The sequence below is a fragment of the Sesamum indicum genome, linkage group LG4 (genome assembly GCF_026168435.1).
Source record: "Sesamum indicum cultivar Baizhima isolate 11 linkage group LG4, ASM2616843v1, whole genome shotgun sequence".
In the NCBI taxonomy this organism is placed as follows: domain Eukaryota; kingdom Viridiplantae; phylum Streptophyta; class Magnoliopsida; order Lamiales; family Pedaliaceae; genus Sesamum; species Sesamum indicum.
Window position 1 is genome coordinate 5908212 of NC_142660.1, and position 72089 is coordinate 5980300.

Genomic DNA, 72089 nt, shown 5'->3' on the forward strand with positions numbered 1-72089 from the left:
TTGTGAGAGTGTTGAGACTTGTTTCATTTTATTTTGATGAAGTCAATGGGATACTTGTGTGTTGAATATTGTATGTTGTACTGCAAGTGCTTGTCTCAGTATTGCTCGCTCTTCTTATACTATTAAGTCTTATTAGTATAGGGGATATACTTGAGTGACATGAAAGGATATTTGAGAATTGCTACTTGGATAATTTGTGTATTTGGACTGAGACATGCTTGAGGGTAGTCATGGTTTCGGTGTAGGGGAATAAGCTATATTTTAAAGCTTGTGTGCATGCTTATTCGAGTCATTGGGAAAGATTTTATTGCATACTTTAGTAATGTTAAGTTACCCCAATTTCCTAGAGGATGGGAGTGGGTGTGTAAGGTAGGTGATAGTTTTTTTCACTTCACATTGGACGTTGTAGGAGTGTGGTTTAACTCTTTTGTTCTTGTGGTGAGGGGATTTTTGTTTAGAGCTAGCATGTCTTATAATTAATGTTGTGTGTCTTCTAAGTATGAGCTTAGCTTGTGGTTTGCAGTCTATCAGAAAATTGATGTTAGCAAATCTAACACAAAAGTGCTCAGTATACAATGAAGTTGATGAGAGCAATCCACGAGAGTGTGGTTGTTAGGACTAATGGAGAGTGAATATCCAGATTTCAGCATTGAAGAGAAGTTAAATGCTTTTGTTGCGTTGATTGATCTACTCAGAGTTGGTTCCAGTATCAAAATGGAGGTAAGCCTTTTATTTTTTTTAATAGCTCCTTTATGCATTTCGTCATAAGTGTGAGTATGTTTCTTCTTCTCTCTACACAAATCTCTTGTTTGCAGTTTCTAATTTGCGATTTGGCTTTCTGAGTGATAATTGAAAAAATTCCAAGACTGTTGTATGCCCATATGCTGAAAATGATCTTGAAAACAGTGACTCTCCTTGTTTCTCATAATTGGAATGACAGGCTCGTTCTTCTGAGGTTGGGTCGCAAAATACTTGGGCTAATCCATATTAACTGTGACTAACTAATTTGAGGGCTAAAGATACAACCCAGATTCAGAGTCAGCCCTTGAATTTCTTGCCAAAACACTGCCAACGGGCTGTGGTGACATTAGGCTCCAAAGGCTGCAACGCGAAACACGGAAAAGAGGCATGTTCTATGTGCCGTGTCTTCCCACTTGACGTTTTAGTTCCAACTCTAACCACCAAAGTGGAAACAAGAAGCATCAGATGAATATCACAAGGGCAATGAGTAATGTCAGACAAACCAAAATCATTATATGAGATCTCTGCTACTGTATATAATTTTCCAAAATTCTATCTGCGACATTGACGAGGAGGAGGCTCCGGCAAAAGTTCTATCAGCGCTCATGAAATATGCTGGAAATTGGAGAATTTCTGGAAGGAAGAAAAGGGAACAGTTTCTGCAGTTAAACTCTTGCATCCATTTGTGCAAAACCTGGATAAGTATTTGGTGTCCATATTAGCACAGCAGTCATGCCTTCTAAGAAATGCCGGAAACAAATGGTGGTGGCCTGTGCACGTGGTTATTTGCAGAAGCTCGTCGGGTGGGGTGGCGCAAGCTTATGGGGACTCTTTCTCAGGCCTTAAGTTGAGCAACAACAGAAGAGGTGACCGAGTTTGGATACTGTTGATCTGTATGTACAGTAATTTTCTATTATTTTTTCTTTATATGTTTTATATTCATTCTGCTTATTATGAGCTTAGCTTGTGGTTTGCAGGCTATCAAAAAATTGATGTTAGCAAATCTAACACAAAAGTGCTGAGTATACAATGAAGCTGATGAGAGCAATCCAGGAGAGTGTGGTTGTTAGGACTAACGGAGAGTGAATATCCAGATTTCAGCATTGAAGAGAAGTTAAATGCTTTTGTTGCGTTGATTGATCTACTCAGAGTTGGTTCCAGTATCAAAATGGAGGTAAGCCTTTTATTTTTTTTAATAGCTCCTTTATGCATTTCGTTATAAGGGTGAGTATGTTTATTCTTTTCTCTGCACAAATCTCTTGTTTGCAGTTTCTAATTTACGATTTTGCTTTCTGAGTGTTAATTGAAGAAATTCTACGACTGTTGTATGCCCATATGTTGAAAATGATCTTGAAAACAGTGACTCTCCTTGTTTCTCATATTTGGAATGACATTAGGCTCGTTCTTCTGAGATTGGGTAGCAAAATACTTGGGCTAATCCATATTAACTGTGACTAACTAATTTCAGGGCTAAAGATACAACCCAGATTCAGAGTCGGCTCTTGAATTTCTTGCCAAAACACTCCAACGGGCTGTGGTGACATTAGGCTCAAAAGGCTGCAACGCGAAACACGGAAAAGAGGCATGTTCTGTGTGCCGTGTCTTCCATTTGACGTTTTAGTTCCAACTCTAACCATCAAAGTGGAAACAAGAAGCATCATATGAACATCACAAGGGCAATGAGTAATGTCAGACAAACCAAAATCATTATATGAGATCTCTGCTACTGCATATAATTTTCCAAAATTCTATCTGCGACATTGACGAGGAGGAGGCTCCGGCAAAAGTTCTATCAGCGCTCATGACATATGCTGGAAATTGGAGAATTTTCTGGAAGGAAGAAAAGGGAACAGTTTCTGCAGTTAAACTCTTGCATCCATTTGTGCAAAACCTGGATAAGTATTTGGTGTCCATATTAGCACAGCAGTGATGCCTTCTATGAAATGCCAGAAACAAATGGTGGTGGCCTGTGCACGTGGTTATTTGCAGAAGCTCGTCGGGTGGGCTGGCGCAAGTTTATGGGGACTCTTTCTCAGGCCTTAAGTTGAGCAACAGCAGAAGAGGTGACCGAGTTTGGATACTGTTGATCTGTATGTACAGTAATTTTCTATTATTTTTTCTTTATATGTTTTATATTCATTCTGCTTAGTATGAGCTTAGCTTGTGGTTTGCAGGCTATCAAAAAATTTATGTTAGCAAATCTAACACAAAAGTGCTGAGTATACAATGAAGCTGATGAGAGCAATCCAGGAGAGTGTGGTTGTTAGGACTAACTAACGGAGAGTGAATATCCAGATTTCAGCATTAAAGAGATGTTAAATGCTTTTGTTGCGTTGATTGATCTACTCAGAGTTGGTTCCAGTATCAAAATGGAGGTAAGCCTTTTATTTTTTTTAATAGCTCCTTTATGCATTTCGTTATAAGCGTGAGTATGCTTCTTCTTCTCTTTGCACAAATCTCTTGTTTGCAGTTTCTAATTTGCGATTTTGCTTTCTGAGTGTTAATTGAAGAAATTCTATGACTGTTGTATGCCCATATGCTGAAAATGATCTTGAAAACAGTGATTCTCCTTGTTTCTCATAATTGTAATGACATTAGGCTCGTTCTTCTGAGACTGGGTAGCAAAATACTTGGGCTAATCCATATTAACTGTGACTAACTAATTTCAGGGCTAAAGATACAACCCAGATTCAGAGTCGGCCCTTGAATTTCTTGCCAAAACACTCCAACGGGCTGTGGTGACATTACGCTCCAAAGGCTGCAACGCGAAACACGGAAAAGAGGCATGTTCTGTGTGCCGTGTCTTCCACTTGACGTTTTAGTTCCAACTCTAACCATCAAAGTGGAAACAAGAAGCATCAGATGAATATCACAAGGGCAATGAGTAATGTCAGACAAACCAAAATCATTATATGAGATCTCTGCTACTGTAAGTCTGTATATAATTTTCCAAAATTATATCTGCGACATTGGCGAGGAGGAGGCTCCGGCAAAAGTTCTATCAGCGCTCATGAAATATGCTGGAAATTGGAGAATTTTCTGGAAGGAAGAAATGGGAACAGTTTCTGCAGTTAAACTCTTGCATCCATTTGTGCAAAACCTGGATAAGTATTTGGTGTCCATATTAGCACAGCAGTCATGCCTTCTAAGAAATGCCAGAAACAAATGGTGGTGGCCTGTACACGTGGTTATTTGCAGAAGCTCGTCGGTGGGGTGGCGCAAGTTTATGGGGACTCTTTCTCAGGCCTTAAGTTGAGCAACAACAGAAGAGGTGACCGAGTTTGGATACTGTTGATCTGTATGTACAGTAATTTTCTATTATTTTTTCTTTATATGTTTTATATTCATTCTGCTTATTATGAGCTTAGCTTGTGGTTTGCAGGCTATCAAAAAATTGATGTTAGCAAATCTAACACAAAAGTGCTGAGTATACAATGAAGCTGATGAGAGCAATCCAGGAGAGTGTGGTTGTTAGGACTAACGGAGAGTGAATATCCAGATTTCAGCATTGAAGAGAAGTTAAATGCTTTTGTTGCGTTGATTGATCTACTCAGAGTTGGTTCCAGTATCAAAATGGAGGTAAGCCTTTTATTTTTTTTAATAGCTCCTTTATGCATTTCGTTATAAGGGTGAGTATGTTTATTCTTTTCTCTGCACAAATCTCTTGTTTGCAGTTTCTAATTTACGATTTTGCTTTCTGAGTGTTAATTGAAGAAATTCTACGACTGTTGTATGCCCATATGTTGAAAATGATCTTGAAAACAGTGACTCTCCTTGTTTCTCATATTTGGAATGACATTAGGCTCGTTCTTCTGAGATTGGGTAGCAAAATACTTGGGCTAATCCATATTAACTGTGACTAACTAATTTCAGGGCTAAAGATACAACCCAGATTCAGAGTCGGCTCTTGAATTTCTTGCCAAAACACTCCAACGGGCTGTGGTGACATTAGGCTCAAAAGGCTGCAACGCGAAACACGGAAAAGAGGCATGTTCTGTGTGTCGTGTCTTCCATTTGACGTTTTAGTTCCAACTCTAACCATCAAAGTGGAAACAAGAAGCATCATATGAACATCACAAGGGCAATGAGTAATGTCAGACAAACCAAAATCATTATATGAGATCTCTGCTACTGCATATAATTTTCCAAAATTCTATCTGCGACATTGACGAGGAGGAGGCTCCGGCAAAAGTTCTATCAGCGCTCATGAAATATGCTGGAAATTGGAGAATTTTCTGGAAGGAAGAAATGGGAACAGTTTCTGCAGTTAAACTCTTGCATCCATTTGTGCAAAACCTGGATAAATATTTGGGTCCATATTAGCACAGCAGTCATGCCTTCTAAGAAATGCCGGAAACAAATGGTGGTGGCCTGTGCACGTGGTTATTTGCAGAAGCTCATCGGGTGGGGTGGCGCAAGTTTATGGGGACTCTTTCTCAGGCCTTAAGTTGAGCAACAACAGAAGAGGTGACGAGTTTGGATACTGTTGATCTGTATGTACAGTAATTTTCTATTATTTTTTCTTTATATGTTTTATATTCATTCTGCTTAGTATGAGCTTAGCTTGTGGTTTGCAGGCTATCAAAAAGTTGATGTTAGCAAATCTAACACAAAAGTGCTGAGTATACAATGAAGCTGATGAGAGCAATCCAGGAGAGTGTGGTTGTTAGGACTAACGGAGAGTGAATATCCAGATTTCAGCATTGAAGAGAAGTTAAATGCTTTTGTTGCGTTGATTGATCTACTCAGAGTTGGTTCCAGTATCAAAATGGAGGTAAGCCTTTTATTTTTTTTAATAGCTCCTTTATGCATTTCGTTATAAGGGTGAGTATGTTTATTCTTTTCTCTGCACAAATCTCTTGTTTGCAGTTTCTAATTTGCGATTTTGCTTTCTGAGTGTTAATTGAAGAAATTCTACGACTGTTGTATGCCCATATGCTGAAAATGATCTTGAAAACAGTGACTCTCCTTGTTTCTCATATTTGGAATGACATTAGGCTCGTTCTTCTGAGATTGGGTAGCAAAATACTTGGGCTAATCCATATTAACTGTGACTAACTAATTTCAGGGCTAAAGATACAACCCAGATTCAGAGTCGGCCCTTGAATTTCTTGCCAAAACACTGCCAACGGGCTGTGTGACATTAGGCTCCAAAGGCTGCAACGCGAAACACGGAAAAGAGGCATGTTCTATGTGCCGTGTCTTCCACTTGACGTTTTAGTTCCAACTCTAACCACCGAAGTGGAAACAAGAAGCATCAGATGAACATCACAAGGGCAATGAGTAATGTCAGACAAACCAAAATCATCATATGAGATCTCTGCTACTGTATATAATTTTCCAAACTTCTATCTGCGACATTGACGAGGAAGAGGCTCCGGCAGAAGATCTATCAGCGTTCATATGCTGGAAATTGAAGAATTTTCTGGAGGGAAGAAAAGGGAACAGTTTCTGCAGTTAAACTCTTGCATCCATTTGTGCAAAACCTGGAAGTATTTGGTGTCCATATTAGCAGCAGTGATGCTTTCTAAGAAATGCCGGAAACAAATGGTGGTGGCCTGTGCACGTGGTTATTTGCAGAAGCTCGTCGGGTGGGGTGGCGCAAGTTTATGGGGACTCTTTCTCAGGCCTTAAGTTGAGCAACAACAGAAGAGGTGACCGAGTTTGAATACTGTTGATCTGTATGTACAGTAATTTTCTAGTATTTTTTCTTTATATGTTTTATATTCATTCTGCTTAGTATGAGTTTAGCTTGTGGTTTGCAGGCTATCAAAAAATTGATGTTAGCAAATCTAACACAAAAGTGCTGAGTATACAATGAAGCTGATGAGAGCAATCCAGGAGAGTGTGGTTGTTAGGACTAACGGAGAGTGAATATCCAGATTTCAGCATTGAAGAGAAGTTAAATGCTTTTGTTGCGTTGATTGATCTACTCAGAGTTGGTTCCTGTATCAAAATGGAGGTAAGCCTTTTATTTTTTTAGTAGCTCCTTTATGCATTTCGTTATAAGGGTGAGTATGTTTGTTCTTTTCTCTGCACAAATCTCTTGTTTGCAGTTTCTAATTTGCGATTTTGCTTTCTGAGTGTTAATTGAAGAAATTCTACGACTGTTGTATGCCCATATGCTGAAAAGATCTTGAATACAGTGACTCTCCTTGTTTCTCATATTTGGAATGACATTAGGCTCGTTCTTCTGAGATTGGGTAGCAAAATACTTGGGCTAATCCATATTAACTGTGACTAACTAATTTCAGGGCTAAAGATACAACCCAGAATCAGAGTCGGCCGTCGAATTTCTTGCCAAAACACTGCCAACGGGGTGTGGTGACGTTACGCTCCAAAGGCTGCAATGCGAAACACGGAAAAGAGGCATGTTCTATGTGCCGTGTCTTCCACTTGACGTTTTAGTTCCAACTCTAACCATCAAAGTGGAAACAAGAAGCATCAGATGAATATCACAAGGGCAATGAGTAATGTCAGACAAACCAAAATCATTATATGAGATCTTTGCTACTGTATATAATTTTCCAAAATTCTATCTGCGACATTGACGAGGAGGAGGCCCCGGCAAAAGTTCTATCAGCGCTCATGACATATGCTGGAAATTGGAGAATTTTCTGGAAGGAAGAAAAGGGAACAGTTTCTGCAGTTAAACTCTTGCATCCATTTGTGCAAAACCTGGATAAATATTTGGGTCCATATTAGCACAGCAGTCATGCCTTCTAAGAAATGCCGGAAACAAATGGTGGTGGCCTGTGCACGTGGTTATTTGCAGAAGCTCGTCGGGTGGGCTGGCGCAAGTTTATGGGGACTCTTTCTCAGGCCTTAAGTTGAGCAACAACAGAAGAGGTGACCGAGTTTGGATACTGTTAATCTCTATGTACAGTAATTTTCTATTATTTTTTCTTTATATGTTTTATATTCATTCTGCTTAGTATGAGCTTAGCTTGTGGTTTGCAGGCTATCAAAAAATTTATGTTAGCAAATCTAACACAAAAGTGCTGAGTATACAATGAAGCTGATGAGAGCAATCCAGGAGAGTGTGGTTGTTAGGACTAACTAACGGAGAGTGAATATCCAGATTTCAGTATTAAAGAGAAGTTAAATGCTTTTGTTGCGTTGATTGATCTAATCAGAGTTGGTTCCAGTATCAAAATGGAGGTAAGCCTTTTATTTTTTTTAATAGCTCCTGTATGCATTTCGTTATAAGGGTGAGTATGTTTCTTCTTCTCTCTACACAAATCTCTTGTTTGCAGTTTCTAATTTGCGATTTTGCTTTCTGAGTGTTAATTGAAGAAATCCTACGACTGTTGTATGCTCATATGCTGAAAATGATCTTCAAAACAGTGACTCTCCTTGTTTCTCATAATTGGAATGACATTAGGCTCCTTCTTCTGAGGTTGGGTCGCAAAATACTTGGGCTAATCCATATTAACTGTGACTAACTAATTTCAAGGCTAAAGATACAACCCAGATTCAGAGGCGGCCCTTGAATTTCTTGCCAAAACACTGCCAACGGGCTGTGGTGACATTAGGCTCCAAAGGCTGCAACGCGAAACACGGAAAAGAGGCATGTTCTATGTGCCGTGTCTTCCACTTGACGTTTTAGTTCCAACTGTAACCATCAAAGTGGAAACAAGAAGCATCAGATGAACATCATAAGGGCAATGAGTAATGTCAGACAAACCAAAATCATTATATGAGATCTCTGCTACTGTATATAATTTTCCAAAATTCTATCTGCGACTTTGACGAGGCGGAGGCTCCGGAAAAAGTTCTATCAGCGCTCATGAAATATGCTGGAAATTGGAGAATTTTCTGGAAGGAAGAAAAGGGAACAGTTTCTGCAGTTAAACTCTTGCATCCATTTGTGCAAAACCTGGATAAGTATTTGGTGTCCATATTAGCAGCAGTCATGCCCTCTAAGAAATGCCGGAAACAAATGGTGGTGGCCTGTGCACGTGGTTATTTGCAGAAGCTCGTCGGGTGGGCTTTTATGGGGACTCTTTCTCAGGCCTTAAGTTGAGCAACAACAGAAGAGGTGACCGAGTTTGGATACTGTTAATCTGTATGTACAGTAATTTTCTATTATTTTTTCTTTATATGTTTTATATTCATTCTGATTAGTATTGAGCTTTAGCTTGTGGTTTGCAGTCTATCAAAAAATTGATGTTAGCAAATCTAACACAAAAATGCTGAGTATACAATGAAGTTGATGAGAGCAATCCAGGAGGGTGTGGTTCTTAGGACTAATGGAGAGTGAATATCCAGATTTCAGCATTGAAGAGAAGTTAAATGCTTTTGTTGCGTTGATTGATCTACTCAGAGTTGGTTCCAGTATCAAAATGGAGGTAACCCTTTCATTTTTTTTAATAGCTCCTTTATGCATTTTGTTATAAGGGTCAGTATGTTTCTTCTTCTCTCTACACAAATCTCTTGTTTGCAGTTTCTAATTTGCGATTTTGCTTTCTGAGTGTTAATTGAAGAAATTCTATGACTGTTGTATGCCCATATGCTGAAAATGATCTTGAAACCAGTTACTCTCCTTGTTTCTCATAATTGGAATGACATTAGGCTCGTTCTTCTGTGATTGGGTCGCAAAATACATGGGCTAATCCATATTAACTGTGACTAACTAATTTCAGGGCTAAAGATACAACCCAGATTCAGAGTCGGCCGTCGAATTTCTTGCCAAAACACTGCCAACGGGGTGTGGTGACGTTACGCTCCAAAGGCTGCAACGCGAAACACGGAAAAGACGCATGTTCTATGTGCCGTGTCTTCCACTTGACGTTTTAGTTCCAACTCTAACCATCAAAGTGGAAACAAGAAGCATCAGATGAATATCACAAGGGCAATGAGTAATGTCAGACAAACCAAAATCATTATATGAGATCTTTGCTACTGTATATAATTTTCCAAAATTCTATCTGCGACATTGACGAGGAGGAGGCCCCGGCAAAAGTTCTATCAGCGCTCATGACATATGCTGGAAATTGGAGAATTTTTTGGAAGGAAGAAAAGGGAACAGTTTCTGCAGTTAAACTCTTGCATCCATTTGTGCAAAACCTGGATAAATATTTGGGTCCATATTAGCACAGCAGTCATGCCTTCTAAGAAATGCCGGAAACAAATGGTGGTGGCCTGTGCACGTGGTTATTTGCAGAAGCTCGTCGGGTGGGCTGGCGCAAGTTTATGGGGACTCTTTCTCAGCCCTTAAGTTGAGCAACAACAGAATAGGTTACCGAGTTTGGATACTGTTGATCTGTATGTACAGTAATTTTCTATTATTTTTTCTTTATATGTTTTATATTCATTCTGCTTAGTATGAGCTTAGCTTGTGGTTTGCAGGCTATCAAAAAATTTATGTTAGCAAATCTAACACAGAAGTGCTGAGAGCAATCCAGGAGAGTGTGGTTGTTAGGACTAACGGAGAGTGAATATGCAGATTTCAGCATTGAAGAGAAGTTAAATGCTGTTGTTGCGTTGTTTGATCTACTCAGAGTTGGTTCCAGTATCAAAATGGAGGTAAGCCTTTTATTTTTTTTAATAGCTCCTTTATGCATTTCGTTATAAGGGTGAGTATGTTTCTTCTTCTCTCTACACAAATCTCTTGTTTGTTGTTTCTAATTTGCGATTTTGCTTTCTAAGTGTTAATTGAAGAAATTCTACGACTGTTGTATGCCCATATGCTGAAAATGATCTTGAAAACAGTGACTCTCCTTGTTTCTCATATTTGGAATGACATTAGGCTCATTCTTCTGAGATTGGGTAGCAAAATACTTGGGCTAATCCATATTAACTGTGACTAATTAATTTCAGGGCTAAAGATACAACCCAGATTCAGAGTCGGCCCTTGAATTTTTGCCAAAACACTGCCAACGGGCTGTGGTGACATTAGGCTGCAAAGGCTGCAACGCGAAACACGGAAAAGACGCATGTTCTATGTGCTGTGTCTTCCACTTGACGTTTTAGTTCCAACTCTAACCATCAAAGTGGAAACAAGAAGCATCAGATGAACATCACAAGGGCAATGAGTAATGTCAGACAAACCAAAATCATTATATGAGATCTCTGCTACTGTATATAATTTTCCAAAATTCTATCTGCGACATTGACGAGGAGGAGGCTCCGGCAAAAGTTCTATCAGCACTCATGAAATATGCTGGAAATTGGAGAATTTTCTGGAAGGAAGAAAAGGGAACAGTTTCTGCAGTTAAACTCTTGCACCCATTTGTGCAAAACCTGGATAAGTATTTGGTGTCCATATTAGCAGCAGTCATGCCTTCTAAGAAATGCCGGAAACAAATGGTGGTGGCCTGTGCACGTGGTTATTTGTAGAAGCTCGTCGGGTGGGCTGGCGCATGTTAATGGGGACTCTTTCTCAGTCCTTAAGTTGAGCAACAACAGAAGAGGTGACCGAGTTTGGATACTGTTGATCTGTATGTACAGTAATTTTCTATTATTTTTTCTTTATATGTTTTATATTCATTCTGTTTGGTATGTGAGCTTAGCTTGTGGTTTGCAGGCTATAAAAAAATTGATGTTAGCAAATCTAACACAAAAGTGCTGACTATACAATGAAGCTGATGAGAGCAATCCAGGAGAGTGTGGTTGTTAGGACTAACGGAGCTAAAGAGACAACCCAGATTCAGAGTCGGCCCTTGAATTTCTTGCCAAAACACGGCGAACGGGCTGTGGTGACATTAGTCTCCAAAGGTTGCAACGCGAAATACGGAAAAGAGGCATGTTCTATGTGCCGTGTCTTCCACTTGACGTTTTAGTTCCAACTCTAACCACCAAAGTGGAAACAAGAAGCATGAGATGAACATCACAAGGGCAATGAGTAATGTCAGACAAACCAAAATCATCATATGAGATCTCTGCTACTGTATATAATTTTCCAAAATTCTATCTGCGACATTAACGAGGAGGAGGCTCCGGCGAAAGTTCTATCAGCGCTCATGAAATTTGCTGGAAATTGGAGGATTTTCTGGAAGGAAGAAAAGTGAACAGTTTCTGCAGTTAAACTCTTGCATCCATTTGTGCAAAGCCTGGATAAGTATTTGGTCCATATTAGCAGCAGTCATGCCTTCTAAGAAATGCCGGAAACAAATGGTGGTGGCCTATGCATGTGGTTATTTGCAGAAGCTCTGGTTTTCATTCTTGAAGTTCTCTTGCCAATACAAGGTATGCTGATCTCATAGATAGCGGTTTGTTAAGAATTCTATCTTGCGCTCTAAAATGGAAATTTTGTGTAGAAGAGATTCCGTTGCAGCAAAGAGCCGCAGCAGCTTTGCTATTAGGGAAGCTTGTTGGCCAGACTATGCATGGGCCTAGAGTGGCGATAAGTCTGGCAAGATTTCTGCCTGATTTCCTTGTCTCGGTAATCAGGGATGGTCCTGGTGAAGCAGTTGTGATTGCTCTTGAACAAACAACAAAACTCCTGAACTAGTCTGGACTCCAGCAATGGCTGCATCGTTGTCTGCACAAATAGCAACTATGGCTTCGGATCTGTACCGTGAACAGGTGAAAGGACGTGTTGTTGATTGGGATGTACCTGAGCAGGCCTCTGGCCAACAGGAGATGGGAAATGAACCTCAGGTATAACTGCTGTGTGCTGCAGATGTACTCTTTTGTTTTTGATTGATTACATGGATGTTCTAAAGAACGCTAATTCTGTTTAATGACTTACATCATGTATTGCTGTCTAGGTTGGAGGGATCTATGTTAGGTTATTCCTGAAAGATCCCAAATTTCCACTTAGAAATCCCAAGAGATTTCTTGAAGGGCTGCTGGATCAGTACCTTACATCCGTTGCCGCCTCACAATATGATGGCCAAGCTGTTGACACTGAACTTCCTCTACTTCTTTCTGCTGCCCCGGTCTCTTTACTCAGGATGTACCCCGCTCTTGCAGATCATGTTGGATATCTTGGTTATGTGCCCAAACTTGTGTCTGCAGTAGCCCATGGAGCAAGCAGAGAAACAATAGCTTCAGAAACCTATGTATCTGAGGATGGTTCGTCGCACAAAATTCACAAACTCCTCCGGAGCGAGTTCGCCTTAATTGTTTACGTGTTCTACATTAGCTTGCAGGTAGCACCACCTGTGCAGAAGCTATGGCAGCCACTAGTATTGGGACACCCCAGATATGCTGTGGTTTTAAGCAGCCCCCCTTTCTTCCCCTCCAAGAAAATATCATACAAAAGATGTGTTTATCTGATTAAACATCTGTTGCTAAGTTTGGTATTGTTCTGATGAGCTTTTTCTTCAGGTAGTTCCACTTCTGTCGAACGCGATTGGTTGGCAAGGTGGAAGCATCCTAGCTCTTGAAACCTTAAAGCGTGTTGTAGTTGCAGGGAATCGAGCAAGAGATGCACTTGTTGCACAGGGTCTCAAGTGAGCATCAATATCTCTTTAGACCCTAAGTTGTAGAATTGTTATGCATGTGAAATGTGCAGACGTGGTTAATGAAACAACAATGCGCATAAATTCATCTGTGTTTTCATGATAAATTTTCTAAGATGGGTGCATAAGTAATGCAAATCATGCAATTAGTATTTATTAGATACAAAGTAATTTTCGGCCCACAACATGCAATTATCTGTCACCTGGGCTAAGATATGGGTGGGTGATTGAGTCTGTTTTTAGAATATTATTGGGATATGCATCCTGATAAATCTACTGTTGCATGTTCTCCGTGTCATGCAATAGTAACATGGCATATAATTGTTGTAGGGTTGGTCTTGTGGAAATTCTTCTTGGCCTTCTTGACTGGCGAGCTGGGGGAAGAAATGGGCTTTGTTCACAGATGAACTGGAATGAGTCTTCAAATTGAGGTCTGTACCATATCATGATTTGTGTGAACACATACTGCCTTTTCTGCATGGTGGTTTGGAAAATTCAGATGGTGCCTTTAGATTAAATGATAAATGGCTTTATATCCAAGTATAGAACATTTGCAATGAACTAACATAAAATGCCAGACCAACCTTGTGGGACAGAAGTGGTGCATAATTAGCAAAAGAAATTATGTTCTGAATTCATATGATAAGTTGCTCAAGGTGGTCTGAGTTCTATTTTTTTTAATTTCTCCAGAAATATATTTGTGTTTATAATCTCTTTGTGGTCATAATCCTTTTGCTGTGGGATCTTCCATGTTTCCTTCAAAGGACAAGGAAAAACAATATGCACACCAAAATGAAAAGCTCTAAAAGGATTAGTAGTTTACAAGTCCTTGTTAAAAGCTTTTCTTGAGGTATTGTGATTGTTCCGTGAGTTTTTTGATTAGCATGCGAGAATACTAAGTGAATAATGATTTATTTAGGCTTAAGAAAATTAAAGCTGTTGAGAAGATTTCTGTATCTTCGTTTCACATGTATCTTTGATCTGCTTTGCACTGTAGATGCAGTCTTATTAAGGAGTTCTTCCATACTCTCGCATAGGATGGGCAGGATAAGGTCAGCTAATAGTGGGGTCTAGTTTTGATCTAGGTAATAGAACCGCCAGGATAATAGATCATATGCTCTGAATTTGTGGGTTGATCATGCATAGTGCATGAGTTTTAATGCATTTAGTGGGTAATGTTGTGACACTGCAGATTATCAGGAAACATGGAGTGTAAATGAATTTTTGAAAAGCATGAATTGTTCTGAAATAATTTACATGCCAAATGTATGTGATACATGAATTAAATATTGAAAAGCATATTTTTTTTTAAAACTAATTTGCACACCAAGTATATGTGAAACACAATTGACAGATATGATGGTTTTTAGAATTCAATGGATCTTTTAGTAATTTAATATTCAAGAAAAGGTGTCATATTTTGTTGTAACGAATCTTCCAATAGACGTTATTGGTGATATTCTTCTTTTTTAGTAAGTTTGGGTAAGATAAAAAGTGATGAGCTCCTGCTTAAGTATTGTTTCATTTGGTAATTTACTGTGAAGCTTTGTGAGTACATGTATCATGAATGATTATGCTACTCAAGATTGGTTTATGATCAGCTACCCCCAAAACCCTTCTATTGTATTTTGGTCTCTGAAATATGCAACATGTTAATAGATTAGATCTGAAACTTTGAAATGATTAAGCAGGCTGTTCAATTTGAGAATTGGAGTTCATTGGGTTTAGGCCTTGAATTGGTATCCTTTTGTCTATACCTGTGTATCATCCAGAATGGTACCGTGATGCCAATCAGGATCACCATGAACTCGGTGCTTCCTGTCTCCATCATGTCATCTGTACATTGTACTAACTTGTATTGAACTACTCTAGCTCTTTGCGGATCTTGGGGATCTGAATTAATACATTATTCAATTTCTATAGGCAGTTGCTCATCATCTTGTAATAAAAATTATTGGAGGTTTTCGCTGGTTTTACTCAATCCAGGCTTAAAACTCGGCTTCATATTGCACAGTTGGTGAAGGTGAAGGATACATCAGCTAAACTTAAGCAAGCTAGTGAAACATAATATCAAGTTGAAGTTAGTGTCATTTTGTCTCTTTGCTTAACAAATGATCCAGCAGTTGTATTTTGTCATATTTCATCTATTCTGTCTATTTTAACCATTTATGTGTCATGATTGCCTGCAAATTGTGGTGTCCTAGAAATCTTGCAATCTCTTGAAACTCAAACAATGCAAATAGACTTTGTTTGTAGTTTTTTTGTTTAAAATTTATGGGGCAATAAAATGATGTTTGAACTTTTTTTTGCACCAATCTCTGATGCGTGCTAGATGGTCTAGATGGTTTGATTTCCATACAGGCAACGAAGAAAATTACACCGCCAAACTTGCGAAAGACTTTCACGCATATTTGAAAGTCTGCTTAGAGGGAGACGGCGAGTACTCCTTTTGTTCCCCAAGCCATCTTCCTTCTAGGTAATATATTCTATGGGATAGGATGCTATCCAAATGAGTTCAACTCTGGAATTTTCTTTTGTTTGTGTTTTCGGTAATGACAAAACTATGGACAATATTTTATAGTTTGTGAAATTTGCATTGACTGGTGGACCATTTACGTAATCTCATACCACTTTCTATGTTAAACTATATTGTTAGGATGTGGCTTAGATTTTGAAACTACTATCTCCTGCAGCTACTCAGCAGGCGATGCAGATATAAGAGTCCGATACAGTGAGCTCGTCTTGTGAATCTAGGAGGTATACCAATTAAGGAATTTTAACGTTTGTGGTAAATGTAATTTGAAAATGGCAAACATATAATAAACCATCTTTTCATCAACAGGCCATTGTAAATTTGGTTTAGCATGAAATTGAAATGAGATTCACTATTTGCGGACTATACATAGTGTTTGTAACTTTGTAAAAGTACTTGCATTTGTGGTTTCTCATCCAACATATGTTATGGTACCCGTCGCATATGCAACTTCATCAAATTTGTCTTGTCGCCCTCTAATTTATAGTTCTTTCTTTTTCTTTCATTTTTGTCTTCCATCTTTCTTTTAAACTCTTCCAATGAAGTTCATCACATAATTTTCTTTCAGTTGCATTTGCTACACTTGTTGAGAAGACCACGGTGATGTTTCTGGAAGTGCTTTAGTATTGGTGTTCCGTGGTGCAGGTGACTATTCGTATGCTATCATATCATTTTATCATTTGTCCCCTAATGTTGTGTTGTTGGGTTCTCATTTTATTGGATTTTTGACTAATTGGAGTGTATTTCTTCATTGTTTTTGCTGCTCTGATTAATTTATCTAGTAATAATAGTGTTTGTGTTCTACCACCTTGCATATTGGCTTCTTTGCTGCTAAAACTCTGTTATTGTTCTCCATTTTCAACGTTCTTGTTTACAGCATATATAGACAACTAACATATTGTAGAACTCTTGTAAAGCTAATCTACTCTTGTAGTAGAGATTGTGTTCTTGCTTGAGTCCATGTTGAAGTAACTTCCTCCTCGCTTATACAACTCTTTGACAGCATAAGAATTGGCGGGTGAGTAATACAGTTGTTGAACAAAACCTTCCTGTCAAAAAGGTAAGAATAGACCCATCCTCATACACTCATTTATTATTTAAAAGGGTATCAATAAAATATAAGTAGTGTTACACTTTTATTATAGTATAATATAATAATATATATAACTGTAAATGAAAAGGATACTAAGTTATTGTATATATTATAAATTTATGAATGATTTGATATTATATTTCTTCATTTATGACTGCCGTAAATAATTTTATAATTATTTTTTAGTTTTTAATTTATTTGCATAGGATAATGGAGATAGTATTTGTCGTTTTTTATATTTTTTCTTTTTTTTGTGATGACAATTATATCTCTTTCTTATAATAATAGATTGTTAAATTATGTATAGTAACTTTGTAATTAGTTAATTCATGTAAAATCAAGTTAGTAGTTGAATTCTAACTTGGATGTTATATGATAATTGGTTTTCAATGGAAATGGTTTATATGCAAATTATATTGCATAATAATAATTATTTATGATTTATTATTTATTAAAAATTACTTGTAATGAGAAAGTCACCATTATTTCATTTATTTTATATTTGTTTCACTTATTAATTAATTTCTTATTTTATTTGTCATGTTGTGGGGAAAATATATTTTAAAATTGATGGAACGAATTGGAGTGCTACAAATTAAAATTTTAATTGATTATTTAATTTAAAGATTAATTAAGAATTTAATGATTTAGAAATTACATGTTGCTAGAAAAACTATTAAGTAGACCAAATATTTTAATGCAGTATATATGTCAAGTAGTAAGATATCAATTATCTATAGGCTTGTTACACACACATACACACAGATATATATATATAATTATATTTGTTGTCATTATTTATGATTTTGATGACTTTGAATTTTAATGTTTATAAATTTTTATAAATTTGGTTTGAAATTTGACCAAATTCGTAAGAATTTGTAAACGTTAAAGATAAAAAATCACGTCAATGGCTAAATGGATCAAAATTAATCTTATATGTAAATATTTGGAACCACGTTACCAAGGCATTTATTTGTACTTTTTGAATTTTATAATAATTGTTTTTAAAGAAATTGTCTACATGCATATTATATTATACAATTATTTTTTTTATATTATATATACTTTACTATAGAAACAAAAAATATTTATTTGCATGCATAGAATAAAAAAATTGAATTAATTGTACATAAATTGTTTATAATTATATTAGTATTTTGTGATTTATTATATCTTATTAATAATATTTTCATATTACTATATTGTTATATATAAGGTAAATTATATTTATGGTCCCTTTGTTTTATTCTTTGTGTAACAATGTTATAGGGCAAATTAAATATTTTTTGTTCTTAATGTTGTCATATAATAGGATTTTTAAAGAATTTATATGCCTTATATAATTATTGTCATATCATTTATGAATTACCTTTATCTCATATTATTATATAGATATTTATTCATTTTATTAGACAATAAAAAAAAGAAAAAAATTGAATTTTTTGAATTTATTGTACAAAATAAATAAATAGTCCATACGGATATTATATTAGTAATTATAATTGAATTTATTGATTTATAGTTCTCATGTAGGGCTCGGAGGTAGGATATAAAATGATGGTCTTATAACTGATAGTAGAAAATTAGAATTGCGTCATTTAATAAATATTTTTGGGAATATGTCATATATATAGGATGATTTTATATTATTATATTTTTATTGTTATAAGTGTAAAATTTTTTATCAATATTTTTGGACCAATTCCTAACGAAAAAGGGTTAAGCCTAAAACAATGAAAGTTTTAGTGTGTGTAATTTAGAACTTTTTGGAGGAAAATATAATTTTTTATTTTTAAGTTAATTTTATGTTTATTCGTTAATTATGTCAAGTTAGTTGCTTATTTTGTTGAATGTTTCGCAATACAATTTGTAAATAGAAATTAATTTTTAATTTATTTGAAGATAAAATTCTTATTTTATTTATTAGAATTTGTGGTAAATACGTATTAAAATTACAAAGTTCTCTAATTTTTTATTTCTCTAAGTTTTTTATTTCTTAATTGTCAAAGTTCATTAAAATATTTTCAATAATAATTTAATTCAAGTAAAAGTTTTAGCTCAAATTCTATTTAAAAGTTTATTTATTTCCTATTAAAATAAATAATTTGAAAATAGTAGAAAGAATATTCTATGTTTTTCAATTTTTTATTAAATTATGAGTAAAAAGAATATTTATCTGGCTAGACAGTGGTCTTAAAAATTAAATTTTATAAAAGTATAATTTTACTTGCATATTATTAAGTTTTGAAATTACACTTATATGTTCTGACAAAATTTTCATTTATAATTTACCTTTTTTTCGATACGATTTAGAATTACATAAAATTTGGATATTGTTACTCATTTATCGTTTTCATGTATATTTTTGTATTTACAGAGATGAATATAGGCTATGTATATGGGGTGGAGTTAATATTATTATTATATATTTCTTCTTATAAGTACAAAAATATTACATAACAAATGTTGATTGAGGGGGTAATAATTAAAAATTTGGTGTAATTTTTGTGCTATTGTCAAAATTTTTTGTCAAATTCTTAACAAAGAGGTCAGATGAAAATAGTGAATTTTTTGTACGTGTAATTTTAGAATTTTTTTTTTTTGAAAAAAAAAGTGTAATTACCTAGCGAAGTAACCCTATATTAATTATTTCTCAGTTGTCTTCCATTAATTGTATCATATTATATTATTTAAAATTTTCTTATTTTGTCATTATACTAGATTTAGTGGTCACTTATATATTTTTATGAGTAGATCTCTTTTGATTGCGGTCTAATTATTTTTATGAGCAGATCTCTTTAATATTTACTAAAAATGCCTCTATCAAATATGAAAAATCAGAGAAATTAAAATTTTATATTTATTATTTCTCATCACTCCTACTATGATAAAATCATGGATTAATACTTCTGAATTTTTTACAACCCCAATATTAATAGTATTCTGAATGGGCATTTATGTAGGTTAATATTATTATTTTGGTTTCAAATTTTGATTATAATTTATTTTATTTTGTATTATATCGAACAAAAATAATAATTTTAAAAAATTAACTTATTATTTATATTAAAATAATGCGTTTAAGATAAAATTACTTTTAAAACTAAATTTATTTATTATAATTTGGTCAAGTTTATTAAAAAAAATAATGTTAATTAATTTATATAATTTTATTTTAAAAAGTTACTTATTATTATTTGTGGTACATATTTATTAAACAATTTTATTATTTATGTATAATAATAATTTATTAAGATATTTTCAAAACAAATAATAATTAAATTAAAAATAATAATAAGAAGTAATTAAAAATCATTTTTATGTCTTTGTAGTTTATTGTTACTTTATTATTTATATTAATATGAATAATTTGAAAAAGGGATAATTTTATATTGGGTGTTTTGCCACTCAGGTAAGTCTTGCCGTTAAGTTTGTTGTAGATTTTTTTTTGTCCTTTTTTTTATTTCTTGTATAAATGTCTTGATCTCTAAAATAATATTTTGTTTGAATAACTACTAAAATTAAATATTATCTTCATAAATTAAAAAATATAATAAACATCTTATATGTATATTATCTTTTTCACACTGTTGATTATAAAATATATAATTATGTCCACAAATATGAAATTTAAAATAATGCTTAGTTAACTACTAAACAAAATATAGCTTATGAAATTCTTTTGAAAACAAAGTATACCAACAAATAATTATTCAGGACTTTCATCGAGCTATTGAGGAATATTATATGGATTTATTTTAAAATTGATAGTATAGTGGGAAGATTTTTCAAATATTTAGGAAAAAATAAGTATAACAAAACCCATTGATGGGACTGTATATCTAACTTAATTTCTTCTTCTTTTTTTTTTTTTTACTGTATGTACTCTAAAAATTAAAATTAATTATTTAGAATTAAGAATAATTTGTGTACAAAATTAAACTTAAAATTAAATGATAATAGGACTTTTAAAGAATCTGCATGCATTTTATAATTATATTTGTTGTATTATTTATGAATTATCATTATAATCTTTCATATTATTAGATATATATTTATTCATTTTATTAGGCAATAAAAAAAAGAAAAACATTGAATTTATTGTACAAAAAAATAAATAGTCCATGTTTTAGTATTGTGTTTATATATTTTTATGTATATATATAATTATCATGTAAAATTAGGAGTTTGGACATAAAAAAACTAATTTATTATTTATATTAAAATAAAATTTTAATTTATTAAAAAATTATAAGAGTTTATTATTAATGTATAAAATCAAACATTACGAATATATCCTTACTTTGGATGTTTCACAGTACAATTAGTAAATAAAAATTAATTTTTAAATTTATTTGAAGATAAAATTCTTATTTTATTTATTAGAATTTGTGGTAAATACTTATTAAAATTACAAGTTCTCTAATTTTTATTAAAAAAGATAAAAGAGTCCCCCCTCGGTAGCCCTTCCCACATGATGGTAAACAAAGGCTGTTTAGGTGGCACCAGCGAGATCCATCTAAGGTAAGGTCGTGTCGCGGCTGTTTCATATTTTTCAGTTTTTTTATTAAATTATGGGCAAAAAGAATATTTATCTGGTTGGACAGTGGTCTTAAAAATTAAACTTTATGAAACATAATTTTTACTTGTATATTATTACGTTTCGAAATTATACTTACATGTCCTGTCAAAATTCTCCATTTATATTTTACCTTTTTCGATATGATTTTCGATATGATTTCGACATAAAATGTTGGCCTTAGCAAATAAGAATTATATAAATCTTGAATTTCGTCAGTCTTTGAATATTTTTATGTATATTTTTGTACTTTGAATGAATATAGGTTATGTATATGGAATGGAGTTAATACTATCATATATTCTTTTATAAGTACAAATATTATTACATATAAATGTGATTGAGGGGGTAAAATTAAAAACTTGTGTAATTTTTTTGCTATCGTCAATATTTTTTGTCCAATCCTTAACAAAGAGGGTCAAATTAGAATTTTTTGTTTTCGAAAAAAAGTGCAATTCTCATTTTTAAAAGCGACAAGCCCAGGCCCCAACACTCAAAGTAAACAAGAAACAAGCTTTTATTGAATTAGGCTATTTATCCTAATCCCAAGTGAACGGCCCTAAGTCGAATGACAAAGTGAGAAATTTCAAAATTTTAGAAAGCAAATTGTGATAATTTAATATAATTTGACCATCTAAAATAAAATACTTGTTCCGGAAGAAAACGTGTGTTTTTTAATTAATTTGAAGAGTAAGCACAATAGAGCAGCAACCACATTTATTTCTGAGACGGCACAGTTCTGAGCAATAGGATTCCAACACTGGAGACAACCAAAGAGTCATGTGCTATGTATTCGTTCTTGATGAGAGCTTTTTTTCCATAATATTCATGTAGGAGCCTGCTCAGAGTATCGATCTGATGAATGATTTGATGTTGTCCTCGAGTAATACATAAAATGAAGAATTGATTGATGGAGACCATTAACAAGGAACAGAATTTGACATGTCTAATACTTGATGGAATAGGTTAAACTATTAGAACCAATGCACTTATGTAGCCAGTGCTTGTTGAGATCTTTAAGTGAATCTTTTGGATGCTACAAGATAAATAAAATTAATTATTTAATTTATGAGATTATGAGATAAACGAAATAGTTGTAACTTTCTCATTACAAATAATAATTTTTGAAATATAATAAATTATAACTAATGAGAATATAATATAAGTATAAACTATTAGAATCCTATTATCATAATACATCTAAGTTGAAATCTAACTAATAATTTGAACATAAATTAATTAAATTACTACACATAATCTAATAATCTAGTATAATATGAAAAAAGGTATAATTGTTAAAAATAAAAGTAACATGAAATATGATAAATTATTCTATTATGATTTTATCTCAATTAACCTATGTAAATAAATTAATTACAAAATTACTTATCAGTAAACATTTATAAGGAAGAAATATATCCGTGAGCATTTATAAAGGGTAAGATGCGTTTGTCCATAGAAATATATCAGCTTCATTACATTGATATCCTATCACCCATTTTTCGATCCGAAAAAACTCATGTCAGCCAAAAAAATTTAAAAATTGCAAAATAACCATATTAATTTGGTCAAGTATTTATTTAATTTTTCATGGATCATAATCGGATCATAATCCCTCAGCATTTATTTATGTAATTACCAAACTTTAGCAGGGTGTCAGAGTAATATCTTGGGTAAGAGCAATATAACACCATATACTTTTCATACAAATTTTTAATTTAAAACTAAATTCATAACATTGCACTTTTTAATGTTTAAAATCTTCAAACTAAAAGTAACATATTACTTATTAATTAATAAATTTTAAAATATAAAGAATTTTCAAATTAAATGCAGAATTGGTGAATACTTTTAATCCATGATAGAGGCTATTTTTAGTAAATAATACAGTGTGAATGTAAAAAATAATTAGTAGAAAAAAAATAACGATGACATTATCTTTTTATCATTCCAATTTATTTATAAAAAAAATATAATAATATTAATCTGAGTCCACATACGTAGATTGCATTTTATTTTTACAAGTACAAAAATATATAAAAAAAATATTAAATCAGTGACAAAACTAAAAATTTAGGTAATATTTATTTGCTAAGGTCAGCATTTTGCACTTAAACCATGAACAGAATCAAATGTAAATGAAAAATTTATAAGACCACCGACTAACCAAGTAAGATGTTCTTTTCACCCATAAAATAAAAAAATATAGCGCCAAAATATTCTTTAAATTATTTATTTTAGAAACTTTTAAATTTAAAATAAAACTACAAGAATTCAAGATAAATTTTTACTTGAAATTGAGTTATTATTTTCTTTGAAAATATTTCAATGAATTTTTTATCATATACAATAGTTAAAAAATTATGATTTTTCAAAATAAAAAAATTAGAGAACTTTTATAAATTTAGTTATAATTAATTATTAATATATCAACAACTATTTAAAATTAAATTATTAATTGGCTTCAAATTATTTTAATAAACATTTACCACAAATTCTACTAAATAAAATCAATTTTCTAAAATAAAAATCAGATAACTTTTATCTTCAAATGAATGAAAAATCAAAATCAATTTTCATTAAATATTTTAACATATTTGACCACATTATAATTTTTAAATGTAAAAATTTTATCGTAATATAAATAATAAATTAATTTATAAATTTCTAATATAATACAAATAACATTAAATATAATAAAAATTAAAATTAATCTATCCCTCTCATCTTTACTTCTTTTCAAAATAAACTATAAATTAATTTATTTTTATGGTCATATTTTTTCACACTACACTTTGACATTACTAAATTCTATCAGACAAAACTATGTTTATATAATCAAAATAATCATTACATTTTTGTATTTATGATCATAATATTTAATTATTAAAACCACTGTCTAGATATTCAAACAAAATATTATTTTAATTCAAGTTTATAATGTTAACTATGTACACGATGACTAGTTCTTAAAAATTAAATAGTAATTAACCACATAATATAAAGCAATATTAACTTAAAAATAAAAAATTACATTTTCTTCCATAAAGTTTTAAAATTATACACACCATTCAAAACTTTCACACGTAATCCATTAGGAATTGTCCAGCAATATTGATAAAATTTTAATTTTACACTTATAAAAATAAAAATATATAATACATATAAGACTAAAAATGTTAACTTAGTGATGTAATTCTAAATTTTAAGATCAGTTCTAAGAACACAATACTAAAACATGGACTATTTATTTTTTTGTACAATAAATTCAATGTTTTTCTTTTTTTTATTGCCTAATAAAATGAATAAATATATATCTAATAATATGAAAGATTATAATGATAATTCATAAATAATACAACAAATATAATTATAAAATGCATGCAGATTCTTTAAAAGTCCTATTATCATTTAATTTTAAGTTTAATTTTGTACAGAAATTATTCTTAATTCTAAATAATTAATTTTAATTTTTAGAGTACATACAGTAAAAAAAAAAAAAAAGAAATTAAGTTAGATATACAGTCCCATCAATGGGTTTTGTTATACTTATTTTTTCCTAAATATTTGAAAAATCTTCCCACTAATTTTAATATGCATGTAGACAATTTCAATATGCATGTACATAGATAATTATATAATATGCATGTAGACAATTTTAGTACATAAATTATTCTTAGTCTAACTAATTACTTTTTTTAGTACAGAAAGTGCACAAAAAAAAAAGAAAAAAATTATTTTGGTATTTTAACCTTTAATATAATAAGCATGTAAATATTTTTTTTTTCAAAATCCTATCTTAAATTTAATTTTTTTTTAGAGTACAAAAAGTAAAAGTAAATGTCATCGTCACATGACCCAAATATTTACATATGGAATTATTTTTGGCTTTTTTTATTATATATTTTTCACAAGCTATTGTGTTTTATCTAATATGATTTTTGATCTCTAATGTTTACAAATTCCTACGAATTTGGTCAAATTTCAACTAGATCTATAAAAATTTATAAACATTAATATTAATGTTAATTATGTACGTGACGACTAGTCCATAAAAATTAACTAGTTATTATTATGAATAACAAAATTAATTAAAGAAATAGCTAAGTTACCATTAAAATTTTATTAACAAAATAAACTTGACATAATTAATGAATAAATTTAGGATTAACTTAAAAATAAAAAATTATATTTTCCTCCAAAAAGTTCTAAGTTACACACTGAAACTTTCATTATTTTAGGCTTAATTGTTTCGTTAGGAATTGGTCCAAAAATATTGATAAAAAACTTATAAAAATAAAAATATAATAATATTAACATCATCCTATATATAAATATATGACATATCCCCAAAAAAAATAATTAAAAATATAATTAAATGACGTAATTCTAATTTTCTGCTATCAATATAAGACCATTATTTTATATCCTAACTCCTAACCCTACATGAGAATTATAAATACAATAAATTCAATTATAATTACAAATATAATAACCATATGGACTATTTATTTATTTTGTACAATAAATTCAATTATTTTTTTTTATTGCCTAATAAAGTGAATATATATCTATCTAATATAACAAATATAATTATATAAGGCATGTAGATTCTTTAAAAGTCCTATTATACGACAACATTAAGAAACCAAAAATATGTAATTTTCCCTATAACATTGGTACACAGAAAATAAAACAAAAAGGGACCATAAATATAATGTGCCCTATATATAACAATATAATAGTATGAAAATATTATTAGTATAATAAATCACAAAATATTAATATAATTATAAACAATTTATGTACAATTAATTTAATTTTCTTATTCTAAGTACGCAAATAAATATTTTTTTAAAAAAATATAATTATATAATATAATATTCATGTAGACAATTTCTTTAAAAATAATTATTTTAAAATTCAGAAAGTACAAATAAGTGCCATGGTCACGTGGTTCCAAATATTTACATATAAGATTAATTTTGACTTATTTAGCCATTGATGTGATTTTTGATCTTTAACGTTTATAAATTCTTACAAATTTGGTCAAATTTCAAACCAAACTTGTAAAAATTTATAATCATTAAAATTCAAAATCATTAAACCATAAATAATGACAACAAATACAATTATATATATATGTGTGTGTGTGTGTGTAAAACAAACCTATAGATAATTGATGTCTTACTACTTAACATATATACTGCATTAAAATATTTGGTCCACTTAATAGTTTTTCAAGTAATATGTAATTTCTAAATCATTAAATTCTTAATTAATCTTTAAATTAAATAATCAATTAAAATTTTAATTTGTAGCATTCCAATTCATTCCATCAATTTTAAAACATTTTTTTCCCACAACACGACAAATAAAATAAGAAATTTAATTAATAAGTGAAACAAATATAAAATAAATGAAATAATGGTGACTTTCTCATTATAAATAATTTTTAATATATAATAAATCATAAATAATTCTTATTATGCAATATAATTTGCATATAAACCATTTCCATTGAATCCAATTACCATATAACATCCAAGTTAGAATTCAACTACTAACTTGATTTTACATAAATTAACTAATTACAAAGTTACTATACATAATTTAACAATCTATTATTGTAAGAAAAAGATATAATTGTCATCACAGAAAAGAAGAAATATAAAAAAGACAAATACTATCTCCATTATCCTATGCGAATAAATTAAAAACTAAAAATCAATTATAAAATTATTTAACGACAGTCATAAATGAAGAAATATAATAGCTAATCATTCACAAATTTATAATAGACACAATAACTTAGTATGCTTTTCATTTACAGTTATATATATTATTATATTATACTATAATAAAAGTGGGAACGCCACTTATGTATTATTTCAATTATATACCCTTTTAAATAAAAAATGAGAGTGTATGAGGATGGATCTATTCTCACCTTTTTGGCTGGAAGGTTTTGTTCAACAACTGTATTCATCACCCGCCAATTCCTATGCTGTCAAAGAGTTGTACAAGCGAGGAGGAAGTTACTTCAACGTGAGTCCAAGCACTCAAGCAAGAACACAATCTCTATCACAGGAGCAGGTTAACTTTACAAGAGTTCTACGATATATTAGTTGACTATATATGCTGTGAAAAAAGCAAGTTGAAAAAGGAGAACAACAACAGAGTTTCAACAGCAAAGAAGCAAATATGCAAGGTGGTAGAACACAAACGCTATTATTACTAGATAAATTAAAACAGAGCAGCAAAAACAATGAAGAAAGAGGCTCCAATTAGTCAAAAGTCCAAGAAAATGAGAGCCCAGCAACACAAAACATTGGGGGACAAATGATAAAAATGATATGATAGCATATGAATAGCCACCTGCACCACGGAACACCAATACTAAAGCACTTCCGGGAACATCACCGTGGTCTTCTCACCACGTGTAGCAAATGTAACTGAAAGAAAATTATGTGATGAACTTCATTAGAAGAGTTTAAAAGAAACATGGAAGACAAAAAAGAAAGAAAAAGAAGAACTATAAACTAGAGGGCTACACGACAAATTTGAAGAAGTTGCACATGCGACGAGTACCATAACATATGTTTAGATGAGAAACCACAAGAGATTCTTTGAATTAAATACTATGTCCAGTGCAAAAGACAGTTCAAAGGATAATTGAGTTCTCTAGATTTAAATGCAGAACGTCCAGAAAATATCCATGCCACCACCACACCCGGATTTGCTAGTAGAAAAGTAAACCGGGAAAAGAAAAAAAAATGAAACTTGAATCAATTATAGAATCTTCATGACAACTACATACCAAGTAGTTAAAGCCAAGAAGATCTAAGGACGTAAATTTGAAACCTTTTAATAACACAAACATGTAGAACATATTGCTTTCCTCTCTTTTTTCCCTCAGTTATCTACATCTAATAGAACCAACAAAGTACTTACAAAAGAAGAAAGAAGCAAGTATTGCCTACATAACAGAAAAGGTATGTTAAGAAGCCTGCCCTGTTATATTGCTCTGAGTTTCACAACATTCAAAGAAAATATGCAGATACTGATGCAAGAAGATGAGGCAATGCTCAAGTAGCACCTAATATGTTTTTTCTTTGTCAAAATGCAAAATCTGCAGCATTTACCTCAGGGGACTCCAAGTTTGAGTTTAATGTGAATAGGAGGTCTTTTGCTAATTTATTTTTCAGCATGCTTGCAAGTTTAGGGGTTAGTAAAGCTCTAAGGGCATCAGCTGCAGCCTGATTGTAGGGTGTCGGGATCTCCTCGTCAACCAAACCACTAAGCCTTGACAAGGCATGAGATGCTTTTACAGAATGTATTTTTTTTGCTATTTGACCGCTAGTTCCAACACCATGTGCATCTGTCTTATCTGATTCCTCTGCCGTCGAATCATATTGGAGCAACAATGGTATAAGGTACCTGACAATAATAAGCATAACTTTCTGTTTTTTTAGCAATTTTTTATTCTAATAAGTATGAGTAGATTTTTTCAGTTGGCCAATTTGGGACAAGAGCACAGACAACCAATAGAAGGACAGGCACTTAAAAATATTACTTGTGCAATATGTGGAAGACAACGTGAGCTTGACAAGATCCTCTTTACTCTGGGGGTTGGTGTATCAATCTCTCAAGCATCATCTATATTTGAATGAGGGGCTACCATACTGTGCAATATGGACAATGCCACATCTCCTACATGAAAAAGAACAAGCCCGTTTTAGGAACATTGTAAAACAAGCATACCCAACTATAGGTAGGTGTATCAAGTAAAGACTCCTTCCATGTCATTATTTGTCCCTTTGGCGCAGGAAAAACAGAAATTTCTCTACCATAGATATCCTATTTAAATAACAAAGTAAATAAGAAAGAACCTCGTTCAGTAACCAATGAACTCCAATTCTCAAATTGAACAACCTGCTTAATTATTTCAAAGTTTCAGATCTAGATCTATTAAGAAGTTGCATATTTCAGAGACCAAATGCAATAGAAGGGTTTTGGGGGTAGCTGATCATAAACCAATCTTGACTAGCATAATCATTCATGATACATGTACTCACAGAGCTTCACAACTCAGTAAATTACTAAATGAAACAATACTTGAGCATGAGCTTATCACTTTCAATCTTACCCAAACTGACTAAAAAAAAGTAATATCACTAATAACGTCTACATAAGACCAAACTGTATAGAATATCCTAAATGTAGCATCAAACATCCCATCCCACAACAACGGACCAGAGCATTGTCCAAATAGTTAGATGCCAAAATCCCAGAGATTGCAATTGCATGCTCATGTACATAAGTTCAACAATTTACATAGCAACAGGCATATCATAATTCGAGAAAGGAATAGTAAAAGAATATGGGGACAGTATGTCTACTGTTGTGGACGATTTTAGTATATTGCCATTATTGCACTCAAAAAATCAAAACCATCAAGCATCCTCTAAAATGCTCTGATACTTTATGACTTAGAGATATCCACCAAATTACCTTCATTTAGCTCCAACTAACATGCATCATTCTACAGCACGACACAGTAATTAGCATTCCAATTGTGATCAAAAGTCATATATTACATAAATGAAGCAATTATTTGCATATATTTCAATTTTAAATAATAATTATTATCTTACCATAAGTTTCTGCACACGGGCATAACAAGAAAAGGAATGCCGGTAAAATACTAAATTTCCAAGAGACCATTTCTGCGTGATACCAGAAGAGGATCACACATAAGAAAAGAAAACAAACCTAGAACATAACGAGACTGCAAGATCATATGATAACTGGAAGCGAGACACCATTGGAGGACACCTAATAGCTGCACTATGTATTGCAGCTTCTCTTGCAACACTCGACGATTCAGTATTAGCCATATCAGCAGCATCTCCACAATAATATCCTAAAACAATAAGATCGAATAAACAGAATAAGCACTTTAATTTCAGATATTGATATTAAATAACTTCTCTAGATAGATCAACATAAATATCGATAGGAATTAAGCCAGTACAAGCGACTTACCAGGACTGAACCCTGAGTGATAAGCTCTTGGGAAGTGACAACAAATTCTCGAGCTTTTTGCACCGGTAGTCAAGAAAAACATTGATTTAAGAGAGTGACTTACAATGCAACCAAAGATTAAATCACTAAAGATGCAGGGCAACAAAAAGTAACACAGACCTAATTACAAATGATGGTATCTAATTGTATCTGTTGATTTTCAATGGATAAGAAAATCCCTAGCAAAATGCCAAGTCCTCAAAGGTACCTAAGATTTTTACAGTACTTATGTTCCATATATTCTTCTCATGATGTAATCTTTTTTTCATTTAAAACACCTTGCTGTGAGCTCATAACTCAATACCACCCAATATCTATTGTCGAGTATGGACTTGAATTTTACTCCTTCAACACTTCAAGAGCATAAAAAGATAAATGCAGGAGAGCACTAACACACCTAGCCCCTCGAAAGAATAGCTCGCACTACCAATGAACTAATGAATGGGTTCTGCATAAGAGTGTAGGGGACAAATGATAAAGATGATATGATAGCATATAAATAGTCACCTGCACCACGGAACACCAGCACTAAGAAGCACATCCAGGGACATCATCTGGTGTTCTCACCAAGTGTAGCAAATGTAACTGAAAGATATCTGATGAACTTCATTAAAGAGTTTAACAGAAGATGGAACACAAAAAAGGAATCTGATTTTATTATCAATTATTAGTTAACAATGATTCCCAACTTCACATACCTGGATAAACCGCATTCATGGGGCAGTATAGATTAGAAGTGAAAAATTTATAATACTTGTCTATATGCACCATGGTAGACTTCTTTAACTCATACATGCAAGCACATACATTTTCCTTTTAAGGGGTGGTCATGTAAGATGCACTACTGCTATATACTGAACTTGCACCCTCACCCTGCTGGGATGGCAATCTAAAGGGAATAATTCATTAAGATTAAAGAAAACTATAATAATATAGAATTTAAATATTGTTACAATAAATACAAGGCCAGAATCTATCTCCTCCTTCTCCCAACCAAAAATAGTAGTCACATAAGAAAAGGCATGCCAAAGTAGAGGATTTTACACAAAAATTTTCAGCACTAAGAAATGTGACAATTTTTTAATAAATCAATAAAGAAAAGAAAGGACTGCCGCAGTGTCATTAAAGTTATTGCCTCCAACAGAATGAAATACTATGTGCACATAATCTCAAAACACAAACGCCGCAACACATTATGCAAATGCTAACTTATCATAACGAGGGTAAGAGGCCAATCACATCACAGCACTTCGTTTCGCCAAGTATAGAGGAGGACAATCAAGCTTCCACAAAATCTATGGATTTCAAAGTGTTATCATCCTCGATGCTAGCACAATACCCTTTTATCTCCTCACATCTACCTAGTCGGGACGGATTTCGCTTTTCTTTCTTTTCTTTGGCCACTAATGAATTTTTTTTCTTTTTTCTTCCCCTTTTGCTTTAGTCACGGCTTTTATTTTCTTTTTTTTTTCCTTTGTTTTTGCCCGCGACTTGTGTTCTTTAGGCCGTTTTCCGGTCTTTTGACGCGAATGACAACACTTGTGGTGAAGGCACCCGGTTACTCAACCAAAAAACATCGCATTCTGGCCTTTTGACGCGAATGACAACACTTGTGGTGAAGGCACCCGGTTACTCAACCAAAAGACGTTTTACCTAAAGTGCTTTGCATACTCATAGCTCCGGCCACCGTTTTACGTGAATAACAACATTTGTGATGAAGTTACCCAGTTACTAAGTGACCTAAACCAGCGGAGTAGATGTAATTTCCTTTTTCTTACTTTTCTTCCTTTCTTTCTTTTTTTTCTGGAAGGGGAAGGGCCTTTGAATTTTTCAAAATGGATGCATGTCCCATGTTAGGGATATAAGGATCAATCGGGTAGAGTTTTAGCAAACAAATATGATCTCACAAGAATCCTAAGATTTAGTAGAAGCAAAGATATTCCAACTCTCTTCCAAAGCAATTCAAAATGCATGAAATTATGCCTCAACGACTCCACAGTTTATCAAAGCAACAATCACATAACGCTAGTGCATATTCATGTCTCAATCTTATGACTTCCTAAATCACATTTATTTGTCAAATTACTAAAAAATAATATAAACGGAAGTAGTTTGATAGTAACTGGCAAAAGAAAACAAAACAAAAGTAGTTTGATAGGATAACAAAAGATGAACAAAAATTTAAAAAAAAGTTACCATCTGGTTCCTATGTGTTAATTAACACTACATATATGTCATGGAATTCTTTACTTTTGAAATGGTTTTATCTCATTTGGAAGGTGAATTGGGCTGTTCAAATCAAAATTAGAATATGAGAAGTTTCATGTAATTTCAATTGAACCAAGAGTCTAATCCTAAAATGCTAAACAATTACAGACATCCCGACAACAAAATGTCTCACAGAGCTTGATATACACGTTGTTTACTTGAATGAGATAACATAAAAGCACAACCAAATTAAACAAGATGAGAAACACCCACACCACAGTAGTAAAGTAATTGAAAACCACTAAAAAAGCATCCAACACTATTTATCAAAGGAACAAACTTGCCATAGATAAAAAGAAAATCACAACCCCATAATGTAGATGATAAATATCAAGAACTCAAGATAACAATGCAAACATAGAAAGGAATGCTTGATGGATGAAATGAAGAGTGAAAGCCAAGAAAATGATCAACTTTTTACCACCATTATCACTGTGCAAAGACTTTCTAGTTTCTGTTTCATTGTTTTCAAAGACCGTCTTTGCCACCTCATACACCTTCCATTCGCGTCCAGCATGCATGAAGACATAAGACAAACAGATAATTTTGAAATTCCACAACCAAACTGCATGTTCACAAGAGGAATTAGTGTACTGTGCATCATTCGCCATTGTTGGATAAATAAATTACAAATAGAACTTACGTCTAAAGTCTTCATGAATCCTCAAGCTCTACCGCCTTCTTGGACCATTCCTCCGAACCTTCCTTAAACGAGTGTACAAGCTTGGTTACCTATGTGGTCCAGAAACATTTTAACACAAAGACGTTGATAAATGCATTAGATGTGGCAAATGTCTACACACACATATATATGAACAACCAGTGCATTGCTTAAAAAAGATAAGTAGTTGTTAAGACGAAGCCCAAATACCACCCAAATATTAACTTAATACCACCCAATCTCCATGCCCAAATATTATACTCCTTCAACCCTTGAACAACATTAAAAAGATAAACGTAGGACGAGGACCAGCCCACCCATCCACTCAAAAGAATAGCTAGCACTACCAATGAACTAATGAATCGGTTCGCATAAGTTTCAGATCTATTAACAAGTTGCATATTTTCGAGAACAAATACAATAAAAGTGTTTTGGGGGTAGCTGATCATAATTCAATCTTGAGTAGCATAATCATTCATGATACATGTACTCACAAAGCTCCACAACTCAGTAAATTACCAAATTAAACAATATTTGAGCAGAAGCTCATCAGCTTCAACATTACCCAAACTGACTGAATACAGGAATATCACGAATAGCGTCTACATAAGACCAAACTGTACAGAAAATCCTAATTTGAGGATTGTTCAAACAGCAGAAACAGCCTCTCACTCACAATATGGTATTAGATGATGAATGTATTCAACTTGGAAAGGAGACTGAACTGTTCGTGGTAATAACCAACAATGATAAACTGTGAAGGCCCTTAAAACCATCAGAAATTGAAGCTGGTTCTTGAATTAGAAGATAAAGAGGGATGAAAATTGGATTTGGACAGGTCAAGGGGACGAAACATCATAAAAGAAAAAGTGGCTTCCATTAAAACTTCATGTAATAGAATTCATCATTCAAAAAGAACTAGCATGGTTCTGAAAATTAACTGTTACAAGTCATAAGAAAAGCGGAAATCTCTGCTCACCAGATGCATACGAGATTATTTGCCTTTTTCAATTAATGAGCCCCTCGGAATGCAGCAGCGCACAGTACATTGAGTGGTCTGAAATCAACGGAATATGCCTTCTGAAAGCCATCCAGAATTGCCATCATTGTCCAGTTTGCAGGTCTCCTGTCTGATTTATATCCTCTTAGCAATGACACCTGAGCAACCATGGAATGCTCATGATTTAGATAAATGTTCATATCTTACAAATTGTCACATCTTAAGAGCTGGAATAACAAAGGAAGATTACGGGATAATTATACAGACACATACCCTCAGGTTTGGGTATTACGGATTAAACGAAAAAAAGAAAAAAAAAATGAGGGAAAGGCCTATGAAGCATGATAATAAAGATCTATGAAGCACTTTATTCTCCACAACACACCTAAATGAAAACCACAAACAAGATTATCTGTGAACATTACAGGTTTCATCACGGAAGGAGACAGCTGCAGAATTGTGCTTACCCTAGTATTTCTTTGTTAATGTCTCTGGCATTGTACCTTGTATATCCAAAACCAGTGTAATCCCAAACCTAGAAGAAGACATTCATCAAATTCAGATGTAAACTGTTCCAACAATCCTTAGCAACATTTTTCTAATTTTAAGTAGAAGAAAGTTACTGACCATATGATATTATAATAGAGCAAGTTAAACACATTAGGATTGTCAAAGCAAAAATTAAATCAAAGAAGCACTAGAAAGCAAGATAAAGATGACATGTAAGATGGAGGGAGAAAGTATTTGCAAGAAAGGAAGTGAGAGCAAACTTAGGACATCAACAGAGAGTATTCCAGTATTCCTTCTTAATCTATCAATATATGAACAATGAGAAAATATTGGGCCAAGAAGGATTGTTCAAACAGCAGTAACATTTCGCAATACCATAATTTGAGGCCTCCTCCTCGCTCTGTCTCTCCCCCCTGCTTTTCTTGGTTTTCTTTACTCTGTTTTTGTGGGTGAGAAATGAACACAAGAAAAAAGAAATGAAGGTGAGAGGGTTTCACCATGTGAGTGTGGGTGGGGTTTGATGATGGGGAGAAAACGGTGGTTTAAGGGTTTTTTCCAGCGGGGTTTTCGTTTCTTGGATTTGTACCCACATCCTCAGCTGCTTCTCCCGCGGGTGCTGCCGTACCATCACATTCGAACCCTTGAGTCGGCCATACCACCATGAACTTCACCTGCTTTCTTTAAACTTTTTCCTCGAAGAAGTGAACAAAGGAGAAGGGAAATGGTTTGATGGTGGGGTTGGGTGAGGGTATTTTGGCGGTGGGAGGACTGAACTGCGGCGTCTCTCCTTCGCCGGCTTTGGCTTTCTTGGAGGGAGAAACTGAGGGGTATTGTTTGAGGTGTGAGAAGAAGAATTTCAAGAGGTGTGACGGCCTTCCTCGTACCTGCAACATCACCTACTTGCCTCATCTGCTTCTCCACATTCAGCAACATGTCAATTTTCGCTTCCAAATCTCCGCCTCCATATTCCTACAAAATTAAACCAAAACATTCGATAAATCACAGCACGAGATACAAAATGGGTAAGCCAACAATAGCGTATAAGCTAATTGGAAATCAGGAACGCGCATTTGCTTACCATTTCGATCGAATAGATACGACCAATTGGGGAATTTTTCGTGCAATTGATGAAAAACAAAACCCTAGAGAGAGAGAGAGAAAGAGGAGAGAGTTGAAATATGTTTTACCATGCGACCATCTTACCGCTAATAAACCTTTTACAAAATTATAAAATTTTGATTATACATTTTGACCCCTAAATTATGTTTATTATAACAAAACTTCCCATAAAAAAATAATTTAATGTTGACAGAACAAAAACACCCTTTTAACTTATTTTTATATTTTTTGTTTCACTTTCTAAGTATATTTAATTAAAAAATCTCTCTCAAACTACTTTTAGTAATTTTAAAATTTTCACTCAAATTTTTGTTTATAATAAAGTCCCCGTAAAAAAATAATTTAGTGTTGACAGAACAAAAATACCCTTTTAACTTATTTTTATATTTTTTGTTTCACTTCCTAAGTATATTTAATTAAAAAATCTCTCTCAAAACTACTTTTAGTAATTTTAAAATTTTCACTCAAATTTTTATTTAAACAATAATGTTCAAAATGTATAACTTTATATAAACTATATAATACATAAAAAAAAGTTTACAAGTTCAATATGAAAATATGTTTTACAAAGAAAATTATTTACAAGCTCAATTTAATTTTATAACAAAGTATATTATATAACTTATAATTTTTATATTAAATTACATGCATAAATATTTAAAATATAGCAGTCTGAATTATATAGCTCCATATTATAAGAACCTGTCCAAGATACAACAATATTGTATAATAGGCTTAAGAACTATTCCGACTGGATTATTTGTTGGGAACATACCACTACATGCTAGCCCTAATGCGATTGATGAAGATAAAATTGCCCACGCGTTTAATAATTCGTCCCGTAAAATGTTATCTTTTATCGCCCCAACAGTTCAAAATGGGGAAACTATAGTCCGGCCGTCCTTGGACACAGTACGTGATGGATCCAAATGTTGGAAAACTACGGCTGTCGGATATTTTCTGGGGAAAAAGCCGTATTATCATCATCTGAAGGAATACGCTCATTCGATGTGGCAAGCACTGAGGGAGGTCACAGCGACAGCTAATGGATTCTTTTTCTTCCAATTTAAAACACTCATTGATATGGAAAACGTGATCGAAGGGGGACCTTGGTTGTTCCAAGGACAACCAATAGTTTTGCAAAAGTGGGAACCAGGTATGGCCATGAGAAAGCTCCAACATAAGCATGTACCTGTTTGGATTAAACTTAGACACCTTCCTATGGAATATTGGACTATTGATGGATTGAGTACGGTTGCTAGTGGAGTGGGTAAACCTCTTTACCCAGATGCAATAACGAGAGCATGCACGAGATTGGATTTCGCTCGTGTATGTGTGATGATTGATGTAGCACAAAAGTTGACAAAACATATCATAGTTATGACATTAGATGAAAATGAAGGGGAAACACCTTGTAAAATCGATGTTGAATAGGAATGGCTACCTCCAAAATGCACAAACTGTATGACTTTGCACATGGCAAAGGACTGTCCACTGAACAAACCACACAAACCGAGTAAAGCACCAGTAGCTGTGTATGTGGCAAAAACAAACATTCCTCTACCACAACCAAACAATGAAAAGAGCATAAAATCGATGAGACCGACAATGGTTGACATACCGAGACGTGAGGAGGGAGAAATGCTTAGGGAATGCAAAAATGCCAAACACGATGATAGGGGTAAGGCATTGGTTATTTATAATGCCTTTGATGCTTTGAATTAATTGATGACGCAGGTGAATCCTCGAGGGGTCCTAATACAAGCAGCCCCATTAATCATAACCCATGTTGAACCTTGCCGTGTGGAATGTCCATGGGTTGAATAAACGAGACCATCGGATTGCATTAAAGGACCTTGTCTCAGAATTCAGGTTACATTTCTTGGGCATACTTGAAACGCGTGTTCAACTGAATAATGTTATGCATATACAGTCCTATTTGCTACCTCAATGGAAGTGATTTGCTGATTATAATTCCATTGGAAATTGTATATGGCTAGTGTGGGATGAGAATTTTATTGATGTCCATGTTCTTGACCTGGGTGAACAATTCGTGCAATGTCGTATCACTAGTAGGGCTGTCAATGAATCTGTTATTGTTACTGTTGTTTATGGTGCAACTGAGGTGACTGACCGTCACATTTTGTGGACTGCACTGGAGACACTCGCTCAGCAGTGCTCAGACGTCCCATGGTTGGTGGGAGGGGACTTTAATGCAGTACGAGACCTTAATGAGGTATGTGGCATTTCAGGAGATATAAGGATGGCCACACCAGAATTTAATACCGGTATTCTGGAGGCGTGCCTGATTCCACTTCTAATGCAAGGTGAATGGTTTACATGGCATAATTGCAGTACAACCGCGCGGAGTTTATGGAAGCGGTTGGATCGGATCCTTATTAATGATCGTTGGTTGGCAAGGTTCCCTACCTCATCCTATCACAGTCTTACAACATGGACATCTGACCACTCGCCACTGGTTCTACATGGGGATTCACAATAACTTAATGGAGGTATGTTTCGATTTGATAACTATCTGGCCTTTTCACCTGAGTTCATTCCCAATGTATAGAGCATTTGGCATCATGAGGTTGTTGGTATACCTATATATGCCGTGACACGTAAACTGAAGGCACTTGAACCGGTCTTCCGACTATAGAGGAGGAATAAGGGGGATTTGACGCTGAATGTCCAATTAGCCAAAGGTTTTCTCGATGAAGCACAACAATTGGTGAGCTCTGACAGACAGAATGAGCTCTACTTACTCCTGGAATATTGTTGTCGAATCGTTTATGCTAAAGCGACAAAACTCGAACAAATTATGTTGCAGCAAAGAGCTAAGATGCAGTGGATGAAAGACGGAGACCAATGTTCCAGGGTTTTCTTTCGTAAGATTGCTCAGAGATAAGTAATGAGGAGAATCTTGCAGATTAATGATGAGAATGGTACCACACACACGAATCAAGGGGAGGTCGCCCATGAGTTTGTCTCATACTATCAGAACCTTTTAGGAGGTACCAGACGACGGTTGAGACCAGGGGCGAGGCACTGTATTACTGATGAGGAAGCTAGCCACTTACTCCTACCATTATCGCCGAATGATGTGAAGCAAGCAGTATTTGATATCGCTGAAGACAAGGCGCCGGGACCTGATGGTTACTCATTAGGGTTTTTTAAAGCGGCTTGGCCTGTGGTGGGGGAAGAAGTAACGAGGGCGGTTCTGGATTTCTTTTCTACCGAAAAACTACTGAAACATATCAACTCCACAATTTTGGCTCTAATACCAAAGGTACACACTCCTATGTCGGTTAATGATTTTAGACCGATTTCATGCTGCAATGTTTTATACAAGATCATTGTGAAACTACTTGTTCAGAGACTTAGTGTTTTGCTAGACAAGATTATTAGCCCCTATCAGACAACTTTTACTCCGGGAAGAAGCATTGGGGACAACATTATGTTAGCCCAGGAACTATTCTCGGGCTATAACCAGATGCGCCTACCTCCCAGATGCGCGCTTAAAGTGGATATCAGGAAGGCCTATGATACGGTGGAGTGGGACTTCTTCTTAGCAGTTTTGCAATTGTTCGGATTCCCACCTAAGTTCACAAGGTGGATCGAGGAGTGTGTTTCCACGACATCATTCTTGATTGGTCTCAATGGAAGACCTCATGGGTTCTTTTTTTTGGGTAAAGGTAAGTAACCTCATGGGTTCTTTACTGGAGCGAGAGGATTACGACAGGGAGACCCACTATCGCCTTATTTGTTTGTCCTCGTTATGGAAGCTTTACATTTGGGATTCCTGCAACGAATTTAGCAGGACATGCAATTCACCTATCATTTGAAGTGTGAGAGTTCCAAGGTTTTCCAGATGGGATTTGCAGACGACCTACTTCTTTTCTGCCGAGCTGACTTTGACTCCATCAGAGTCTTCAAGGAGGGATTGGATTGGTTTGCGGAGGTGTCGGGCCTTAGGCTGAATGTTCAAAAAAGCCACTTAATCATCTCCCATTCGGCTCAAGAACTGAAAGATCAGATGTTGGAGATTTTGGGCTTCCAAGAGGGGCATCTACCGATGAAGTATCTGGGTCTCCTCTTAATCTCTTCTAGACTGTCTATCTCTGACTGTCAGCCTCTTATTTCAAAAATCGATGCACGCATTACTGGATGGGAAGGGATTTCGTTATCATATGCTGGGCGGGTACAAATCATCAAATTTGTACTTTTGGCATTGAGTTTATACTGGGCATCTGCATTCATACTACCTAAGAAAGTTATCAATGAAATTGAGAATAGGTTGAGGAATTTCCTATGGAAGGGTATGACGTCTAGCGGCTACGCCAAGGTAGCTGGAAAGATGTGTGTCGACCGGCAGATAAGGGGGAACTTGGGTTCAAGGACATCTCTACCTTGAATCGCGCATTAATAAGCAAGAAATTATGTGATGTTATCCGGTGTGACAGGACATCCATCTGGGTTCAATGGCTTTACCAAGGCCGGTTACGGGACACATCAATTTGGACTGTCCGTGAACATAAATTTTGGATAATATTTATTTTAAATAAAAAATTATAATAATTGAGATTATATTTTTTTGTGATGACTATAATAAACATATTTTAGAGGGTGCAAACAATAAGGGTATATTTGTTATATTTGGTCCATATTATGAGGGAGTTTGTTATATTTTATAGTTTAAAGGGGTACATATGACGATTTTATGTATACTTTAGGGATGGAAAGTGCATTTGACCCAAAATGTTATTTTATTTTATTTGACATTTTCAATTGAGGATTTTTACAATCAAAACTAGTATAGTAAGTTCCTTTTACTAATTTTTTTTATATTTATACATTTGGTTGTTTTTGTTATAAATGTTATTAACTCAAGTTTTTATATATATATTTTATTTTGTTGTGGAAATATGGCATAGCAAAATAATATTGCTATTGTTATTTATTTTAGAGGTCAATGGATTGATTCATATGATTGTGTGAGTTAAAATCAATCTTTAGTCATATTTATGAAAATATATTATAGTACTACGTTTGTTGAACTAGAGTCGATTTTGTATGAAAAACTTGGTCTTAATGTTTGATACAAAGTTATATGAGATAACATATATTGTATGGGATAGTTACACCTCCCATTCTTAAGGTTTGGTGTAACTACACGTAAATTTTATGTAATTTGAAAAAATTAAATATAGTATTCCTAAAGTTTGTTTATGTTACTCAAAGTTCACAGAATTTGCTAATATGAATAAAAAATTGAATGAAAATCCATTATTACCCCCAATTCACTTATTATTGACTTATTGCAGGTCAAACAAATCTTTTTATAGCCAAACTACCCTGCATCTTCACATGTTAATGCATGTAAGGAAGTATATTTTCTAATTTAGTCAGAAAGTATTATTTTACTTGAAATAAGTCAATAATAAGTCAATTGGGCGTAAATATGAATTGTCATCCTTTTTTTAAAAAAAAAATATTACCAATTTTTATGAATTTTAAGTGACAGCTACGTAAATTTATTAGACGAAAACAAACCTCATGAGTACTAAATGTAAATTTCCAAACCACAGGAGATCTACGTGTAATTATATCAGATCTCATGGAAAGAGTGTAATTATTTGGGCCAAATTGCATAAAACCCCCATGTAATTTAAAAACTCAGCAAAAGCCCCCCTTCTGATTTGAAAATAGGCAAAACACCCCTATGTCTATTTTTTTTTGGGGTAAATGTAAGTTTCATTAATAAAATAATAGTACAATACAACATGGTGGTTATCAGTTGGTGTCTCCCCCGACAGGCCAAGGGATATGCCAAAGTCTAAATAAAGCTTGTGTACTGACTAAACTAGGTAAAGTAATGCTATGTATCCGCTGCCTGATGTCCTCAATAATTACTACTGCCATGGTGCTGGGTGTCCTTTTGGTTTGCTCGAATCGTCTCAAATTCCTCTCCTTCCAAATGTGGTAAACACATGATGCTAATAGCGCTCGGTAAGACATGTTAACAATGTGCTTACCTCTCCATTTCCAGGACGCCCATGTAATATCCGTCATCCAGTCTCTATTGGGCCAGGAGAATCGTACCATTTTTTGAATTTTTGTGAGACACTGTCGACTAAATCTACACTGTAAAAATAAGTGGCCATGTGTCTCCATCGCTCCCTCGCTGCATAGAATACATGGGCCAAGGTGGGCTAGTCATGATTTATCCGTCGTAGCCAACTTGCCAAGAATAGCAAGCCACAGGATGAATAAGTGACGTGAAATCTTGAGGGATCCCGAAAGAAGCGAGGACCAGTCTATTTTCGGTCCAGGTGGATCAAAAAGCCTGTAAAGAGCGTGAGCTGTAGGAAGCCCATGATTGAACCTCCAAATAATACGGTCCTCCCCTCCATGGATAGTGGGTAGTACATGCGTGATTTCCAAACACTCAAAATCTGTGATAGAGGGCCAATGCCACTCTCCTCCGCTAATCACCGTACTGAGTTTAGCTGACTCCTCCAATCCAAGTAACCTCGATCCACGTGGGAATCTGTCACTAAGGGGTCCCAGATGATGCCATGGGTCCTGCCACAAGTAGAATCTCCTCACATCTCCTATCTAATAATCCACCATAGATCGAAAGAAGATCCGTTAATGGAGGATTTTGCGCCATACCCATGATCCTCCATGCTCTCTAATCGTTCAGATGGAAGTACCTCGTAAACGACCCTGGTAGAGCCATTCAACCCATATCGAGGTCCTATCGCACCTGATGATATCACATAGTTTCTTAGCCATTAATGCACGATTCAAGATAATAATATCCTTGAATGCCTCCCTCCTCCTTCGGCCGACACAGGTCTTTCCACGCAACCTTGGCATAACCATTGGTTGATGTCCCTTTCCACAAGAAAGTTCGCAGCCTCTTCTCAATTTCGTTTGTAACTTTCTTTGGCAGTATGAACGCCGATGCCCAATATAAACTTAGCGACATGAGTACAGATTTAATAATTTGTACCCTACCAGCATAAGACAATGCAATACCCTTCCAACCAGTAATACGTTTATCAATTTTCACCAATAATGGACGACAATCAGCAATTGTTAAGCGAGATGATAAGAGAGGTAGCCCCAAATACCTTATCGGTAAGACACCCTCCTGAAACCCGAGTGTTGTTAGCATCTCCTCGCGCAATCCTTGGGTTGAACGTGAGACAGTAAGATGGCTTTTCTACACGTTCAGCCTAAGCCCCGATCATATAGCAAATCGATCAAATCCTATTTTAATGACTCCAATAGAGTCCATATAAGCATGACAGAATAACAACAAGTTATCAGCAAAGCCCAACTGAAAAACCCTGGATGTATCACATTTCCAGTGGAAGGAAATTAATTCATCATGATCAATCAACTGTAGGAAACCCAAGTGTAGTACTTCCATTACAAGCACGAACAAGTATGGCGAAAGAGGATCTCCTTGTCGAAGCCCTCTGGCCCCCTTAAAGAAACCATGAGGTTTCCCATTCAGCCCAACAGAAAATGAAGTTGTAGTAACACACACCTCAATCCACTTCACGAAATTAGAGGGGAACCCAAATAACTCCATCACCGTGATCATCATGTCGTATGCCTTCCAAATGTCCACTTTTAAGGCACACCGGGGTGGTAGACGGGCCTGGTTGTAGCCTGTAAATAGCTCCTGCACCAACATAATATTGTCTCCAATGCTTCGACCAGGCACAAATGCTGCTTGGCACTGACTAATTAGTATGTCCAATATCACACTCAACCGTTGGACAATGAGTTTGGCGATAATCTTATATAACACATTACAGCAAGATATAGGACAAAAATCACCAACGGTCATAAGAGAGTGTACCTTGGGTATAAGCGCCAGAAGTGTAGTATTTATCTGCTTCAGAATTCGTCCCGTAGTAAAGAAATCCAGCACTGCCGACATCACTTCCTGCCCCACTATAGGCCATGCAGCTTTAAAAAAGCTCGATGAATACCCGTTCGGCCCCGGTGCCTTATCCTCCGCAATGTCAAAAACTGCCTGCTTGACATCCGCTGGTGTGAATGGCTAGAGTAAAGAGCTAACGTCCTCTTCATTCAATAAATGTCTCACCCATGGTCGAAGGAACCATAGATCTATCACGTCTCTCCTTCTTTCCCCACCAAGCAGGTTTTGATAGTACATGACAAACTCATCGACTACCGCTTGTGGTTCTGTGTAAGTGGCTCCATGATCATCATTGATTTGTAAGATTCTCCTCGCCGATCTCCATTAAGCAATCTTACGAAAGAATACCCGGGAGCACTGGTCACCCCCCTTCATCCACTGCATTTTTGCTCGCTGTTGGTGCATACTTTGTTCAAGTTTGGCTGCTTTGCCTAGTATGAATCTGCAACAATGTTCCAGCTGCAAGAATAATTCATCCTGTCTGTTAGAGCTGACAAGTAGTTGTGCCATCTCAAGAAACCCTTTAGCCAGCTGGACATTATGTGATAAGTCTTTCTTATTCCTCCTCTGCTCTCTAAAACCAGTTTAAGTGCTTTGAGTTTTCTTGTTTCCGCATACATAGGCACCCCAATAATGTTATGTTGCCAAACCTGCTGCATACTGGGAATAAACACTGGTGATAAGGTGAGGTAATTATCGAATCGAAACATACCTCCATATTGTTGTTGACTATCCCCGTATAGAACCAGCGGTAAGTGATCTGAAGTACGTGGGTTGAGGCTAGTGTAAAAAGATGTTGGGAATCGAGCCATTCATCTATCATTAATCATCATTCGCTCCAACCTTTTCCAAAGATTCCGTGGACTTGCACTGCAGTTATGCCACGTATACCATTCTCCTTGCATGGGTAATGGTAGTAAACCTACATTTTGAATGCAGTCATTAAACTCTTTCATTGCCATTCGAATGTCTCTCGATGCTCCACATATTTCACTAAGATCTCGTACCGCATTGAAATCCCCTCCAATAAGCCACGGGATAGCAACAGTCTGCATGGCAATAGTCACTAGGGAACCCCATAACTCCCTCCTGTCTGCCACCTCCGTAGCTCCACAAATCATAGTAATGGCAACTGACTCACGTAGTGACCGTATATAAACAAGGCAATGGATGAATTGCGTACCACATTCAACAACATCAACATCAATAAAGTTATCATCCCACGCAATCCAAAGCTGATTACCAACCAGTCCATAATCCACAAACCATTTCCAATTGGGTAATAAGAAAGATTGAATAACAGCTACATTATTAATACGAACACGAGTTTCAAGAAGACCAAGGAATTGTAACCTGAACTCAGCAACAATATCCTTCACTGCTAGTTGATGGTCTCTTTTGTTCAGGCCATGAACATTCTATATTGCTGCATTCAACATGGGTCACCAGGAATGGAGCTGCTTTGATTAGGACCCCGTGACATCTCATCTGCATCATCAAGTAAGTGTAGAGCATCAAATGTATTGTACACGACAATTTCCTTACCCTTCCCCTTTCGACTCGGCCTTTCGCCACCACCACGAGGAGGTTCACGACCATCTCTCTGCTTATCCATCTCTCATTCTGGTGGTATTGTCACCTGGTCAGGCACTGGTGGCGGCATCACAACTCCTGGTTTAGAAACGTAAACAGTCACCGGTGGTATAATTGGTTTGGATGGTTTATTGAGTGCACAGTCTTTAACCGAGTGCCCTAATGTCATACAGTTTGTACATTTGGGAGGTATCCACTCATATTCCACGTCAATTTTGCACGGTGTCTCTCCCCCTTCCTCGTCCGGCGTCATAATGATAATATGTTTAGTTAATTTTGAGCTCACATCCAACATCACGCATACACGAGCGAAGTCCAATCTCGTGCATGCCGTTGTAATCGCATCTGGATATAGGGGTTTGCCAATACCGCTAGCCACTATTCTGAGGCCCTCCTCAGTCCATAATTCTACCGGTAAGTGTCTCAATTTTATCCAAACAGGGACTTGTGTATGTTTTAATTTCCTCATCACCATCCCTGGCTCCCATTTCTGCATCATAATTAGTTGTCCTTGAAGCAACCACGGTCCTCCTTCAATTGCTTCTTCCATATATGCAACAGTTTTGAACTGGAAGAAGAAAAAACCATTCGTTGTAGCCTTTACCTTCCGCAATCCCGGCCAAACAGAGTAGGCAAAGTCTTTAACATGATAAAAATACGGGCGTTTCCGAAAAAGTAACCAACCGCTGTGGTTTTCCATTTTGTAGATCCATTGCGAATAGTTTCCATCGTAGGTCTCACCACCACTTCACCATTTTGTATTATTGGAGGTATGTATGAAAGTGTCTTCCGAGATGAATTATTGAAAGCATCAGCAATTTTGTCATCAATGCTCATATTGGAGTGTGTATTCAACGGAATATTACCCACAAACAAACCCGTGGGAAAAGAGCGTTCTTGTGTAGGAAGAGTACTAATTTTGTCCATAGCATTGCTTATGTCATGCATTACATCAGCAGTTGCATAAGCGCTTGTGTCATTACTTACATCATCACATAGGTCAGCAGTGATGTCAGCGTCTGCATCAGATGTTATGTCATGCTCGTCAGCAAATTCCGACGTCTTCTCAATTCTCTCCGGCAGCACATTGTTCACTATATTCGTCGGTCGGAAAACCGTCAGATTAGTCGAAAACGTGCCAGCAGCAGACCCACCATCTTTACCCACGTTTCCGTCAAAATTCGTTCACCTATCTTGTCGGAAATGCTGCTGCGCGACGACTGATTATCAACCTTCGTTCCTGTTCTATTTTCCATCGAATCTGCAATCGACAACGACGACGGCAGTAAGTTTTGCGATACCTGTCGTCTAGGCTTAGGAAGGACTGGTGCCATTATCGAAAAACATCGCATAACTGCCTCCTTCCCAAATCTTGATTCCCATTTGGATTTCAACTCACTAAGTGCTGCCATTGATTCAGTATCTCCTTCGTCGATTACAGAATGGGCAAGGCGAATGAACTCTATCATGTTGAACATGCCCCTTTGATGTCGCCAAACACTAATTTTGCACGGATTTATTAAAGCAAGTTTGTTTCCCTTTTATACTAACTTATAGTTATTATTCGCTTAGAAAATTTAACACAACAAATTATTAGGTCTAGAACTTCGTTTGGGTCAAGTTTCGTCGAATTCTAAGAACACTTAAAATTTAGCTGTTTTGCACGGTTTATTGAAACAAGCTTGTTTCCCTTTTATACTAACTTGTAGTTATTATTTCGCTTAGAAAATTTAACACACAAATTCTTGGGTCTAGACCTACGTTTGGGTGAAGTTTCATCGAATTCTGAGAACGCTCAAAATTTAGCTGTTTTGCACGTTTTTATTAAAACTAGTTTGTTTCCCTTTTGTACTAACTTGTAGTTATTATTACGCTTAACAAATTTACAACACATACTTGGGTCTAGACCAACGTCTGGGTCAAGTTTCGTCGAATTCTGAGAATGTTCAAAATTTAGCAGTTTTGCTTAGTTTTATTAAACCAAGTTTGTTTTCCTTTTATACTAACTTGTGGTTATTATTACGCTTATAAAATTTACAATACAAATGTTTGGGTCTAGACCTGCGATTGGGTCAAGTTTCGTCGAATTCTGAGAACGTTCGAAATTTAACTGTTTTGCACAGTTTTATTAAAGCAAGTTTGTTTCCCTTTTATACTAACTTGTAGTTATTATTTCGCTTAGGAAATTTAACACACAAATTCTTGGGTCTAGACCTACGTTTGGGTCAAGTTTCTTCGAATTCTGAGAACGTTCAAAAGTTAGCTGTTTTGTACAGTTTTATTAAAACAAGTTTGTTTCCCTTTTATATTTACTTATAGTTATTATTACGCTTAGCAAATGTATAACACAAATGTTTGGGTCTAGATCTACGTTTGAGTCAACTTTCGTCGAATTCTGAGAACGTTCAAAATGTAGCTATTCTGCACGATTTTATTAAAGCAAGTTTGTTTTCCTTTTATACTAACTTGTAGTTACTATTACCCTTAACAAATTTACAACACAAATGCTTTGTACGTTTGGGTCAAGTTTAGTCGAATTCTGAGAATGTTCAAAATTTAGCAGTTTTGCACGGTTTTATTAAACCAAGTTTGTTTTCCTTTTATACTAACTTGTAGTTATTATTACGCTTAGAAAATTTACAATACAAATGCTTGGGTCTAGACCTGCGATTGGGTCAAGTTTCGTCGAATTCTGAGAACGTTCAAAACTTAGCTGTTTTGCACGGTTTATTAAAGCAACTTTGTTTCCCTTTTATACTAACTTGTAGTTATTATTACGCTTAGCAAATTTACGACACAAATGCTTGGGTTTAGACCAACGTTTGGGTCAAGTTTCGTCGAATTCTGAGAACGTTCAAAATATCGCTGTTTTGCACTATTTTATTAAAACAAGTTTGTTTCCGTTTTATATTTACTTGTAGTTATTATTACGCTTAGCAAATGCATAACACAAATGCTTGGGTTGATTGGTAGCGTACTCAATCAAACGGGTAATTTTCTCCCCGACAACGGATCGCATACTACCCCCCATAAACTCAAAATCCATAACCACAATTGCTACGGGAATACCATTTAGTTGACCTACGCCTGTTTGAACAACCTCAGTTAATCCTGTCTTGCTTGGATAAGAATCAATACGATCTTTATAAGGCTCCTCCACCGAATTCTAGATCTACGTTTGGGTCAAGTTTCGTCGAATTCTAAGAACGTTCAAAATTTAGTTGTTGTGCACGGTTTTATTTAAGCAAGTTTGATTCCCTTTTATACTAACTTGTAGTTACTATTACCCTTAGCAAATTTACAACACAAATGCTTTGGTATAGACTAACGTTTGGGTCAAGTTTCGTCGAATTCTGAAAACATTCAAAATTTAACTGTTTTGCATGGTTTTATTAAATCAAGTTTGTTTCGCTTTTATACTAACTTGTAGTTATTATTTCGCTTAGGAAATTTAACACACAAATTCTTGGGTCTAGACCTAAGTTTGGGTCAAGTTTTGTCGAATTCTGAGAACGATCAAAATTTAGCTGTTTTCTACGGTTTTATCAAAATAAGTTTGTTTTGCTTTCATAATAACTTGTAGTTATTATTACGCTTAACAATTGACAACACAAATGCTTGGGTCTAGACCAACGTTTGGGTTAAGTTTCGTCGAATTCTGAGAACATTCAAAATTTAACTGTTTTGCACAGTTTTATTAAAGCAAGTTTGTTTCCCTTTTATACTAACTTGTAGTTATTATTTTGCTTAGGAAATTTAACACACAAATTCTTGGGTCTAGACCTACGTCTGGGATAAGTTTCGTCGAATTCTGAGAATGCTCAAAATTTAGCTGTTTTCCACGGTTTTATTAAAACAAGTTTGTTTCCCTTTTATACTAACTTGTAGTTATTTTACGCTTAAGAAATTTACAGCACAAATGCTTGAGTCTAGACCAACGTTTTGGTCAATTTTCATTGAAATCTGAGAACGTTCAAAATTTAGCTGTTTTGCACGATTTTATTGAAACAAGTTTGTTTCCCTTTTATACTAATTTGAAGTTATTATTACGCTTAGCAAATTTGCAACACAAATACTTGGGTTTAGACCAACGTTTGGATCACCTTTCGTCGAATTCTGGGAACGTTCAAAATATAGCTGTTTTGCACGGTTTTATTAAAACAAACTTGTTTCCCTTTATATTTACTGATAGTTATTATTACGCTTAGGAAATTTATCACACAAATTCTTGGGTCTAGACCTTCGTTTGGGTCAAGTTTCGTCGAATTCTTGCATCTCATGACATCATTCTCGATTGGGCTCAATGGAAAATCTCATGGGTTCTTTTATGGAGCGAGAGGACTACGACAGGGAGACCCACTTTCTCCTTATTTGTTTGTTCTTGTTATGGAAGCTTTACATCTGGGATTCTTGCAACGAATTGAATAGGACATCCAATTCACTTATCATTGGAAGTGTGAGAGTTCTAAGGTTTTTCAGATGGGATTTGCAGACGACTTCCTCTTATTCTGCAGAGCTGACTTAGACTCCATCAGAGTCTTCAAGGAGGGATTGGACTGGTTTGCGGAGTTGTAGGGCCTTCGGCTGAATGTTCAAAAAAGTCACTTAATCATTTCTCGTTCGGCTCAAAATTTGAAAAACCAGATGTTGGAGATTTTGGGCTTTCAGGAGGGCCACCTTGCAATGAGGTATCTGGGTCTTCCCTTAATCTCGTCTAGGTTGTCCATCTCTGATTGCCAACCGCTTATCTAAAAAATTGATGCACGTATTAATGGATGGGAAGGGATTTCATTATCATATGCTGGGCGGGTACAAATCATCAAAATCTGTGTTTTCAGCATTGAGTTTATATTGGGCTTCTACATTCATATTACCTAAGAAAGTCATCAATGAAATCGAGAAGAAGTTTAGGACTTTCCTATGGAAGGGTACAACGTCTAGTGGTTACGCCAAGGTAGCCTGAAAAGATGTGTGTCGACCGATGGATGAGGGTGGACTTGGGTTCAAGGACATCTCCACCTTTAATCGCGCATTAATGAGCAAGAAATTATATGATGTTATCCAGTGTGACAGGACATCCATATGGGTTCAGTGGCTCTACCAAGACCGATTACGTGATAGATCGATTTGGACTATCCGTGAACATGGAGGTTCTTGGGGATGGCGGAAAATACTCAGGCTTCGTCCTTTCCTTCGCTCTATCGTGGATTACCAGATTGGAAATGGAGATAGATTCTTTGTTTGGCAGGACCCATGGCATCACTTGGGTCCACTTATCGAGCGGTTCCCTCAAGGTCCTCGCTATCTTAGACTTGAAGAATCAGCAAAACTCAGTTCGGTGATTTCAACAGGAGAATGGCAATGGACTACCATCACGGACTTTGAATGTTTGGAGATCACACATAACCTACCGCTTATTTTTGGAGGTGAGGATCGGGTGGTGTGGCGATGTGACGCAGGGCAACCTATTACTAAGGCCCTCTACCGATTATTTAATCACTCTGAGCCAAAAATAGGATGGTCTTCACTACTTTCGGGCTGCTTGAAGATTCCTCGTCATTCGTTCATCTTATGGCTCGCTATCCTTGGCAAACTACCCACCACGGACAAATCATGGCTATCTCACCTGGGGGTGTGCATATTGTGCGATGAGGGAGCTACGGAATCTCATCCACATTTATTCTTCCGATGCAGATTTAGTCATCAGTGCCTTTATGAGATTCGCAGAAGGATTCGCTTTCACTAGCCCAATAGAGATTGGGCAACAGATATTGAATGGGCGACACGGAAATGGAGAGGTAAGCACATTATTAATAGCGCTTACCATACACTACTTGCATCGTGTGTCTACCACATGTGGAGGGAGAGGAACTTGAGGAGATTTGAATATACTGAGCGGACACCGGCCACTTTGAGTATCCTAATCGTCGATGATGTCAGGTAGAGGATTCTTAGCGTTGATTTAGCATCGTCAGTCAGTACACGAGCATTGTATAGATTATGGCGTATCCCTTGGGTAGAGGGAGAAACCATTTAATAATCACATGTTGTACTGTATCATTACTCTTTATTAACTTGTAGTTATTATTACGCTTAGCAAATTTACCACACAAATGATTGGGTCTTGACCAACGTTTGGGTCAAGTTTCGACGAATTCTGAGAACGTTCAAAATTTAGCTGATTTGCACGGTTTTATTAAAGCAAGTTTGTTTCCCTTTTATACTAACTTATAGTTATTATTTTGCTTAGGAAATTTAACACACAAATTCTTGGGTCTAGACCTTCATTTGGGTCAAGTTTCGTCGAATTCTAAGAACGCTTAAAATTTAGCTGTTTTGCACGGTTTATTGAAACAAGCTTGTTTCCCTTTTATACTGACTTGTAGTTATTATTTCGCTTAGGAAATTTAACACAAAAATTCTTGGGTCTAGACCTACGTTTGGGTCAAGTTTCGTCGAATTCTGAGAACGCTCAAAATTTAGCTATTTTGCACGTTTTTATTAAAACTAATTTGTTTCCCTTTTATACTAATTTGTAGTTATTATTACGCTTAACAAATTTACAACACTTACTTGGGTCTAGACCAACGTCTGCGTTAAGTTTTATCGAATTCTGAGAATGTTCAAAATTTAGCAGTTTTGCACGGTTTATTAAACTAAGTTTGTTTTCCTTTTATACTAACTTGTAGTTATTATTACGCTTAGAAAATTTACAATACAAATGCTTGGGTCTAGACCTGCGATTGGGTCAAGTTTCGTCGAATTCTAAGAATGTTAAAAAGTTAGCTGTTTTGCACGGTTTTATTAAAGCAAGTTTGTTTTCCTTTTATACTAACTTGTAGTTATTATTATGCTTAGCAAATTTACGACACAAATGCTTGGGTTTAGACCAATGTTTGGGTCAAGTTTCGTCGAATTCGATGAACATTCAAAATATCGCTGTTTTGCACTATTTTATTAAAACAAGTTTGTTTCACTTTTATATTTACTTGTAGTTATTATTACACTTAGCAAATGCATAACACAAATGCTTGGGTCTAGATCTACGTTTGGGTCAAGTTTCGTCGAATTCTGAGAATGTTCAAAATTTAGTTGATCTGCACGGTTTTATTTAAGCAAGTTTGTTTCCCTTTTATACTAACTTGTAGTTACTATTACCCTTAGCAAATTTACAACACAAATGCTTTGGTCTAGACCAACGTTTGGGTCATGTTTCGTCGAATTCTGAAAACATTCAAAATTTAACTATTTTGCACGGTTTTATTAAATCAAGTTTGTTTCCCTTTTATACTAACTTGTAATTATTATTTCGCTTAGGAAATTTAACACACAAATTCTTGGGTCTAGACCTAAGTTTGGGTCAAGTTTCGTCGAATTCTAAGAATGCTTGTAATTTAGCAGTTTTGCACGGTTTATTGAAACAAGCTTGTTTCCCTTTTATACTAATTTGTAGTTATTATTTCGCTTAGGAAATTTAACACACAAATTCTTGGGTCTAGACCTACGTTTGGGTCAAGTTTCGTCGAATTCTGAGAATGCTCAAAATTTAGTTGTTTTGCACGTTTTTATTAAAACTAGTTTGTTTTCCTTTTATACTAACTTATAGTTATTATTACGCTTAACAAATTTACAACACATACTTGGGTCTAGACCAACGTTTGGGTCAAGTTTCGTCGAATTCTGAGAATGTTCAAAATTTAGCAGTTTTGCACGGTTTTACTAAACCAAGTTTGATTTCCTTTTATACTAACTTGTATACGCTTAGAAAATTTACAATACAAACGCTTGGTCTAGACCTGCGATTGGATCAAGTTTCGTCGAATCCTGAGACGTTCTAAAGTTAGCTGTTTTGCATGGTTTTATTAAAGCAAGTTTGTTTCCCTTTTATACTAACTTGTAGTTATTATTACACTTAGCAAATTTACAACACAAATACTTGTGTTTAAACCAACGTTTGGGTCAAGTTTCGTCGAATTCTGAGAACGTTCAAAATATCGCTGTTTTGCGCTGTTTTATTAAAACAAGTGATTTTCCTTTTATACTAACTTGTAGGTATTTTTACGCTTAGGAAATTTACCACACAAATTCTTGGGTTTAGACCAACGATTGGGTCAGGTTTCGTCGAATTTTGAGAACGTTCAAAAGTTAGCTGTTTTGCACGGTTTTATTAAAACAAGTTTGTTTCCCTTTTATATTTACTTGTAGTTATTATTATTTTTTGGGTAAATATAAGTTTTATTAAGTAAAATAAAATAATAGTACAGTACAACAATGTGGTTATCTGCTTGTTTCTCCCTCGACAGGCCAAGGGATATGCTACAGTCTATATAAAGCTCGTGTACTGACTGATCTAGGTAGTGAGATACTAAGGATCCGCTGCCTGATATCCTCAACAATCAATAAAGCCATGGTGCTAGGTGTCCTCTCGGTGTGCTCGAATCGTCTCAAGTTTCTCTCCCTCCAAATGTGGTAAACACATGATGCTAATATTGCTCGATAAGATATGTTAACAATATGCTTACCTCTCCATCTTTGGGAAGCCCATTCAATATCCGTTATCCAGTCTTTATTGGGCCAAGAATACGTACCATTCTCCGGATTGCTGTAAGACACTATTGACTAAATCTGCACTGAAAGAATAAGTGGCCATGTGTCTCCGTCGCTCCCTCATTACATAGTGTAACGCCCCAAAGATTATAATATATAATTGGGGGATTAATTTATAAATTTTTATGAAACTTATTTAATTGGTAAATAAATTATGTTCCATAATTGGAATATAATAAAACTTGAACGGATTAAATTGGAGCTCGTTATAATATTTGAGAGCAAATTATATTAATTAAGAAATTAGGAGGGACGTGATGGGTATTTTGATAAAAGACTTAATTAAATAAATAAAATAATAATATTATATATATTAGTAAGTAATATAATATATATATATATATATATATATATGTATGACTTATAGGGAGAGGCCCACCGCCTCACTCCTCTCTCATTGCACATATATAATATACACATATGTAGATTTCTACTTCAGAATTTGCAATTTCTCACTGCGGGCCAAGAAGAAATCGAAAGGTATGAATTTATGTTTTAATTTATATTAATTTATATAATTATATTATTTAATTAGTTCTTTTACTAAATATAATTTATATTGAGCGATGTATTATTTAATCGGAATATTTTACGTGTTTGGCTATTTAAAATAGTGTCAGATTAAATATCAAATCGGATATAAAAATGATATCGTTGGTTAATTAGATTATTAAATTTACTAGATTTGAATTTTAATATAGCTAATTTATACAATTCCATCGGAATTGTTAACCAAATTCGCAATTATGTGTATTATTGTTCAATTAAAGTGTATAATAGCGAGAAATTGATAGAAAATTCCGAAAATTATATTTAATAAATGATATGTTAATAAAGAGGAAAAACGAAGATTTGTACTTCGATAGAAGTGGAATATTAAAGAATTAGTAGAAATTGTATGAATAATATTTAATATTATATTTAAAAGAAATTATGATATTCTCGATATATTAACTGTATGTGGTATAACTCATTATAGGATATGGGGGTGAGGTGAAAGGACTGATAATTAGCGATTGAGTAGAAAGAAACGTTGTAAGGGCGAGGTAAGTAAATAATTAGTATTATCTATATATATATATCTTTATCGATATTACTGTTATATAAATTTGTGGTTCATGCTGACGTTAGTTATCTGAAAATATATGAGTGGTGAATGATTTAATTTGATTGACGATATTGTGTACGTGGAATGCGAAGACACGTTGAAATATCATGTTTGTTGTATGTTATGTTGTGGGTGTCTGAAAATGAGAATGTATTGATATATGGTTTTACGTTACTAGTTGCTTACAAGAATGGTGATATGTGGAAATGAGGGAGTGGTGGAAATTGAATATAATTGTGGTGTGAATACCCCTTGATGTGTTGAAAAGCCTATAAGGCGAAATGAGATGAAAAGAGCTTTAATGCGATATGAAAAGAGCTTTGATGTGATATGAAAAGAGCTTTGATGCGATATGAAAGAGCTATGTGCGAAATGAAAATGCTATGTGCAAAAAGAAAATGCTATGTGCAAAATGAGATTGATGAGCCGGCTGTCAAGGGGATTCACTTAAATTTAATAATGGTGAGATTCAGTTGGCGGGAAAAACACAATATCACCTTCTGGTAAGCAAACTATGAAAAAAAAGAAAGTCTAATTGATTGTCTTATTGCGTGGTAACTATGTGGTGTAATAAAGATGGTTATGTGGAAGCAAATTGACTATATATTCTATGCATATTGCCTATGTATCTTGTTTGAGGTTATATTTGGTATACATATATAGATAGGACTGGTTATTTGCTTACTGAGTGGCAAACTCACTCCCCTGTTGACATTTTATTTCAGGAGCAGACTTTGAGGTGTCTGACTGTTGAAAAATAGGTCTACACACTATACTCAGGCAGGTCGGGCCAGTATGCTGTTTTCTCCTCTTTGTCAGTTAGAGTACAAACCATATTTTGTTTGTATAAAGAGAACATAGGCGTAGAGATCAATTGTGGTGGATCACCTGTGGTGTTTGATTTGTATATATGTGATGTTGTGGGTTGACTATGTCGTTATGACATTGTGATTACGTATGCATATTGATTAGATGATTATGTGCAAATGTATATATATGAACACAGGGATTACTATAACTATGACGTTTAGGGTAGATATAGCCCTTGTAGCGAAGGGGGTGCTACACATAGAATACATGGGCCAAGGTGTGCTAACCATGGTTTGTCCGTCGTAGCCAATTTGCCTAGAATAGCAAGCCATAGGATGAACGAATGACGTGGAATTTTCAGTGATCCCGAAAGTAGTGAAGACCAACCTACTTTCGGTCCTGGGGATCAAAAAGCCTGTATAGAGCTTGAGTTGTGGGTTTTCCATGATCAAATCTCCAAATAATGCGGTCCTCCCCTCCATGGATGGTGGATAAACCATGTGTGATCTCCAGACACTCAAAATCTGTGATAGGAGGCCACTGCCACTCTCCTTCACTAATCACCGTGCTCAGTCTGGCTGATTCCTCCAATCCGAGTAGCCTCGGTCTCCGTGGAAATGTGACACTAAGTGGTCCGAGATAATGCCACGGGTCCTGCCAAAGGTAAAATGTTCTCCCGTCGCCGATTTGATAGTCCACCATAGGGCGGAGGAAAACCCGTAGATGTAGAATTTTCCGCCAACCCCATGAGCCTCCATGCTCTCTAATTGTCCAAATGGAGGTGTCTCGTAACCAACCCTGGTAAAGCCATTCAACCCAAATTGAGGTCCTATCGCACCTGATGATATCACAGAGTTTCTTTGTCATTAATGCACGATTCAAGATAGCAATATCCTTGAATCCTAGTCCTCCCTCATCCTTCGATCGGCATAGATCTTTCCATGCTACCTTCGCATAACCGCTGTTTGTTGTCCCCTTCCACAAGAAAGAACGCAGTCTCTTCTCAATTTCGTTAGTAACTTTCTTTGGCAGGATGAACGCAGATGACCAATATAAACTCAGCGACAAGTGTACAGATTTAATAATCTGCACCCTACCAGCATAAGAAAGAGCCTTACCCTCCCATCCCGTAATGCGTTTATCAATTTTCAACAATAATGGGTTACAATTAGCAATTGTTAGTCGAGAAGATAAAAGAGGTAGCCCCAAATACCTCATCGGTAAAACTCCCTCTTCAAACCCGAGTACTCCCAGCATCTCCTCTCGTAATCCTTGTGCTGAACGTGAGATAATGAGGTGGCTTTTCTGCACATTCAGCCTGAGGCCTCTAAGCACCGGTTTAAGTGCTCTGAGTTTCCTTGTTACTGCATACATAAGTGTCCCTATTATGTTATGTTGCCAGACCTGCTGTACACTGGGGGTAAATTCTGGAGATAGGGCGAGGTAATTTTCGAATCGGAACATACCTCTTAGTTGTTGTTGTCTATCCCCGCATATCACCATTGGAGAGTGGTTCGAAGTGCGTGGTGTGAGGCTAGAATAATATGATATCGGGAACCGCGCCATCCATCTATCATTAATCAGCATGCGGTCCAATCTTTTTCAAAGATTTCTTGGGCTCGCACTGCAACTATGCCATGTGTTCCATTCTCCCTGCATGGGTAAGGGTAATAATCCTGTGTTTTGGATGCAAGTATTAAATTTTTCCATAGCCATTCTAGTATCTCCCGCTGCACCACACATTTCGCTAAGGTCACGCACTGCATTGAAATCCCCTCCAACAAGCCACGGGATGTCATTACACTGCATAGCTATATTCTCCATGGAATTCCATAACTCCCGCCTCTCTGCCACCTCATTAGCCCCATAAATAACAGTAATAGCAACGGATGCATGGATTGCATAGATATTAACATGACAGTGAATAAATTGTGTGCCATATTCAACCACTTCAACATCAATAAAATTTTCATCCCAAGCAATCCAAACACGATTACCAGACAATCCATAATCCACAAACCATTTTCATTGAGGTAATAAAAAGTTCTGAATATGGGATACGTTATTGATATGAACGCGAGTTTCAAGAAGACCAAGGAATTATAACCTGAACTCAGCAACGATGTCTTTAACGGCTAGCTAGTGGTCTCGTTTGTTCAGGCCACGTACATTCCATATTGCTGCATTCAACATGGGTCACCAGGTATGGGGCTGCATTGCTTAGGACCCCTGCTCAATTCACCTGTATCTGGCAGTTGATTTAAGGCATCAAAAGCGTTATAGGTGATGATTGCCTTACCCCTCTCCTCATGCCGTGGGCCTGTAGCAACTGTAGGAGATTCACGGTTCTTTCTTTGGTTTTCAACCTCTCGAGCTGGTGGGAGAGGAGGTGGTCGTGGTGGTCCCGTTTTAGGTATGTACACTGAAACCGGAGGCTTTACAGGTTTGGATGATTTGTTGAGTGTACAATCTTTGGCCTAGTGTCCTAGCGTCATACAACTGGTGCATTTGTGAGGTAACCACTCGTATTCCACATCAATTTTGCATGGTATCTCGCCTCCTTCCTCATCAGGTGTCATGATGATAATATGTTTCGGTAATGTCAAGCTCACATCCAACATTACGCATACACGAGCGAAGTCCAATATCATGCATGCTCTCGTAATTGCATCCGGATAAAGGGGTTTGCCAATGCCACTGGCCACCGTACTAAGGCCCTCCTTTGTCCATAATTCGACAGGCAAGTGTCTCAATTTTATCCAAACAGGGACCTGTGTATGTTTTAATTTCCTCATCGCCATACCCGACTCCCATTTCTGTAGCACAATTGGTTGTCCTTGAAACAACCATAGTCCACCTTCGATTGCTTCTTTCATATACGCAGCAGTCTTAAACTGGAAGAAGAAAAATCCATTCGTTATGGCCTTAACCTCCCTCAATCCAGGCCAAATGAAAAAGGCAAAATCTTTAACATGATAAAAGTACGGTCTTTTCCCAAGAAAATAGCCAACCGCAGTGGTCTTCCACTTGGTCGAACCGTTGCGAATAGTTTCCATAGTAGGTCTTACAACCACTTCACCATTTTGTATAGTAGGAGGTATATATGATAGAGTCCTCCGAGATGAATTATTAAACGCATCAGCAATTTTGTCATTCATCCCCATATTCGGATTCATATTCAACGGAATGTTACCCACAAACAAACCCATAGGAAAGGAGCGCACTTGTGTAGTAGTAGGAATAAATTTTTCCACACTGACATCACTAGTGACATCAGCAGCTACATCATGCGTGACATCAGCATCTACATCATGTATGACATCATCAGCTACATCATCCATGACATCATCATACACCTCATGCACGACATCATTGTCTCATCCCAAGTCAGCGCATGAGTCACCCGCATTTTCCACGTCATCGTTCGCCGGTTCCACATCAGCATACGTCGGAGTCCTCCTGTTCATCGCCGTGAACTGTTCATTTTCCGGCGAAATCTGAGTTTCCGGCGGAACTCCCAAACCAATAACCGCAGCAATCGGATTCGTCCCCTCCGCTTGTTTTCCAGTCACTAGAGCAAGATCAGATGATGGAGCACCTGTACAGCCATGTTTTCCACCAGATCCGCCCAAGATATCCCCAGAATCCGACGACTTTTCAGTTTCCGCCGCCTGTAATTTTTTCATCGGGGGTATACCAAAAGTCACCATGGCAGTCGAACCTTCCATCCTCGTTTTTCCAGTCACCAGTTCAAGGATACATCGGCGAGGTTTAATAGTCGGACGGCCGATGTATAGAGAACTTGGCTTTCTCAGATTTCCGACGAGCCCAAATTTTTCTTCCCATCGTGTTTTTAGTTTCGCCAGCGCCTCCATTGCAGTAGCATCACCAGTGTCCACAACTCTGTTCGCAAGGTTGAGGAATTCTGCCATATTGAAGTCTTGAGGAGAAACAGCCATCCCTCGTCCGCCATTCAAGGTTGAAGAAGAAAATCCTAAAAATGGCGGCGCTCTAAAACTCGACTTATCCTTGGCCAAGTTCCCATCTTTTTGATTCAAAAGACTTCCCCTCATCTCCATTAAGTCGTTGCCACCTTTATTTGCCGGAAAACCCCATCGGACGCCGATTTCTTGAATGCCGACGTATCATCTTCCAAGGCGCATTTTTTTTCAAAAAACCCTAGATCCGACTGCGCTTCGAATCTCGTTGCTTCATCGCCAAAGTAATCTTCTTTCTCAGTCTGTATAGTTCCATGGATGGCTAGAATAGTACCTGATACTTTATTTGCCTGAAAATCGCGAGACGACTGCAGATAGCTAAAATCCGATTCATCTCCTTCTTCGCGAAACAAGGGCTGTTCATCTTCCTCCCCTCCATCTCCGGCCACCGGACGGCTGTCGGCGTCCTCTCCACCGTACTCTTCGCCGGTTGTCGCTTCTCCTCCATCGCCGGTCGGAGTTTGCATGGGGAAGACACTAATGTGTGTTTTTGGTGGTGTAATAGTGTGTGTAGTAGAGAGAGAATTTTTAGTGAGAGAATTTTTGCATATTTTCTTCCTTAATGGCAAAAAAGTTATGTACTTGTAGTTATTATTACGCTTAGCAAATGCATAACACAAATGCTTGGGTCTAGATCTACGTTTTGGTCAAGTTTCGTCGAATTCTGAGAACGTTCATAATTTAGCTATTCTGCATGGTTTTATTAAAGCAAGTTTGTTTCCCTTTTATACTAACTTGTAGTTATTATTACGCTTAACAAATTTACAACACAAATGCTTAGGTCTAGACCAACGTTTGGGTCAAGTTACATCGAATTATGAGAACGTTCAAAATTTAACTGTTTTGCACGGTTTTATTGAAATAAGTTTGTTTCCCTTTTATACTAACTTGAAGTTATTATTACGCTTAGCAAATTTGCAACACAAATGCTTGGGTCTAAACCAACGTTTGGGTCACCTTTCGTCGAATTCTTAGAACGTTCAAAATATAGCTGTTTTGCATTGTTTTTTTTTTTTTTTTTTGTAAATGTAAGTTTCATTCATAACATAGTAGTACAGTACAACATGGTGGTCATCAGTTGGTGTCTCTCTCGACAGGCCAAGGGATACGTCAAAGTCTAAATAAAGATCGAGTACTGACTGAACTAGGTAAAGTAATGCTATGTATCCGCTGCTTGATATCCTCGATAATAACTACTGCCATGGTGCTGGGTGTCCTTTCGGTTTGCTCAAATCGTCTTAAATTCCTCTCCTTCCAAATGTGGTAAACACATGATGCTAAAAGTGCTCGGTAAGACATGTTAATAATGTGCTTACTCCTCCATCTTCGGGACGCCCATGTAATATCCGTCATCCAATCTCTATTTGGCCATGAGAATTGTACTATTTTTCGAATTTCTGCTAGACATTGTCGACTAAATCTGCACTAAAAAAATAAGTGGTCATGTGTCTCCGTTGCTCCCTCGCTACACAAAATGCACGGCCAAGGTGGGCTAGCCATGGTTTATCCGTCATAGCCAATTTGCCAAGAATAGCAAGCCATAGGATAAATAAGTGACGTGAAATCTTGAGGGATCCCGAAAGTAGTGAAGACCAGTCTACTTTCGGTCCAGGCGGATCAAAAAGCCTATAAAGAGTCTGTACTGTAGGAATCCCATGGTCGAATCTGCAAATAATGCGGTCCTCCCCTCCGTGGATAGTGGGTAGTGCATGTGTGATTTCCAAACACTCAAAGTCTGTGATAGGGGGCCACTGCCATTCTCCTCCAGTAATAACAGTACTGAGTTTAGCTGACTCCTCTAATCCAAGTAACCTCGGTCTACGTGGGAATGTATCACTAAGGGGTCCTAGATGATGCCATGGGTCCCGCCATAGGTAGAATCTCCTCCCATTCCTATCTAATAATCCACCATAGATCGAAGGAAGATCCGTAAACGGAGGATTTTCCGCCATCCCCATGATCCTCCATGCTCTCTAATCGTCCAGATGGAAGTATCTCATAATCGACCCTAGTAGAGCCATTCAACCCATATCGAGGTCCTATCGCACCTGATGATATCACATAGTTTCTTAGCCATTAATGCACGATTCAAGATAATAATATCCTTGAATGCCTCCCTCCTCCTTCGGCCGACACAGGTCTTTCCACGCAACCTTGGCATAACCATTGGTTGATGTCCCTTTCCACAAGAAAGTTCGCAGCCTCTTCTCAATTTCGTTTGTAACTTTCTTTGGCAGTATGAACGCCGATGCCCAATATAAACTTAGCGACATGAGTACAGATTTAATAATTTGTACCCTACCAGCATAAGACAATGCAATACCCTTCCAACCAGCAATTCGTTTATCAATTTTCACCAATAATGGACGACAATCAGCAATTGTTAAGCGAGAGGATAAGAGAGGAAGCCCCAAATACCTCATCGGGAAGACACCCTCCTTAAACCCGAGTGCTGTCAGCATCTCCTCGCGAAGTCCTTGGGCTGAACGTGAGATAATAAGATGGCTTTTCTGTACGTTTAGCTTGAGCCCTGACCATATAGCAAATCGATCCAATCCTGTTTTAAAGACTCCGATAGAGTCCATATCAGCATGATAGAATAACAACAAATCATCAGCAAAACCCAACTGAAAAATCCTGGATGTATCACATTTCCAGTGGAAAGAAAATAATTCATCCTGCTCCATCAATTGTAGAAAACCAAGTGTAGTACATCCATTACAAGCACGAACAGGTATGGCGAAAGAGGATCTCCCTGTCGAAGCCCTCTGGCCCCCTTAAAGAAACCATGTGGTTTCCCATTCAGTCCAACAGAAAATGAAGTTGTAGTAACACACACCTCAATCCACTTCAAAAAATTAGGGGGGAACCCAAATAACTCCATCACCGCGATCAGAAAATCCCACTCCACCGTGTCGTATGCCTCCGAATGTCCACTTTCAAAGCACATCGTGGTGGTAGACGGGCCTGGTTGTAGCCTGTAAATAACTCCTGCGCCAACATTATATTGTCCCCAATGCTTCGTCCGGGCATAGAAGCCGCTTGGCATGGACTAATTAGTTTCTCTAATATCACACTCAACCGTTGGACAATGAGTTTGGCAATAATCTTATATAACACATTACAGTAAGATATATGACGAAAATCACCCACGTTCATAGGGGAATGTACCTTGATCTGTTTCAGAATTCGTCCCGTATTAAAGAAATCCAGCACTGCCAAGGTCACTTCCTGCCCCACTATAGGCCATGCAGCTTTGAAAAAGCCCGATAAATACCCATCCGGCCCTAGTGCCTTATCCTCAACAATGTCAAAAACTGCCTGCTTGACATCCACTGGTGTGAATGGCAAGAGTAAAGAGTGAACCTCCTCTTCATTTAATAGATGTCTAACCCACGGTCAAAGAAATCGCAGATCAATCACGTCTCTCCTTTGTTCCCCGCCAAGCATGTTTTGATAGTACATGACAAACTCATTGACTACCGCTTGTGGTTCTGTGTGAGTGGTTCCATGATCATCATTGATTTGTAAGATTCTTCACGCCTATCTCCATTGAGAATCTTACGAAAGAATACCTGGGAGCACTAGTCACCCCCCTTCATCCACTGCATTTTTGCTCGCTGTTGGACCATACTTTGTTCAAGTTTGGCTGCTTTGGCTAGTATGAATCGTCAACAATGTTCCAGCTGCAAGAATAATTCATCCTGCCTGTTTGAGCTGATCAGTATTTGTGCCATCTCAAGAAACCCTTTTGCCAGCTGGACATTATGTGATAAGTCTCACTTATTCCTCCTCTGCTCTCTAAACACCGGTTTAAGCGCTTTGAGTTTCCTCGTTACCGCATACATAGGCACTCCAATAATGTTATGTTGCCAAACCTGCTGCACATTGGGAATAAACTCTGGTGATCGGGTGAGGTAATTATCGAATCGAAACATACCTCCATATTGTTGTTGACTATCCCCGTATAGCACCAGCGGTGAGTGATCTGAAGTACGTGGAGTGAGGCTAGTGTAAAAAGATGTTGGGAATCGAGCCATCCATCTATCATTAATCATCATTTGATCCAACCTTTTCCAAAGATTCCGTGGGCTTGCACTGCAGTTGTGCCACGTATACCATTCTCCCTGCATGGGTAATGGTAGTAAACCTGCATTCTGAATGCAATTATTAAACTCTTCCATTGCCATTCGATGTCTCCCGATGCTCCACATATTTCACTAATGTCTCGTACCGCATTGAAATTCCCTCCAATAAGCCACGGGATATCCACAGTCTGCATGGCAATAGTCTCTAGGGAACCCCATAACTCCTTCCTATCTGCCACCTCCGTAGCTCCATAAATCATAGTAATGACAATTGACTCACGTAGTGACCGTATATAAACAAGGTAGTGGATGAATTGTGTTCCACATTCAACGACATCAACATCAATAAAATTTTCATCCCAGGCAATTCAAATTCGATTACCAACCATTCCATAATCCACAAACCATTTCCAATTGGGTAATAAGAAAGGTTGAATAGCAGCTACATTATTAATGCAAACACGAGTTTCAAGAAGACCAAGAAATTGCAACCTGAACTCAGCTACGATGTCTTTCACTGCTAGCTTATGGTCTCTTTTATTCAGGCCACGAACATTCCATATTGTTGCGCTCAACATGGATCACCAAGTATGGGGCTGCTTTGATTAGGACCCCTTGCTAAATCATCTGCATCGTCAATTAAGTGTAGAGCATCAAATGTATTATATACTACAATCTCCTTATGCTTATCCTTTCGACTTGCCCTCACTCCACCTCCACGAGGAGATTCACGCCCATCTCTATGCTTTTCCTCCCCTCGAGGTGGTGGTGTTACCACCTGATCATGCACAGTAATCGGCTCTGCAGGTCCTGTTTTTGGAACGTAAACGGCAACCTGTGGTTTAATAGGTTTGGATGGTTTATTAAGCGCACAATCCTTAGCCGAATGTCCTAACGTCATACACCTGGTACATTTGGAAGGTATCCATTCTTATTCAACGTCAATTTTGCACGGTGTCTCTCCGCCTTCCTTGTCAGGAGTCATAATGATAATATGTTTATGTAATTTAGAGCTCACATCCAACATGACGCATACACGAGCGAAGTCCAGTCTCGTGCATGCCCTCGTAATAGCATCCAGATATAGGGGTTTGCCAATACCGCTAGCCACCGTGCTAAGGCCCTTTTCAGTCTATAATTCTACCGGTAAATGTCTCAGTTTTATCCAAACTGGGACCTGTGTATGTTTTAATTTCCTCATCGCCATACCCGGCTCCCATTTCTGTAGCACAATTGGTTGTCCTTGAAACAACCATGGTCCACCTTCAATTGCTTCTTCCATATACGCAACAGTCTTGAACTGGAAGAAGAAAAATCCGTTCGTTGTGGCCTTTACCTCCCTCAATCCAGGCCAAGCGGAGAAGGAAAAATCCTTAACATGATAAAAGTATGGTCTTTTCCCAAGGAAATAGCCAACTGCAGTGGTCTTCCACTTGATCGAACCATTGCGAATAGTTTCCATCGTAGGTCTCACTACTACTTCACTGTTTTGTATTGTAGGAGGTATATGTGATAGAGTCCTCTGAGATGAATTATTAAACGCGTCAGCAATTTTGTCATCCGCGCCCATATTCGAATTCGCATTCAACGGAATGTTACCACAAACAAACCCATAGGAAAAGAGCGCACTTATGTAATAGTAGGACTAATTTTTTCCACATTATTGCTGACATCACCAGTGACATCAGCAGCAACATGATCCATGACATCAGCAGCAACATGATCCATGACATCAGCAGCTACATCATCCATGACAACATCAGCTATATCAACCATGACATCATTTGACACTTCATGCATGACGTCAGTACATATTCCCACGTCAGCTTCCAAGTCAACAACATTTTCCACATCATTTCTCGCCGGATCCACGTCAGCACACGTTGGAGGACTACTGTTCGTCGTCGAAATATGCCTAGATTCCGGCCAACTCTGGTTTTTCGGTGAAACTTCCAAACCAAAAATCACAGCACTCTGAATCATCCCTTCCGACTGTTTTCCGATCACGGTTGCAAGATCAGATGAGGGAACCCCACCAGGACAGCAATCTTCTCCATCAGATCCGGCCAACTTATCCCCAGAATCCGACGTCTTCTCGGTTTCCATCGTCTGCAACTTTTCCACCGAGGGGATATCAATCGTCACCATGGCAGTCGATCCTTCCCTCCTCGTTATTTCAATCACCGGTTCCAAGATACACCGGCGAGGTTTAATAGTCGGATGGCCAAAGTTTCTTTGCGTTCTCAGATTTCGGACGAGCCCAAATTTTTCTTCCCACCGCGTTTTAAGTTTCGCCAGCGCCTCCATAGCAGCAGCATCCCCAGTGTCCACAACTCCTTTTTTTTTTTTTTAAGGAATTCTGACATATTGAAGTCTTGAGGAGATACAACCTTCCCTCATCCGCCATTGAAGGTTGAAGAAAACCCTAAAAATGGCGGCTCTCTAAAACCCGACTTACCCGTGGCCAAGTTTCCATATTTTTCATTCAAAATGCTTCCCCTTATCTCCATGAAGTCATTGCCAGCCTTATTTGCCGGAAAAATCCCATCAGACACCGGTTTCATGAACCTCGACGTTTCGTCTTCCACGGCGCGTTTTTTTGCAGAAAACCCTAGATCCAACGGCGCTTCGAATCTCATCGTTTCACCGGCCAAGTTAACTTCTTTCTCAGTCTGAATACTTGCATCGGTGTCCAGAACAGTCCCTGATCCATCAGTCGCCGGAAAATGGTCGCGTGTCCTTTCGCTTTCTTTGCCGGAATTCGCTGTTTCTCCATAACGTCCGCCGGAATAATCACCAGAACTCCGGCCAGTCTCCTCCCCGTCTTCCTCAGTGATGGCCGGACCATCGCCGGCGGTTACATGGCCGGCCGGCATTGACATAGAGGCTAGGTCACAAGTTTTCTCCAAAATACACTTTCTCCAAAAATTCTCTCTCTAAAAAATGGATTTGTTTTGCATGGTTTTATTAAAACAAGCTTGTTTTCCTTTTATACTAACTTGTAGTTATTATTTCGCTTAGGAAATTTAACACACAAATTCTTGGGTCTAGACCTACGTTTGGGTCAAGTTTCGTCAATTTTTGAGAACGCTCAAAATTTAGCTGTTTTGCACGATTTTATTAAAACTAGTTTGTTTCCCTTTTATACTAACTTGTAGGTACTATTACACTTAGGAAATTTACCACACAAATTCTCGGGTCTAAACCGACGATTGGGTCAAGTTTCGTCGAATTATGAGAACGTTCAAAAGTTAGATGTTTTGCACGGTTTTATTAAAACAAGTTTGTTTCCCTTTTATATTTACTTGTAGTTATTACTACGCTTAGCAAATGCATAACACAAATTCTGGGGTCTAGATCTACGTTTGGGTCAAGTTTCATCGAATTCTGAGAACGTTCAAAATTTAGTTGTTCTGCACGGTTTTATTAAAGCAAGTTTGTTTCCCTTTTATACTAACTTGTAGTTATTATTATCCTTAGCAAATTTACAACACAAATTCTTTGGTCTAGACCAACGTTTGGGTCAAGTTTCGTCGAATTCTGAGAACGTTCAAAATATAGCTGTTTTGCACGGTTTTATTGAAGCAAGTTTGTTTCTCTTTAATACTAACTTGTAGTTATTATTTCGCTTAGAAAATCTAACACACAAATTTTTGGGTCTAGACCTACGTTTGGGTCAAGTTTCGTCGAATTCTGAGAACGCTCGAAATTTAGCTGTTTTTCACGTTTTTATTAAAATTACAGTAAAACCTCTATAAATTAATACTCTATAAATTAATAAACTCTATAAAATAATAAAATCCTCCGGTCCCTACTTGGGCCTTTGTAAAAAATCATCAAATTCGATAAGATAATAAAATAATAATTTTTCGAAAAATTTCTTTATAAATATTAGGTCCCATTAAAACTCTAAATTAATAATTCATAAATATTACAATTATAAATATTATGATAATTACTAAAATATGAAATCTGTAATGCTTTACGCATTTGATCATTCATGGATGATTTTACGATGCCTTTTAGATGAGAAGACATGGTTGGGTGTTATAAATTATTTTATTATCATATTGAGATTTATGCAGTATATGTTTCATTCATCATGCATGAATATATTTAATTGGTTATAATAGTTATTTAAGTGCAACGAATTAATGTAAACATGTATATTTAAGTAATTCCAATGAATTGATACATGTGTCTATGAATATAATAGTTAATTGTTGCATGAATATAATCAATGAAACATATATGAATTTATTTATTTTCAATACATATGTACTAAATTTGCTGAATTTCAAAAGTCTCTCTTTTAATTAATAAAATATTAATTTATCGATAAATTAATATCTCTCTAAATTAATAAAATTTCATGGTCCAAAGGTTATTAATTTATAGAGGTTTTACTGTAGTTTGTTTCCCTTTTATACTAACTTGTAGTTATTATTACGCTTAACAAATTTACAACACATACTTGGGTCTAGACCAACGTTTGGTTAAAGTTTCTTCGAATTCTGATAATGTTCAAAATTTAGCAGTTTTACACGGTTTTATTAAACCAAGTTTGTTTTCCTTTTATACTAACTTGTAGTTATTATTACGCTTAGAAAATTTACAATACAAATGCTTGGGTCTAGACCTGCGATTGGGTCAAGTTTCGCCGAATTCTGAGAACGTTCAAAAATTAGCTGTTTTGCACGGTTTTATTAAAGCAAGTTTGTTTCCCTTTTATAGTAACTTGTAGTTATTATTACGCTTAGCAAATTTACAACACAAATGCTTTGATCTAGACCAACGTTTGGGTCAAGTTTCGTCGAATTCTGAGAACGTTCAAAATATCGCAGTTTTGCACTGTTTTATTAAAACAAGTTTGTTTCCCTTTTATACTAACTTGTAGGTATTATTACGCTTAGGAAATTTACTACACAAACTCTTGGGTCTAGACCAATGATTGGGTCAAGTTTCGTCGAATTCTGAGAACGTTCAAAAGTTAGCTGTTTTGCACGATTTTATTAAAACAAGTTTGGTTCCCTTTTATATTTATTTGTAGTTATTATTACGCTTAGCAAATGCATAACACATATGCTTGGGTCTAGATCTACGTTTGGGTCAAGTTTCGTCGAATTCTAAGAACGTTCAAAATATCGCTCTTTTGCACTGTTTTATTAAAACAAGTTTGTTTCCCTTTTATACTAACTTGTAGGTATTATTACCTTTAGAAAATTTACCACACAAATTCTTGGGCCTGGACCAACGATTGGGGTCAAGTTTCGTCGAATTTTGAAAACGTTCAAAAGTTAGCTGTTTTGTACGGTTTTATTAAAACAAGTTTGTTTTCCTTTTATATTTACTTGTAGTTATTATTACGCTTAGCAAATGCATAACCCAAATGCTTGGTTCTAAATCTACGTTTGGGTCAAGTTTCGTCAAATTCTGAGAACGTTCAAAATTTAGCTGTTCTGCACGATTTTATTAAAGCAAGTTTGTTCCCCTTTTATACTAACTTGTAGTTACTATTACCCTTAGCAAATTTACAACACAAATGCTTTGGTCTAGACCAATGTTTGGGTCAAGTTTCGTCGAATTCTGAGAACATTCAAAATTTAACTGTTTTGCATAGTTTTATTAAAGCAAGTTTGTTTCCCTTTTATACTAACTTGTAGTTATTATTTCGCTTAGGAAATTTAACACACAAATTCTTGGGTCTAGACCTACGTTTGGGTCAAGTTTCGTCGAATTCTGAGAACGCTCAAAATTTAGCTGTTTTCCACGGTTTTATTAAAACAAGTTTGTTTCCCTTTTATACTAACTTGTAGTTATTGTTACGCTTAACAAATTTACAACACCAATTCATGGCAAACACGGTTTGATATCCTTTAACATGCCTTAATGTTTAAAACTTGCACATACGGTTATTTATGATGGTGATAAACAAGCCTTGAAAGCGGTGAGTGACTTGAAAAACAAATGGACAGAACGATTTGGGGACGAAGCAACGACGCGATGCTTCGCACCATCCAAGGGGGCAACAACCACGCCGTTTTTGCCAAGGATCTTACGGCCGTCTATGAGGAATGTCCTGCCATCGGTCAGACGAATAGAGATTACAGAAACGACGTTAAACTGTCTGGATCCGGTACCAACTAATTCGCTGGTTGGAGGAGGAAAAGTGCCTGACTTCGTATCAAACTCTAATCACGTAGCAATTGTTGATTAGATGGGGGTTGACTCGGTCAATGTTGACCTATTCACTAATGACGTGGTAAAATGTGTTGCAGATAGGAAGAAGGAGACTTGTGTTGACGTGGTCAAAGGTGACTCAGTCAACAATGACGATATCAACATTGACTTGGTCAACGACGTAGTTAATGTTGACATGGACAACTACAGAGGGAAGGAAACTTGTGTTGAAGTGGTCAAAGGTGACTTGGTCAACAATAATGAGATAAACATTGACTTGGTCAACGCTACAGTTCATGTTGACATGGACAACGAAGAAGACAGTGTTGACACGATCAAGGATGGTAATAGTGGTGGATTCGGTGTTAGACGAACTTATGAGACAGACTCTACTTATAGCGGCTTATTTATAGGGAACATTCCGTTGCAAACAAGCTTAGATCCAGTCGTGGATGACAAGATTGCTGACGCGTTCAACAATTCATCTCGTAAACTCTCTCATTCGGGACAATACAAAATGATTAAATTGTTGTCCGACCTACGATAGAATCTATACAAAACGGAGCTAGGCGATGGGAATCCACTGCGGTTGGTTACTTTCTGGGAAAGCGACCATATTTTTATCATGTCCAAAAGTTCGCCTTGTCAGCTTGGCCTGGTTTACGGGAGGTTAAGGCCACCTCAAATGGATTTTACTTCTTCCAATTCAAGACAATTGCATATATGGAAGAAGCAATTGAAGGAGGACCGTGGTTGTTCCAACCGGGAATGGCAATGCGAAAACTCAAACATACACAAGTCACAGTTTGGATAAGATTGAAACATTTGCCGATTGAATTATGGACGGTTAAAGGCCTTAGCACGGTGGCGAGTGGAATAGGCAGACCCCTATATCCGGATGTGATCACGAGAGCATGCACGAGATTGGACTTCGCTCGTGTATGCGTGATGCTAGATGTGAGTTCCAAATTACCAAAGCATATTATTATCATGATGCCTAAAGAGGAAGGAGGAGAAATAACATGCAAAATTAATGTTGAATATGAGTGGCTACCTCCTAAATGTACAAGTTGTATGACGCTAGGACATATGGCAAAGGTTTGTGCGTTCACCAAGCCGTCCAACCCAGCTAAACCACCGGTCTCTGTCTATGTTCCTAAAACGATACCTGCAAGGCCACCACCCATGCAGCCGACTCAAGGGATGGACAAACAGAGAGAGGGACGAGAGCTTCCTCACGGGGAAGACCAAGAGAGAATACCGCCGAGTCAAGGGGTGGACAACCAGCGAAAGGGACGAGAGCATAAGCTGCCGACCCAAGAGGAGAACAACCAAAGAGAGGGACGAGAGCGTCCTCGTGAAAGAAGGCTGAGTCGTGAGGAAAAGGGTAAGGCAATTGCCATGTATAATACGTTTGATGCTCTACAATTGCTAGATGATGCAGAAGATACACCTCGGGGTCATATACCGAGACAGGAGACTGAAATACAGACATTACATCATGTGTTAACCTCATTTGGAAGGAGAGCAATCTTAGACGACTTAAACACACGGAATGAACACCTACCACCATAGCGTTAGTAATAGTCGAGGATACTAGAAAGCGAATGCATAGCATCATCTTGCCTAGATCAATCAGTACACGTGCTTTATTTAGACTGGGGCGTGTCCCTTGGCCTGTCAAGGGAAACACCACTGGTTGATCGAATTGCTTTATTTTCTTTCTTTATTTTTTACT

General features: G+C 36.2%; 1 protein-coding gene and 1 long non-coding RNA gene across 12 annotated transcripts in view; one reads left to right on the forward strand and one right to left on the reverse strand.

The window, feature by feature from the left end:
• Positions 1 to 16951, forward strand: part of LOC105179765 (protein SUPPRESSOR OF QUENCHING 1, chloroplastic-like) — a 24794-nt gene extending 7843 nt beyond the window's left edge. Inside the window, exons 2-26 of one of the 11 annotated variants that reach the window (XM_088879535.1) lie at positions 1 to 720; positions 1012 to 1607; positions 1719 to 1915; positions 2210 to 3116; positions 3411 to 4012; positions 4124 to 4320; positions 4615 to 5208; positions 5319 to 5515; positions 5810 to 6395; positions 6507 to 6703; positions 6996 to 7590; positions 7702 to 7902; positions 8198 to 8782; positions 8896 to 9092; positions 9387 to 10008; positions 10093 to 10269; positions 10564 to 11183; positions 11270 to 11931; positions 12003 to 12345; positions 12456 to 12839; positions 13018 to 13142; positions 13482 to 15627; positions 15845 to 15908; positions 16253 to 16329; positions 16688 to 16951. The exon at positions 1 to 720 is cut by the window's left edge and continues 2093 nt beyond it. In XM_088879535.1, coding sequence (XP_088735661.1) covers positions 12211 to 12345; positions 12456 to 12839; positions 13018 to 13142; positions 13482 to 13581 — 744 coding nt within the window. In that variant the 5' untranslated portion in view covers positions 1 to 720; positions 1012 to 1607; positions 1719 to 1915; ... (14 more) ...; positions 11270 to 11931; positions 12003 to 12210 and the 3' untranslated portion in view covers positions 13582 to 15627; positions 15845 to 15908; positions 16253 to 16329; positions 16688 to 16951. Of the gene's footprint in view, positions 721 to 1011; positions 1635 to 1718; positions 1916 to 2209; positions 3117 to 3410; positions 4040 to 4123; positions 4321 to 4614; positions 5209 to 5318; positions 5516 to 5809; positions 6396 to 6506; positions 6704 to 6995; positions 7591 to 7701; positions 7903 to 8197; positions 8810 to 8895; positions 9093 to 9386; positions 10009 to 10092; positions 10270 to 10563; positions 11184 to 11269; positions 11932 to 12002; positions 12346 to 12455; positions 12840 to 13017; positions 13143 to 13481; positions 15628 to 15807; positions 15909 to 16252; positions 16492 to 16687 lie in introns of those variants that run through there. The other 10 variants (XM_088879534.1, XM_088879536.1, XM_088879539.1 and 7 more) reach the window with 10 other exon arrangements.
• A 17467-nt stretch (positions 16952 to 34418) lies between these two features.
• Positions 34419 to 35559, reverse strand: LOC148788360 (uncharacterized). The gene is made up of 3 exons (XR_016065371.1): positions 35261 to 35559; positions 34843 to 34910; positions 34419 to 34533 (listed from the first exon to the last, which is right to left on the reverse strand). It is a non-coding gene; the product is annotated as an uncharacterized LOC148788360 (long non-coding RNA).
• Positions 35560 to 72089: the final 36530 nt, after the last annotated feature.